This window comes from Diadema antillarum, unplaced genomic scaffold, assembly GCF_040938485.1.
Source record: "Diadema antillarum isolate AM-2024a unplaced genomic scaffold, OU_Dant_1.0 seq00001521_RagTag, whole genome shotgun sequence".
Classification (NCBI taxonomy): domain Eukaryota; kingdom Metazoa; phylum Echinodermata; class Echinoidea; order Diadematoida; family Diadematidae; genus Diadema; species Diadema antillarum.
Genome location: NW_027272253.1, coordinates 600,757 through 672,845, shown reverse-complemented (window position 1 = coordinate 672,845; position 72,089 = coordinate 600,757). Strand labels below are relative to the sequence as shown.

General features: G+C 39.4%; 2 protein-coding genes and 1 non-coding gene across 3 annotated transcripts; 2 read left to right on the top strand and 1 right to left on the bottom strand.

Moving 5' to 3' along the window:
• Positions 1–34,974: 34,974 nt before the first annotated feature.
• Positions 34,975–51,491, top strand: LOC139710315 (diphthine methyltransferase-like). Its single transcript, XM_071622234.1, is given in 11 exon segments — positions 34,975–35,073; positions 37,334–37,512; positions 40,331–40,482; positions 41,080–41,164; positions 41,551–41,622; positions 42,389–42,560; positions 44,479–44,551; positions 48,592–48,657; positions 50,269–50,341; positions 50,343–50,445; positions 50,908–51,491. Coding segments are annotated over 10 exon segments (1,554 nt in total). The 5' UTR covers positions 34,975–35,073; positions 37,334–37,338.
• Positions 51,492–53,763: 2,272 nt separating this feature from the next.
• Trnag-ccc (transfer RNA glycine (anticodon CCC)) lies at positions 53,764–53,834 on the bottom strand. The gene has a single exon. It is a non-coding gene; the product is annotated as a tRNA-Gly (tRNA).
• A 378-nt stretch (positions 53,835–54,212) lies between these two features.
• On the top strand, positions 54,213–68,270 carry LOC139710313 (mapk-regulated corepressor-interacting protein 1-like). The gene is made up of 6 exons (XM_071622232.1): positions 54,213–54,300; positions 57,297–57,345; positions 62,602–62,753; positions 64,591–64,641; positions 65,099–65,152; positions 67,253–68,270. The coding sequence occupies exons 1-6, from the start codon at positions 54,249–54,251 to the stop codon at positions 67,321–67,323; spliced, it is 429 nt and encodes a 142-aa protein (XP_071478333.1). The 5' UTR covers positions 54,213–54,248; the 3' UTR covers positions 67,324–68,270.
• Positions 68,271–72,089: the final 3,819 nt, after the last annotated feature.

Genomic DNA, 72,089 nt, shown 5'->3' with positions numbered 1-72,089 from the left:
ACTCTCGGCTCGCCCATATCATGGCATGTCCAAGGCCTCGATGGGTACGATGTTGGCGTGTCGTTTCCCGACGGGATAAGTCTCTACCAGAAGGAATCCGCATTCAAAATGACGACAGAGCACGAGAACTTCATCGATGTGATTCTTATACCACACAGTACCGTGTCCTTCTATATACTCGTGAAGTCCGTTTCTTTTTGGCTCTCAATAGACGCGTCCAAACAGGGAAATACTTTCCCAGGTTTCAAATTGGAATTCACATTGTCCAACAGTAAAGGTAAATATATAATAATACATGTACTATTTTGACAATTTTTCTTAACCCTTTATCCACTGTATAATCACCAAAGTCTTTCTACTTTCCATGAAAACGATGTGACGCCGTATACATGGTTTGTTTTGCGCTGGCCTCCCCCCATTTTCTCGTTTGACTTTTGCTATTTTAAAAAAATGTCCGTGCCAGGATTAAGGGTATAATCATAATGGAGTAAAGACTGCTAAAAACAAACAAGTAAAACCAAAACTTCAAACTTCAGACATCAGTAGGCCCTTTGCCTTAAAAGAAGCTGAATTCATAATTATTACAATATAATTCACATTCCCTTGCGATTTCTCTTTCTGATATTATTACGCTAATCGACGATTCAGTATTGGTTCCTGCCTTTTTTGTCACTGTTTGTTTTTGATTATCTTAATAACATTATTCTCCAAATTGAGATCAGATACCGATCAAAGACAACGTTTGCCTGTCCATTTGACACAAGGATTTAAAAAAAGAAGAAGAAGGATATAGACCTTCCATTTCCCCGATTTCAAAATTCATCATATCTGTAAAGGGCTCTCCTCACGTGGAATGTGTGAAAATATTACTAAAAGTAATTCTGTACTAACTCAAATATAAACTATTGGTGTGTAATTTGCATGACTATAGTTTAGCTCCAGCAATAAAAGCCATTATAGTTTGTCATAACAAACAGCAAATTCTTAATAATTTGCAGATGCAACACTTTCCTGCGATGCACATTCCTGCTCGCCCAGGGCCGAGTGTAAGGATTTCGCTGTTGGCTACACTTGTATCTGCCCATCTGGGTTTACTGGCCCTAAGTGCAATAACGGTGAATTTTTGTTTTGTTTTGTTTTGTTTTATTTTTAGTTAAAAAGAAGAAGAAGAGGAAACAACTACCCTGATGTTCAGTAAATTTTCGCGTAGAGGTTATTACCATACTGTAGCAGTAAACAACAATAGTAACTAAAGAATATTTAATCAAAGATGGCATATAGTATGTATGCATATACCGTATATGTATGTAATTAATATTCTATATACTATACATTATATACATTCACATATCAAGTAAATAGGTCAAGTGTAATATGCAGTGTGGTTGGTTATATTGCATCACGTGGTGATGGTGTGATTTCAGTACGGGGAATCCTGTATCAATATATAGGTAGAGCGTGCACTAATATACAAAATACACACGTGAGAGGGCGTTGGTTGAGATGCAGTGCACATGAGGGTACTCGAGAGTGAGCTGCATTCCCATTAACGTCCCAAAATTTAAAGCTATACTTTACATTCCTCCGCCGAGGAAGAAGGAAGTTATGTTTTCATCAAAGTTTTTTGTTTGTTTGCAAAATAAAACTCAGTGTTTTGAACGGATATGAAAGAAACTTGCAGGAAAAGTTAGTAATGGTACAACGAACAGATTATTAAATTTTGGTAGTGATCCGGGATTTTTATGGATTTTGAAGGATCTTTATCTTTTGGCAGATATAGGGTCAATGAACTTGGGAGTTCAAGCTGCACGTCTTTGAGGCTTGAATAAAATATACGCGCTCTGTGGGTGCGTTCGAGGGTTCTGAAAGCGAGCTGAACCGTACCGTAACGTACCCGCGCCAGAGGAGCGCTCGAACGCGTCTATTTAAAGTGTACCGTACCCACTCACAGAGAAGTAATGTAGGACAAAAGTCGGCCTACTAGATACCGGAGATGAAGCTATGCATTTCAAGGTTTTGGTGTTTCAGAATATCAATTAATTAGTTTGGCTTTCCGAGTTCGTTTCTTAGGTCTTAGAAACGAAATCGGTAGTAGATCTGGAGTTATAGTAGGGCCTACTAGTATATACACCTACGAAAAATTCACGTATAGATCGAGGGGTCTACATGGTATACCATAAGTGCATGTTTTCAGGGGCGGATCCAGGAATTCCGTAAAAAGGGGGCACCTCTACAAAATTAAGAGGGGGGGGGGGGGCGCAAGGTGCACTCCCGCCTGGATATATGCCACTGTGTTCTATTGATGCACCAGTACTTAGCTAGCAAATACTAAATTATCCCCGTTGCAGTTCTCTTCTCTTTCTCTTCGGCCTGCGGCCCTGTTGATACAAAACGCTACTTGAGATAATTCAGTATTTGTCCTTCTAAATCCAGCGCAGTGCATGATAGAGCATGTTCTACTTGTATAAGTCATCTATTTTATTTCCACACGGTCACTTGTTTCAGCCACAGGCTGTTCGTCCACAAGCCCGTGCAATAATAATAATAATGTGTTAGTGTGCGTGGGTGTACGTGTGTGACAGTGTGTATAACATCTTTGGATTCTTGTATAATTACAGAGCCTTTAGCCATAAAGGAGAAATACAACGAGGGGCCCTGAAGAACAACAATATTTGACGCTATAATCCCAGTTACGGTTGCAGAATCAACCTTGCCTGCTACGGCAGTATTTAGATAAAAGATACAGAACGTGTTTATCATAATCTACACTGCGTAATCTAGAACAGTCATGGGCTGCGTTTATCAACTTTCCCCTGTTTAAACGGCTTTCGATAGCCCTTTCGATAGCCCTTTCGAAGGCCCTTTCCATAGCCCTTTCGAGAGCCCTTTCCAAAGCCCTGACTGCCTGTACTATTAATGTTCCGATTGTTTTCTAAGAAGGGACGGCGAAAAGCAATTACCATCATAAAGACATATCTTCCTTTGAGAGTGACGAGTCATGATGCAATGTCACATGAATCAATTGTCTTCCTATCTGTGAGGCAGCTCCAGTTTAGCACATACTTCAAATATTTCCGAGTGGCGGCATGAGACTTTAGCTGCGTTTATCAACTTTCCCCTGTTTAAACGGCTTTCAATAGCCCTTTCCAAAGCCCTTTAGAAACGGCTTTCAAAATAGTTGCGTTTATCAACTCTCTTCGCGAACACGATTTTCAAACTGGCAACTACAGGCGAGATACGCGCTAGGAACTATCAGGTGCGGACCAACTGCGGAGAGCTCCGGGGAGGAAATCTGTTTCCCCGCAAGTCAAGCCGCAAAACTTCGCCAGATGCGGTATAACAAGGCCTTGAGCATGCTCAAAACTTGTTCCGAGTGAGTCGTGGGGTCTGCTCGCAGAGGTACACGCATGTGCAGAACACCAGTAGGAGACTCTTACAGGCAGCACCTCGCAGGAGTTGGCTCTCACGCAGGTCACACGGAATGCACGCAAGTAGAAGCTAAGTAGCACGCGTCTAGTATAGGTAAGAAACAAAATACTAAAAATGCAAAAATTGCAAACATTCTTGTTCGCCCGCGGAAAATCTTCTACGTGCTGGAAACTATCTCCTCGCCACAAGCCCGCGTAGCTTGCCCGGAAAGGTGTGACACGGCCTTTACAAAAGGCTTTTACGAACAGGTTTCTGAAAACTTGTTTAGGAAACCTGTTTGGATAGCCACAAATTTGGGGCTTTCGAAAAGGCTTTCCTAAAGGGCTTTCAAAACAGCTTTGCGTTTATCAAATCGTAAAAATTCCTTGAAAGCTGTTTGGGTAACCTATTTCTGCCGAGAAAAGGAGTTGATAAACGCACCCATAGATGTTTAAAAGCATTCTGTTTTCTCTGCGCCAGTCACTCTTTAATTATTGATCGATTACGTTGTATTTTGTGCAAATTGTTTTGTGTATGTGCACAGATCGGTCTTTATATTTTTTTTTTACCTCACTCCAAACTCTAGCGACTGGCATCAGACACATTTTCGTGGAGCATAATTACACCATGTCTTACGCATATGACGTCGGTCATCCGCCAAAGCCGTTGTTCCAAGTTGAGAGTCTGAGCTCCTGTGGGGTTGGTCTAAGTAAGCATATAGATTTCGAAACGACGGGCCATTTGCTCGTGGATATCATGAAGAACCTCACGCATGCGGATCGAATCATCGATGGTTACTCACATTATGAGCTGGCATCATATCATTTCGTGAAGAGTCCCGTCTTTTGGGTAGACATCATAACGGGGGTAATTGGATCGTCAATGGAAGTTGGTGAAGTGTCCGGTAATATGCACCTCTATAGTGATTGTTCAATAGGTAAGTCGTCACTTCTGAAGACTTCAACTTTAGCGTCTTTTTAATTTAATTAATCTCCTTTCTCTTTGCATGTTACTCATATGTCTCACAAACAGATAGATATAGCCACTGTAGGGAAACATGCAAGTTGTAAGCTCGATTTAGGGGTGGTGCATTCCGATTTCTTTTGTTAATCACAAGAGTCAGTACTTTGGCAATGATTGACAGATTATGTCACAAGCATGCAGAATCTTGGTTTAGAGGGTCTTTTGTAAAGCCAAAACAAAATAATTGAAATAATATTGAGTGGTCTAAGAGTGATCCCCGTTTTTGCAAGCCCTTCTTTAGTCAATCATTCTTTTCCATCCAGTGTACTTTCTCTTTTGTCAACCTTGCACAGTGTGTGTTGTTGTTTTTTATCATTGTACTTGATTTCACATGAATATGCTTTGTATCATAATACTTCATGATTCACACTGCAATAATATGTAATAATGCTATACAACTTGCTAACAAAGTTATTTTTGTAATATATGCCTTGTATTTTTTCCTAAACTTTTTCTGGATGGAAATTAATGATAAATGAATTTGATTATAGGATAATTGTATTTGCAAAAATCAATCTATTTGAAATTTCCTTAGCAAATCGCTGCTGTAATTTACCTTAATCTAACACACGATAATCAAAACGCTATAACTTTTCATATGAAATACCCTCGTGATTTCAAGGTAAATGATCGAAGTAATGTCTAGTGACGTTTTGACAATCTGGTGGTTCCAGTAAATGTACTTGGAAGCAAACTACTCCTGTTATTTTAAAAGATATAAAAATACAACATTCTTGGGAAGTGGACCGAAAACACAGACTTGTATAACATGATCAGTAAGGAAGAACTTGCGCCGACTTATCAAACAACCTGGTTTGAAATGAAAGAGTCATGATTTGGACTTGGTCATGGTAAAATACTCGCCCAATTCACTCTACAAAATATTTTGCTTTTTTATGCGCTGTCAAAGAAGCACGAGAATGGACTAAAAATGTTTTACATTGTCCACTTTTAATGGAGGACCACCTTTCTGCACCCACAATCCGTGTGGTCTGAGTGGAGAATGCGAAGAGAAAGAAGGAGGATATGATTGCCATTGTCTTCCAGGATATGGCGGGAAAGCATGTGTGGAAGGTATATTCATGTGATATGTAACTTTTCTCAAGTAATCTGACTCTTTGCTCAAAGATTGTAAGATATCGTGCTGAAACTCGGCGTTTGATACGTTTCAAAGAAATTAGAGAACGTATCAAGTATCTTAGATGATTTCGTTATTTAGTATTAAGCATGTATACTCACACATTCAAACACGAACGCACACACACATATTTACACTACTAGTATAATGTGTTGGATAGATATATATTTACACAAATAATAAAAGCAATGCCTGACAAGACAGCTCATCAAACCTTCTGAACACATATTAGTTGTCACTTTCATTGCATATGAAAAACACAAATCATATAATGCCATATTCGGAATGCAATTCTATTTCAGGTTAACGTTGTTTTTGCTAAAAGCCGCAAAACTACATAAAACATAATGAAATGGCTTTCAGCCAACACATATAATCTTTTAAGAATATTTTATCGACCTTTCATTTAAAAGGAGAGAAAGAAAATACGTCATTCCTACAAGAAGGTTTACACTCGCAAACGTAGACATACTCAGATGAATTTGCATGTCATATTTATGAATGAAACTATGAATGTATTTTGTTGTCTTTTGATGGCAGCAGACACGTTGATGGAAATAGTTATAATTGAAAGGATAATAAACTGCAAACACATAGCGTGTGCAACCCTGTGCTCTAAAGAAAAGAAAGAATACAATATAGTACACAATTGCACGTGACTAAGTTTCTGGTTAAAGTGTGTGGTAGACTCTAGCAATCCCCAAGAGATGCTATAGTCTGCAAGTCTTTGTGGATTAAAAGGCAAGGTCCATGAGGTCGAAATGATACCATATAATTATGTTATATATATATATATATATATATATATATATAACTCATGTGTGCGTTTCTTCTTTCAGTAGCAATTGTTATTCATCATATTCATATGTTTTACATTTGTTTTGCGCGGTGTCTAATCAGAATTTTTCTTGAAAGATATCAACACATGCAATGTTCACCTGAAGGAAAGGGTAGTGAACCCTCATCTTTTGTCCATTGATAAAGACGCAATGGGGCATGTGATTTATAGGAATATTTACTTTAATTTCGTAATGCTTGAATTTTCGTGCATATGTATATATCTTCAAAAATGAAACATAAACCAAGTTCATGCTTTAGTCACTTACAGTTTATTTTGGCACACAAATATTCGAGCGTTTCGCTCTTTCTCAAGAACACGAGAGAAAGCGCGAATCGCTCGAAAATTTATGTGCCAAAATAAACTGTAAATGAATACAGCATGAACTTGGTTTTACTTTTATTTTCGATAATTATCACACCGACACGTAAACAACTTACTTACTTAATATACATTGAATATTGTACTCTAACTGGTAAGAGTTCAAACGAAAGTTGAACAAAAGTCACTGGAAATTTCATTTTCACTTCTCCTGCACATGTGTGCACATTTCGTTTTTTCCCCGCAGAAGTGAATGTGCGCTACGTGAATTTGAACGAAACTCTATCGAAGTCCATTCCTGGAGTATCATTGATAGCAGCCGGAATTACTTGGCAAGTGAATGGAATACCCGGATGTGGGATTGGCGCGTTCCTGGAACTCAATTGCGATTTCATAAGAGAACGCGTTCTCATCTTTAGAGACAGTCTGGACGGCCCTAACTTGAGGGAGTTTTTCAACTGCTCGGAAAGGATGTACCACCATCGACCGACTTCAATTTTATGGATTCACTCAGACATATCACGCGCTGATTTCTTTTTCTTCAACTTTTCAGTATCCTGTGTAAATGGTATCTTTGTCTCCTTGACGTTTATAACTTTTTTTTTTCATGGACAAAAATGTTTTTAAAAATGTGACAAAATTAATGTTTTGCGTAATCTGAAGTGTTTCGAAATCTTGAGAATTCGAACTATTTTTTGCTTATGAAGAGACTACCATTTTGAAAAAGTTTATTTTTACATAATTATACAGCTCCTTGACGATGGTTCATAGGAAACTTTCATGTACCCATATACTAATTACTGACTTGATGCCTAAAAAAAAAGCAACTGTAATGAGCACAAATTGCGAAATTCGAAGCCTTTCCCACCTCCAATAAATAATATAAGCAAACTTCGGATGGACTCGTAATGATGATAATAATGAATATTAATAATAACGATGGTGATAACAACAACAAAAATGATAAAAGTTTATATATATATATATATATATATATATATATATCATGATACATCGCCTTTCTACTGGATACAAATCGCTATGACTTGTCATCCCTGGTCGCCATAGGAGATAAAATATATACAAATTACCAGGCAGTCACAATACAAGTCCAATGCATACATAGGGATTTCAAAATAAGTAGGTCTTCAAATTTGGTTTGAAATGATCCAGTGTTGGCGATGGTTTCGAACGAGGAGGGAGCACATTCCACAACCTTGGTGCAGTAGAGGAGAAAGCTGCATCGGCAGCTAGTTTTTTAGTGCGTGGTTGTGTGAAGGTAACATATGATGAAAGACGAGTGCGCCTAACCAAGAATGTCGTACCAGACACTTCCCAACGTACTCTGGAGCACAATATTGTTGACTGCTTACACCTTGACCAGCAGCCAGTGGTGTTGACGTATAGGAGGAGTGGCACGAGACTCGGAGAACGTGAACGAACATGGTACACAAGTCGGCGAGAGGCAGCATGCAGTACTCCCTGCAATCGATCCACATCAGCCTGACTAATTCCGCCAAGAAGAGCATTATAGCAGTCAAGTCGGGATCAGACCCGATGCACGAACTGCTGCGTGGCAAGTAGAAGTGTCAATTAATTTCCTGATCCTCCATAGATTTGTGACGAAATGGTCGCCTAACTTGCAGATCTGTGAAACATGAGTGCACATCTTTGCATTGGAGGAAAAGAAAACTTCTAGATTGCGCATTATGTTCAGAGTTAGAGATAAGTGTTTTACCAAGAACAAGATGTCCTCTACAAGCTGAAGACGGCGTTGGGAGGCAAAAACAAGAAATTCTTTTTTTTTTCTTCTTCAAATGAGTTTCAACTTGTTCACAGTCATCCTTTCCTGCATTTTACCCACACAACTGGATAGTGCTCAAAGAGTGAGTTCAACACTAGAAAGGTCACTGGGGTCAAACTCAAGGTAGATTTGCACATCATCAGCCATGATACTTAACATTTTCAGCACGGAGAAGATTTCCAAGAGGACTAGTGTACATGGCGAACCATAGGGGTTCAATTACAGATCCTTGTTGAATACCCATCTCTGAAGTACACACCCTGGACAGGTGACCAGACACAACTCCAGCGGTTTGTGAGGTAAGAAGCCATCCACTCAACTGTAAAGCTGAACCTTTCATATCAAAAGGCATGTAAGGCAACAAGCAAAATTTTATCATCAATGTATCGAACGCAGCAGACGGGTCAAGTGCATTACCAGCTTCACCCCTTTATTTTTGTCAATGCTGCGAAGGATACAATCTCGGACTTTGAGGAGGGCTGTCCCGCAGCTATAAGGTCACTCTGATAGGCATACTGATAAGACTCAGAGAGATGCTAGTAATTCATGTAGTGAACAAGCTGAGATGTGACAACACGTTCAATGATCTTGATTCTTGGATCTGAGGTCGATATTGGAAACTATAGTCTGCTGTTCTTGGGAATGTTTTTGTCATAATCCCATTAGGATGTCTTTATCACTGGAATCACAATAGCGTGCTTTGCACAGTGAGTCTTGAGGGCTTTTTACACTTGTAAATTTTTGTTTAGTCCCGTACCAACGGTGGGGCTAAGGGGGGGGGGGGGGGGGGGGCTTACGGTGGGGCTAAGGGGGGGGGGGGGGCTTAGCCCCACCGTTGGTACGGGACTATCCTTAGCCCACTTTCTGTTTACACTCGTTTTTGCCGTACTATCTGGCCCTGCAAAATAGCAGGGTTAGCACCGCAATTGCGGTGCCAAGCAAGTGAGTTTTAACAGAACGAAAAAATAATCCTGGGCTAAGCGACGGAGACGAAGTCTGACCCTCACTGACCAATCAGAAACGAGGTAATCAAGTGCTGCCGGTGAGTGCGTGTACGTGTACAGTACACAGCGTAATCATGAATATTCATGTCGTTTGGAAAGTACCGGACTAAGAAATACGAGTGTAAAAAGGTCAATTTTCTCCTTAGCCCCGGACAAGAGCTTAGTACGGGACTAATTGGTGAGTATAAAAAGCTGAAAAAATTGGTACGGGACTAACGATAGTCCTGGGCCAGAGAAAGTATGGGGTTAAGAAACACAAGTGTAAAAAGGGCTTTGGAAAGTTCCTGTCGATAGAAAAGACATTTACCAAGGCAGTGAGCGAAGGAGCGAGAATCGAGAGATGTTTCTTCAGCACATCTGCATGTAAGTAAAGGATCAAGGCCGTAAGTATTGATGGACTCTTCATGATCATCCGAGTACTAAAGATCAGAAGCGTTTACCTCAGAAAATTCAAATTCAGGTTGAGTTCGCTGATCTGCGTACATGGGATTCAAGACCAAGTTGCAGCACTGGTTACTAAAGTCACATCTGATGCATTGACCTTATCAGCAAGGAAGAATACAATTTAGTTGCTCACATCTACGGGTGAATCATGAGCTACTAGAACATGTTCTCGCGGTTGAGGAGAGAATTGATCGTTCCGAAAGCAGTCGTATGTAAGGAGTGCAGTTTTAGACTTTTTCCTTAAAATATTCAGATTTAGCAGAAAGAAAGGCTGCTTTGACCGTCTCTTTCAGTCATGTTAAGACTATTTTTCGGTGGATTTCACTTTGCGCCATTTCCTTTCCGCTCCACAACGGGCAGAGGATATCATATCCTCATTGTACCACTGAAGGCGACGTCTGTGTCTAAAATGTCCACACTTTGACAGGAGCATGATGGTCAATCGCAGTCCCCGTAGCTGAGTGAAAGGAATCGACGAGTTTATCAACTTCTACAGTCATCAAGAGAAGCACCCTCATTGAGCAATGTACCAAGATCCTTTCGAAATTATCATGGCTTATGTCCTTGTACTCTCTAAAAGTAAGAGTTTGACAAGACACCCGTGACTTAAGTATTTTCAGACGAAGGCAAATGACACAATAGTAACCAGATTCATGGTAGATCTCAGTATCATTTAGAATTGACTTATCCGATCTGGGTGATTAAGGGGTCGAAAGTGTGACTGACGGGTCTATGAGTGGGTTGATTAATGTGCTGGACAAGATCACACGACACCATAGCAAAGTGCCAGGTTGACTCTATGAACCACATCAGCCTGACTTTGACTATCAAAATGGACATCGAACAATGTCAAATCCCTACCTACCATCAGCTTTTCCTGGAAGCAGATTCAGTTCCTGGACAAATCCTCAAAACTCTGCAGTGAATGTGAAAGTTTTTAATCCATTCTTTGCTTATGGTGGAGGCCTGCATGATCACGTAGTGCAATGTATGGAAAGATTAGACACAACAAGTGCAGGTAATACATTCTTACTGTATAATATGAGCTTGAGTCCCTTCTTCGCAAGCATAACAAGACCATCATGATGACCTGGATCGATGGTAGCTCATGGGCGTCACCAGGGGGGGTGCGTTGGGTGCGAACGCACCCCCCTTCAGATCCTTAAAAAAAAAAAAAAAAAATCAGTCTGCGAGCGACCTCAACGCCGGACGCTAAATAATTATTCTTTTCTACTTTTTTTAATATATTTTGCACCAGGGACACACACACACACACACACACGCACACACACACACACACACACAACTCGTTGGCAAAAACAATTCGCACCCCTGGTTCTGGCAGCACTGATTTTATACATATCTATTGGTATTCTACAGTGTTTACTATTTATCGACCGTACTGTACATCCGTACGATACGGAGCACTTATTCACGTTTACATGTACGTGTGCTACTTACAAGTATGTAGGGTCTATGTACGTTACTTCTGACCAATCCATATTGCCAGCCCAAGAGCGAGCCTTAGCCTCATTAAAAAAAAAAAAAAAAAAAAAAAAAAAAAATGGAGGGGCAAGCATATTAATTGCCCCCCCCCCCGTAATTAATAATTCCCGAAATGAGAAGATTTTCTTGCTTTTGAAAGAAAACAAAAATGTTGCCCCCATGAAAATATTGGAAGGCAAGCGCACCATTTGCCCCACCCCACATAATCATAATTCCCGCGATGAAAAGATTTTCTTGCTTTTTTGTTAGAATTCAAGAAATCTGTCCAATTATTTCACCCAAAAGCAATGGCGTAACTACGGAGAGGGGGGGGGGGTGCGCCCCCTCCCAATCCGCTGGTTAAAAAAAAGAAGGATTTCCCGAAATAGTAGTTCAAGTGTTAGTAAACTGCTTTTGAATAAAAGGGTGATCCAGAAATAAGATATCTTTCTATGATTTCTTTTAACCATAATTAAATAGGTATATAGTGTGAAACATTGTTCAAAAAGCCCGGACCCGACAAAAGATTGTGATTCCTGGTTGGCATTCTGCATATAAGCAGGATGTGCGCAGTGTACCCAAAGCGAAAAAATATACTTGTAGCTACAAACGGCAGTTTGGGGACTGTAAAATGTCAAAATTTTCAAGCTCGCTCGCTCTGTTCGCTCGCATTTAATCTTTATGCCATTCTTCTGATGTTGCTGCCAGTAATTGCCTGCAGTTGCGCCCGGTGCGCCCCCCCTTTAATTTCCAAAGCGAAAAAATATGGATAAGAACGGCAGTTTTTGGACTGTAAAATGTAAAATTTTCAAGCTCGCTCTCTTCACTCACTCGCATTTAATCTTTATGCCATTCTTCTGATGTTGCTGCCAGTAATTGCCGGCAGTTGCGCCTGGTGCGCCCCCCCTTAATTTCCAAAGCGAAAAAATATAGCTACAAACGGCAGTTTGGTGACTGTAAAATGTCAAAATTTTCAAGCTCGCTCGCTCCGTTCGCTCGCATTTAATCTTTATGTCATTCTTCTGATGTTGCTGCCAGTAATTGCCGGCAGTTGCGCCCAGTGCGCCCCCCCCCCTTAATTTCCAAAGCGAAAATGGCTAAGAACGGCAGTTTTTGGACTGTAAAATGTAAAATGTTCAAGCTCGCTCTCTTCGCTCGCTCGCATTTAATCTTTATGCCATTCTTCTAATGTTGCTGCGAAAAAATATAGCTACAAACGGCAGTTTTTGGACTGTAAAATGCAAAATTTTCAAGCTCGCTCATTCCGCTCGCTCGAATGTAATCATTATGCTCTCTTGATATTGCTGCCAGTATTTGCCAGCAATTGCGCCCGATGCGCCCCCTTAAATTCTAAAGCGAAGAAATATAGCTACAAACGGCAGTTTGTTTGTTTTTTACTGTAAAATGTCAACATTTTCAAGCTCGCTCGCTCGCTCGCTCGCATCATTTTAATTGTTACGCAATTCTCCTGATGTTGCTGCCAGTAATTGCCGGCAGTTGCGCCCGGTGCGCCACCCACCCCCCCCCCCCGAAAAAATATGGCTCCAAATGGCAGTTTTTGGACTGTAAAATGTCAAAATTTTCAAGCTCGCTCTCTTCGCTCGCTCGCGTTTAATTGTTATGCCATTCACCTGATGTTGCTGCCAGTAAAATTGCCAGCAGTTGCGCCCGGTGCGCCCCCCCCCCTTAATTTCCAAAGCAAAAAAAAAAAAAAAAAATGTGGCTACAAATGGCAGTTTTTGGACTGTAAAATGTCAAAATTTTCAAGCTCGCTCGCTCGCTCGCTCGCATTTAATTGTTATGCAATTCTCCTGATGTTGCTGCCAGTAATTACCGACAGTTGCGCCCCGTTACGCCCCACCCCTCCTTTATTTCCAAAGCGAAGAAATATGGCTCCAAATGGCAGTTTTTGGACTGTAAAAATAATGTCAAAAATATTCAAGCTCGCTCTCTTCGCTCGCTCGCATTTAATTGCTATGCCATTCACCTGATGTTGCTGCCAGTAATTGCCAGCAGTTGCGCCCGGTGCGCCCCCCCCCCCCTTAATTTCCAAAGCAAATAGATATGGCTACAAACGGCAGTTTTTGGACTGTAAAATGTCAAAATTTTCAAGCTCGCTCGCTCGCTCGATCGCATTTATTTGTTATGCAATTCTCCTGATGTTGCTACCAGTAATTACCGGCAGTTGCGCCCGTTGCGCCCCCACGCCTCCTTTATCTCCAAAGCGAAAAAATATGGCTCCAAATGGCAGTTTTGGGACTGTAAAATGTCAAAATTTCCGAACTCGCTCTCTTTGCTCGCTCGCATTTAATTACTATGCAGTTCACCAGATGTTGCTGCCAGTAATTGCCAGCAGTTGCGCCCGGTGCGCCCCCCCCCCTTAATTTCCAAAGCAAATAGATATGGCTACAAACGGCAGTTTTTGGACTGTAAAATGTCAAAATTTTCAAGCTCGCTCGCTCGCTCGATCGCATTTATTTGTTATGCAATTCTCCTGATGTTGCTACCAGTAATTACCGGCAGTTGCGCCCGTTGCGCCCCCACGCCTCCTTTATTTCCAAAGCGAAAAAATATGGCTCCAAATGGCAGTTTTGGGACTGTAAAATGTCAAAATTTCCGAACTCGCTCTCTTTGCTCGCTCGCATTTAATTACTATGCAGTTCACCAGATGTTGCTGCCAGTAATTGCCAGCAGTTGCGCCCGGTGCGCCCCCCTTAATTTACAAAGCAAAAGAATATGGCTACAAACGGCAGTTTTTGGACTGTAAAATGTCAAAATTTTCAAGCTCGCTCGCTCCCCTCGCTCGCATGTAGTCGTTATGGCATTCTCCTGATATCGCTGCCAGTAATTTGTCGTTTCACACCGTCATTCCATAATCCATTTATAGGGGTATACAACCCCCTCCGGCACTTCCACACCCTCCCCCACCCTTGCTCGCTCCTTCGCATACTAACCCCCCCCCCCCCCAAGATGAAATCCTAGCTACGCCGGTGCCCTTTCCCCGCTTGGTTTCCCTAAAAAAACAGTAAAAGTCTGGGGATTGAGAGCTTCCTATATTCCAAATGTCTGTCAAAAAAATCTCGTAAACATTTAGTGTCAAAACGCACCCCCCTTGAAAAAAAGCTGGTGACGCCCCTGTAGCTGAACGAGATACATCGATGAAAGTGTACTCACGTGGGGCCAATTCTCCTGTAATGACTGATCTTAAGCAGGGGGCCAATTCTCCTGTGATGACTATCTTTAGCAGGGGGCCAAGTTCTAGTTAGAAACAACACATCTAAATTAATGTTTCTCAAGAACAAAGTCACACACCAATTGAATCTTATTACAGACAGTGTGAACATGTCATACTACCCTAAGAACACTGAAGAATGTCTACATCACCAATTTTACAAGCTTGACTGGATGGGCTGACATGTTTCAATTCAAGTCTAAGCATAATTATGTGACAGCCAGCCCGCTTGCCCCTGGCATGAAGTATGCCATTTTCATTCAAAACATTGCCAGCTTTTGCAGGAATTGTCCTGCTTGCACGACCTCTTGGAGAAAACAGCTGCGATCTGTTGTGCTTGAATGAAGAAGAAAGTCTTGGCTAAATAGCTCCATTATTGCAGCAGCCCATTGACCACAGATCACCATACTTTCCCTCCACTTGCATGGTAATTGAGTTTCGTGTAATTTGGTTTCCACTGAGTGCCCATGGGCCTATGCATGAATATGTACACAAAGACAAACGGAGCATAGACAAGGTAAACCAGTCAAAATCATGTTCCTGAAATCCATGATGGCAGAATGATGAAAAATGCTTAAATTTGCATGTCCTGGAGGATCATTGTACTGTACACTAGCATTGGTATAATTGTAAACTGTAAATAACACAAATTAGATGATATTCAGGGAACAAGCTATGCTATGTGGCAGCAGGAATACAGCGCCCTCAAAAAATTGTGATGTACAAAGTTCGGCTGTATTATTCTCAAGTCAGTTCATTAGTTCATTTGTATTTCTGCATGTGTGTGTAAAAGAACGAAACTCCTGAATTTACGTAAGCACCTTTCATATTTCTTTCCCCTTTTATTTTCCTCTGAAAACGAAGTAACTTGCAGTGATAATCCATGTGCGTTATCAAGTTCCTGCAGTAATATTTTAGGAGGATATTCGTGCAACTGTCTACCAGGATTTCTGGGAAAAAATTGTGCAGATGGTAAGCTATTATGTATATACATTACAAAAGGAGCGCGTTTCCATCACGAGTGAAAACTATGAGTCAAGAGAGAGAGAGAGAAAAAAAGAGCTATTAAACCCTCTTACACTAGCCACTAAATGAACCAAACATTTTTTTTCTTTCATACTTCTTATGTAATACTACACTTTCTCACCAGCCAAGTTTCATATAATTACTATGGTTTCATGTATTATTTCTATGCTTTATTAAATTATCATTTCTTTTATAGGCTCCTCTTTTTTTGAGGGGGGGGGGGCACCACAAGAAAGAGTAAATTTGATGATGTTGCAGGCCCGATTGTGCGACGAAGTAAAACAGTGTCGAGCCTTGAAAGATATATACATTATATATATATATATATATATATATATATATATATATTATAACATAATACATGATATGACTGTGTGTGTGAGTGCGTGTATGTATAATGTCTTTGTCATGTGTGTTGTGGTGCGACTGTTCTCGTTTTCACAGTTACATCACATAAATACAACAGCTTACCCTTTCACTTCATTGTTATTCACTCTAGGATCGGAGGTTCAAGAAATCTCTCTACCAGTGACGCCAAATGTAATACCTCTGAACCCATGGGACTGGCCACTGATGTTGATTAAAACTTCGAGGATTGCATGGAAAATCAATGTTCCTGACGGCTGCGGAGTAGATGTTCGTTCCTTTCTAAGATTTAGGGCGTTTCCGATGAGCTACGTCACTCATTTTCGGTCTGAAGCAAGCGCGCATGGCTTGCTGGCCTCCATCAGCACAAGGACAAGCTTCTTTGCTCGCTTTGAAATAAAAACAATTTGGATAGATCTTGACAACAGTGGTGATTCATTCGACGACTTTGTTGTTGTTTCCAACTGCGAAAAAGGTAAGATTCTCATTTGCAAAATATGACAGCTCATGAAATCTAAAATTGATTAAAACATGTTTAATCAGGAGTAAATCGGGAGTAATATTGTCCTCTTCCATGGTTTACTAACATGAGGTCAATAGAAGTAAGGTTCTACCTTGAATCATTGCAATATACTTATGAAATTGAGCGAAAATCCCCCAAAGAAAAAAAATCAGATTTCCTCACAAGAGTTGCCTCTGTTTTCAAATGTAATTACTAAACACAACTCAAAATCAATCTCAGAAATATGTAAATCATGAAAATAATGAGGTGACAAAAGTCATTATTAATACTCTAGTCAATTCAAGTTAACTGCAAACCCACGGCCTTAAAGGGATCGTACAGTTTTGGTTGAGACCTAATTTCAGGTTTCTAACATTTTTTTGGTGAGATAATGAGAAACCTCTTATGAAATATGAAAGAGCATGTAATTCTTTGAGGAATTCAACGTTTATTTGATAAAAATTGGTTTTGAAATGGCTGAGATAGCCAAAAAGAGCGATTCTAATAAAGTGTGGGACCCACACTTTATCACGATCGCTTTGTTTTACTTTGTTTTTGGATGTTTCTGTCATTCCAAACCCGATTTTCATCAAACAAACTTTGAATTCCTCTTAAAATGGTATGCTCTGTACTATATCATAAGTGTTTTCTTGGTATCTCGCAAAAAGTTAAAAGCCCAATTCTCATCTCCACCAATACTGTACTATCCCTTTAAGTTGTTAAGAAATTTGCTACTCATTTTGTAAGAGTTCCTTTCATTGACAGACCAGGATGTGGAGGATCGAACAATCCTTTCTTTCAGCTGGCGAGCAGGGTCGGCTTGATTTTCTATTATTGTTTGTTAGTATTCATGGAACAATGAAAACTCTATTCTATTTTGTTACTTTGCAATTTTATTCAATTATCAACGTATTTTCTTACTCTTTTTCATCGTAAAAATTTCTAAATATTCCACCCAAAGTGTGCGCAATGTCGTAGACTTTTAGTTCCCAAAATTGCAAAGCTCTCTTTGAGGGATTGGGACCCTGCACCCACAACATCCCCTTGATGATCAAACGGTACGCTTAGATATAAGACTTTCAGATAATTTGAGCAATGAATGAGAAATTCACACAAGTATTTATTTTCTAATTTTTGATTTGCTTTTAGCTGTGTTATTCCCAATTTCGATGAGTAATCTAACGCATCGTCTTCCTTGTTTTTTCATTGAAAATTTTACAAATCTACTCACATTGCGCAAAAGATCATTGAATTCCAAATTTAGAATTCTAAAGGCTTCTCCCGCTCGGTTGCTGCCCTTAGATGATACATTTTAATATAGCTAAGCATTCTCACAGAGCTTATACTAAACCCAAGTGCTAAATCGGACGATAATTTGTTATCAGACAAATAAGACATATTGAAATACAAAGATTAGATGTACTTTCCAATAGTGCTATTCAAAGATATTACAGATTTCTTGATATCTGTCCAAACCTTTTGAATGTACCATTCTCCATGTTCCTTATATCCCAATAGTCATAACCTCTGTTTATAGCCTACATGCAAATATCTTTTTTTTTTTTACATTTATATATGTATGTAGTAACTTATTAGTTTAAGGCAGAATATTTTAATGTGGTTGTACTTCAATTAAATGATTTGAGTTTGACAACGAGATAAACCAATCCAACCTTTCTCATTATGATCTTCGTCGGGGCTTACAAACACCCTACGCTATAGTCCGAAGAAACGGTCTCCCAGTAATCACAGTTTTCCGTCTGTAATCTCACATGACTGTCTTTCTGCAGAACCACAGCCAGGTTGCTACCAGGGATTGTGCGGAGTTTACAGTGTGTGTCATGATTACGAAAATGGCTTCATTTGTGACTGCAGCGTTGGGTACTCTGGCACTTATTGTCTCCATGGTAAGATATATATATATATATATATATATATATATGTATATATATGCATATACACATATACATAACATAAATTACATTCAAACTCAGATTAAGTTGCCAATTTTTATCCAAAGATTTGAATAGAAGATGAGCAAAATGCTTTTACACGTCAAAATTTTTGTCTATGCATATACGAAAATCATGTTTGGAAGTGCTTAGAAGTTAGTTTAGTTAGTGCGCTTATATAACATTCTTGATGTCACATTCATTTGGAGGATTTCTGACGCATGTTTATTTAAAAGTCATCGTTAAACTGCATGCCCGTCCATTTCCTTTGTAGCTGACGAGGACGCAAGAGCTGATGTTCAAAATGTCAGTGACAGCAATACAGAAGTGATGGTGTGCAAGTCTTCGCAGTTATGTTCTCGAAAAGGTTGTGGATTTCAGGTCAGTCTTTATGACCATCTTGGGTCCTGCAGTTGCGACAAAGACTGTGAGGTTTTCACTGACTGCTGCTGGGACTACACGTCAGTTTGCCAAAACAGTGATCACGAAGTTTCGGACCGGTCTGACGTAACTGGCGCGTTTGGAGGCTCATTTGGCATTACAAGTGCGTTTCCATCTGCCGGCAGTGCGTCAATTTCTACGAGAAAGGTCACTTTCTTAGAAAGACGTGAAATTCCAGACACGGTAAAACCTGAATCCCTGTCCTGTTTGGCAGCTAAAATGTACTCGTACAACTTTGTGACACGATGTCCGGAGGACTGGCCGTCTATCGAAGAGAAATCAAAGTGTGAGTCGCTCCCCGATGTTAATGACACGCTGACCATTGTACCTGTTTCTTTAGGAGATGCAGTCACATTCAAGAATGTTTACTGTGCTATATGTCATGGTGTGTCTCCCCAAAATCTGACAGGATGGAGAGTGAACATTCACTGCGGAACGGATGTTCAGCAGGATGAAACGAATGTAATGATGGAGCGCCACAGGCGAGGAATGTGTATAATCAGCTATGATGACGAGAGCGTATATTGCAACACATGCTCTGCTCTTAGACACTGCTTCGTTCCTGAAATACGCACGTGCCCCACAAACTATGAAGACCCTACGGTTAAGGAAGGATGCGAGCGATTCCGTGCGCCTTTCGCTGACTATAAAAAACTGAAAACATATGAGAATATTTACCGTAATATGTATTGCCTCGAGTGTAACAATCCAAGCCATACAAGTTCAGGGGTCGAAACATGCATACCTCCTGTACTGATTGCAAATGCGCCTATTGCCGGTTTCCCACTTACAATCCTGGTTAACTTCCAGGATATGAACATAGTAAGTGTAAGCAATGACGGGGGTGTCATCCAAGAGGAGCATGAATTGTGTGGCAAAGAGCAGGTGTTTGACGTGTTTAGCGGAGTATGTCGCACACTCTCATGCACTCCGGGATACCAACTTCTAAAAGGGCGGTGCGCGATGCAGGCCAACTGTGACATCGCCGTGTTTAACTTTGAAGTCAGCTACAGAGTCAGAAATTTAACTCAGTGCGATTCCATGGGACATGTGGAAAGAGTTACCGAGTGCATGGCACACACAATGGGGATTGCAGGTGAGAATATTTCCTTCGTTCCACCATCCAGTAATGACTCTACTGCCACTTTCTGCTTTCCGCCAACTGCAGTAGTGGGGCCATCTCTTCGTTACAAAATTCAAACTGCCCTATCGGTTACAGATTCTATCAAACGCATCGTCAATTTAACCACTCAACATGCGAGTATATGCGACGGGCATGGCTTGCGGTACCGCGTCATTTGCTCGACTGCTCATGAGAATATACAATGCAATGGTGATTGGTCACCCTTGGCAACGGCCACCGATATGGCATTTAGAATGGTTAGTGATCGACAGTACTTGGTATACCGACGGAATGAAGATGGACGAATGCCTGCACACGTGGCAGTGCGACTGGTAGGAATTGTTGGTCCTGATATCGATGAAGATCTACAAATTTTTCACAGAGAAGCACTTGAAATTTGTACGAATACGACCACCTTCGGACGATTTCCGCAGTCACTACCGTGTCCCGTTTTGACGCTCAGTATGTCCAACTTTCGGGTTGTAATGGAAGGAAACAAGACATTACTATTACACGGGAAATCAGATAGAGTATTCGACTCTTCGGAATTCAGACTGGTTGACAATGAAACTGTCCAGGTCTGCTCTTTCGTGTCCAGTGAGAGGCTAAGGAACGACTCCCTAATGACGAGCTTCTTGGAATACACCGACCGCCAGAGCATCATGAGTACTTTCTTCGTGACCATATCTCTCGTTTCTGTCGGCGTCACGCTTGTTACCTACATCATGTTCCCATCACTTCGTAGGCTCACAAGTGCTAAATTAGTGATGTGCCTCTGTGTATTTCTCTTCACCGGGCAGCTGCTTACGGTGGTTGGTTCATATGCACACATCTCACCCCTGCTGTGCAAGACAGTGTCGGTCATCACACACTACTCGTGGATAGCTGTCTTTGCTCTGACCAACTCTCTGGCGTTTGACCTCCATCGGACATTCGGCGCCAGCAGCAACTTCGTCTTTGCCCAAACGAGCTTGAAATCACTTTTACGACACATGATTTACTTTCTTGGTGTGCCCACCTGCGTAATCTTCCCCTGTCTCTGCGTAGATGTGATCAGCAAGGAAGGAGGTTTTTTCCACTACACCAGCGGGGAATTATGTTGGATCGGAGACCACTTTGGTCGGTTCATGGCTTTCGGTGTTCCCATGGCCAGTCTGTTACTGGTCAATGTTGCCCTCTTCTCTGTTACGGCTGTGGGCATATGGTTTGGTTATCAGAATTCGAGAAAGGTTGGAAGAGAAACCATGAGATCTACCTATCGGCAAAGGGTCAACCTCCTGAAGATATATGTCAAGGTATGATATCCAGTTATCCTTTGTCCTTTAGACGAAATGACGATAGCACGCATCAATATTACTGACTATCCTACTCTGAAAAGATTAGGTTATTTTTCCCCCTTGCCTTCTTCCCTCGTTTACGGAAAATCGTACAGTTTGTTGTCATTGGTAGTTAAAGTAGAAAATAGAAAAGCAATCGTAAAGCACAGTCCTCCACCGAGTGGCTCATTTTCACCCATATACATATTATGCTAAAATTGGTCGTATTTCCTAACGATAAAGAATCCTTTCTAGTGTCTCTACCTTAGCTCCTTGCAGGCTGCGCCTGCGCGTATGGGCACCTCAAAGCTTGAACTCACTGGTATATTGCCATTTTGCCAACGATTAAGAATAATAATAATAAAAATCAATATAAAATCCTTGATTCAGACGATGATTCGAATGTCTAGGAATTTAGTCATCTGTTCCTACTGACATCATCAAGTTTTCTTGTCACTTTCATCCTAACCAGTTCGCATCTTTTCTTTTTTTAGTTTAATATTTTAAAAGACAGACAGCCAGAGAGACAAACAAACGCCGGCAAAAACATAGTCGCTGAGGTTGAGGTAATTAGAGTTACCTCTTCAGCGAAAGACGAAGTATATTTTGCCTTTATCGTGAGCCAGAATATGAGTACAGGTGTATTGATAGAATACTAATATAGGTGATATGATCTGATTTGTCGGTTTTGTGTCTTTGAATTGTAATTTGTTTCAAATGAATAATCAAGTTAAAGGTACTGGTTACCATTGGGAGCAGTGATTTAAAAAAAATATGTTCGGCGAGATTATTGATGCATAATAATGTGTAGGTCAGTTGTATCACAAAACATCCTACCGTATAAACATTTCGCAGTAAAGCCTTATATATAAGGAGATATCACTGTTTCCTCACTAAACCAAAAATGCAGACGGTTTAGTCCAGAAACATTTTTATTGTAATTATTGTTCACACTTTGTATATTTAACAACACTTAACATAAACTATACTAATTTAGATATTTACATTGGTTGTTTACTATCATTGACTCACATTTTAGAACTATTTTGAAGCACTATAAAGCTGACGTTTTGTTTCATCCGCAAATGGTGGAGTATGCCTTTAAGTTAAAAGTAGTACGTATGATGGTAATCTGCAGAAAATGGAAAGCAGAAAATTGATTTAGGTCAAGGAATCATGACTTAATTCTAACCTTTGATTCAGATTTCTAGTCTGATGGGATTCACCTGGACCGTGGCACTGGTAGTTCCGTTCGTGGATGTTCCAGAACTCTGGTATCTCTTCATTCTCCTCAATGGTCTGCAAGGTAAGATGTCAGAGACAATTATGTATTCCTCTCATCCCCACTTTGTACATTTTGATGTGTTTGATGGATTGTTAACAATTTACGCGCAAACAAATCCATGCAATATCGTCACGGTTAAATTCTCTCTCCCAATGTGTGCAATATATATCAATTTACATATTATGCACTATATACCGCGTATGTTTGTTTGTGTGAGTATGTGGTTCGTAATATCCTTTACATCGCTTATGGTCCCGAGTATACCACATGTCATGTATGTTATCCCCTATACGTACATAGTTTCCACTGTGTATATAATGGACATTTATCTTAGGATACACATCAACTGGAAAGGTGGAGCAACTTTCGTTTATCTCTTAAGAGTAATTAAAAGCCGAAATAGCCTAAACGTTGGGTTAATTTAAAATTCATTTTAAATACCTCTGCGTAGCTACGCCGTTATTAACAAATGTCAGGGGTTAACACACAACGTATTTGTACAATCATTATACCCAGATGATTATTGTATTCGTGCCAGGTGGTGTTAAATTTTTAGATGCGAGATCGAAATTAAACCATCTAGCTATAAGCTGTTAGATGAAAGGCGAGGAGGCCGCGTGTAAAAAAAAACCAGTAAAGCAAATAACCGATGTGTGAAAACCGCTAATCATAAAGTATCCCAATCTCTTCAGCAGAGCAGAAATTCTGATATCTATTATTATTTCGCTTTCAGGAACCTACGTTTTCCTGGCTTTCATGGTGAACGTGAGGGTGTGGAACCTGTGGAAGTGTCTCTTCACCCAGACTTGTAGCGGCTGCCGGTCTTTGACTCAAGAAAACCGCACCTAGCGCATCCGAAAATTTTGATCAGGTTGCAGTTCTACCGAGGCGAACTAGTGATTTCTGTTAACCCCTTGTGGGCTACGCGTAGAAATAAAATATGTCGATTGGAACAGGAAACCCCACAGCGTTGTATACACTGTCCATATAGAGTCACTGATAGCACGTACAAAAGTGTACTTAAAACAGACTCATTAAATAAAGGAAAAACGAAATTATGAATAGACAACACCGTTGTGATATATTGCTTGCTAACGTGAGTGCAATTCATGTCATCATTAAACTTATTTTGTCTCACTTTTGCCGACTATGATAGAAGCCACATTATAAAATGCTTGAGTAGGCTCCTCATTTAATAACTTGTATTTTGTTGGTCGTTTGATTATAATAAGAAAAAATTGAATGTAATATGCCTATTGAAAACAAATCTTGATTGCACAATTTTAAGTAAGCATTGAAAAGTCAATAATAAAGGCAGTGCTATTATAGCCAGCGTATTCTTGTAAATGAAATCAGCTTCAAAATCTTATAGACATGATAGAACTATCTACGTTCATTCAGGAACTGTATTTTCAATATAATATTTTTCGTTGAACTATTATCACAGAGCGTAATAACAGGTCTTATCAACCTAGCAGTCTTATTTCAGTAGTTTTTTTATGGTAATGCAGTCACGTGCCTTGATAGACAACCTTTTCTTCAAGTTTGATACACGTGTGCTGACACGCTCTTTACTGAGGAAAGTTTGAGACTTGGCCACAACACATGGAAGCACTAAAATCTTCTTTGTCTTTTTTTTTCTCGCCCAGGTTACGTTGTGAAAGTGTATAATTGCACAAGTGTTCAACATAAGTCACTTTATGTGTCTTTGAATGCACCTTAAGCATTTCATTCAGCGAATTTGGCGCAATATGTTTTATTGTCATTATAATTGTCATTATCATAATCAATATTAATGCGATAGCATGGCCGACATAGAGTATATTGGGGCCAACAGGCCTAATAAAGTTGTAGACATCAGTGTGGAGACACCAGTTATCTTGTAAATTAAGATCTTATGTCGTTGCAATTATTGTTACTCTAGGAGACTCGGTAATACAGACCCTAATTTGGACGGGAAAGTTTTGGCCCTTTACCATGTTTACAACTCAATGTGTTCAGATACTTTCCAGTGTGCATAACAATAAGAATGGAAAAAATAGTATGATTGAGAGAGGTAAATTACTTTGTTCCACTGGTTTGAAAAAGGAACAAAATCTTCGCTTTCTTAAAATCACCCAGGAAAATACTTTAGTAATCACATGTGATTACATGCTATCTTTGTTCGACGAAGCCGTTCAAGGCTAAAACTTTGTGTGTGTGGGAGTGCGTGTATATATATCTGTGTGTGTATATATGTCAATTCGCGTCCCTAAATACCCTTGAAGACCAAATTTGCTGTATTTGATTTGTTATATAGACAAGTGATAGATGGAGGAAAACCGGACGGAGAGCAAGATATTATTTTTAGATGCTTTTTACTTTTGTACCTTAAGTGATAAAACCCGTTTAGATTGTTGGTTTGTATTCAAGACCAGCTAGAGAGATTGGTGGGGCTTGTGAAATTTTGACAATTACCCTTGGTCGCTCGGGTATGAGTTTAGAAGTTCAATTTGCAGAAAAAATGTGAACATTGCCGTGGTAAATCATATTTTGAATCCAGTAATACCGTGTAGTCTCTGTTTGAAAAAAAAAAAAACCAAACCATTTTGTTGACGAAATGAGGGCAATTTTTTTTTTTTTGTATAGGGACTGGGCGAGTGAACTTAATTATAAATAAATATTTGAAGGATTTTCTTATGACGAAAAACAAATTGTGGTCGAAAATATTCCAGAGATAAGGAAAAGAGAGCAAAGAAGGAAAATATTAATGGGAATTAAAATTCTAGAGCGAGATTTATCAACAAACATTACTATCTCAGCAATAGTTCAATGATTTGAAGAAAAATAAAAACCCAAGAAAGAATTAAGTGACTAATATTGAATGTCAGTTGAAAGAATTAAAGTGAGGTCTAATGTTCTTTGGTTGAGAACAGGAAGAGAATGTGGAATTTCTTGCACAATTATTAAAAGCAAATCAAACGATCTATGTAACAAAGATATCAATAAGGTGAGAAAGAATTTGTGATTAAAGATAAGAAATGATGTGATTAAGCTATTTCATGAAACTAATTCGGAAAAGAGTGATGAAACAAAATATGTCTGATACCGCTTTCAGTAACTCGTGACTATTTGGCCCGCTCCCGGTCCGAGCTAAATTAGCAGGCGCCAAGCAGTAAAAATTGCGTTCAGTAACTATAGCAGAGCCGCCCGCGCTACTTTTACGATGACCCATTCATAAACTAGGTCAAGTAACTGCCATGGTAACAGAACACCTCATGGACAGAGCGAAGTGCATTTTTTTTGCGCGATATAGATGGGCGTGCCGCGCGCTTGCGAGCTGAGCAGCGTAAGCTGTGACCATTGACCGTGAAAAGAATTTTGGTCCGCGCCTCGCGCTGCTATCGTTCATAAACTCTTCGATCAGCGCCTGGCCCGCTCCTGGTCCGCTCCTGGTCCGAGCCAAGAGGGTTACTGAAAGGGGTATAAATGACAGTTGTTTTCAAATATCCCAAAGTTAAAGGTATATTGTTTACCATTTGGAGCAGTAATTTAAGATATGTTCGAGTTATCACATTTGAAGCATGTGTGTAGGTCAGTTGAATCCCAAAACATCCTATAACATATTTGCAAAAACCCTTAAATATAAGGAGATAACGCTATTTTTCTTAATTAACCGGAAGCAATTTTACTGTAACTATTGTTCACATTTTGTATATCTAAAAATACTTTACATTGATTATAAATGATTGACATTTTTACATTGGTTGTTTCTTTCCCTAACTCACATTTTAGGACTACTTAGAAGCACTACTCTCTAAAAAAATTCGAGTGAAAATATTCACTCCAAAAAGAGTGAATACAAAAAAGAGTGAATTTAGAGTGAAATTGGAGTGAATTTTGAGTGAAAATGTTCATTTTCACTCGTTTTAGAGTGACCTCAGGGATCACTCCAAAAACTTCGAGTGATCCTTGAGGTCACTCCGAAATGAGTGAAAAGGAACATTTTCACTCAAAATTCACTCCAATTTCACTCTAAATTCACTCTTTTTTGAATTCACTCCTTTAAGAGTGAATATTTTCACTCGATTTTTTTTTAGAGAGTATAAAAGCTGATTATTTTCTTTTATCTGCAAATGGTAAATAATGCATTTAAGAAAGGAAATTGGGGAAGCAAGCGAAGCAAAATTGGTGAAGAGGAATATCATGAGGTTTTAAAAAACGATAAGGCATATAAATCTCCAGGCAACGATAGTTTTTTTTCCGGTGCAAGTTTTTATTCTTAGTTACGTATAGAAGGGTAATTTGTACAAGCCTTGAAAGAAGCCTGTTCTAGGGGTAATCAATATCTCAGAAGCAGCGAGTTATTACGTTTATGGAGAAAGACTGTGAAGACCCTGGGAGCATTAAAATTACAAACCATATGCATTTCTATAAAGTATGTGGATTATAAAATTCTTTAACTGTTAACGGTTTCAGCAAAAACTAGTGCCAATGGGGAAAAAAGTTTTGGGTGAAAATGGAAAACAGGAATATTGGAGAAGCCGTACGATTAACAGACAATATGATTTTCCATTGTTTGGCACACAAGGTTGATATAGCTGCACATTTTGAGAAAGCCTTTGAATTGGTTTCGCACTCATTTCTAAGTGCTTTAGAATGGTTTGGATTTGGCCATTCACTCTCATTGCTAAAGACAATTTAAGAAGTTGTAAATTTAGTAGTTGTGTATACTGAATGGGGCATTTGAGGATATTTTAGAATAGGATTAGTTTGTCAAAGTGACTCAGTCTCACCTTATATCTGTTTTCAGTCGCTATATTGAATTTTTGCACATGCTTTGAGTATTAGGTAGAACAATTTGAAAGTAAATAGTTCTGATGATTTTGAAGTAAAGCAAATATTGTATGCTGATGGTATAATATAATCATGACAACTTTGTATATAAGAGATAATGTTTCATTATGCGTAAATATGTTCCACTTGTTTGAACAAAGTGTTGAAAGTTAATGGTTGGAAGGTTTATGTAGATAGATAAAACAGTTTCAAGTCAGGAGTGTAGTCACAGAAATAAACACTTTAGGAATTTTCATTACATATAAAAAGAAGCGGTGAATTCAATCATAAGAGAATACTGAGTAAAGTCGAAAGACTTGTTGCATGATGGAAGCTAAGAGACATTACCATCATGAGGAAAATTTATTTCCTTAAAACATATGCATCTATAGATTGAATTATATATTTTCATCACCGGATGTCCCGAAATGTTCTTTTGTTGAAATTCGAAAAACCCAGAGGGTAATGCGGTTGAAAAGACTCCTGTATACAAAAGGGAACAAAATATGAGTGGGAAAGTATACAAATTTATTTCGATTACTGTATCAGGTCAGAAAGGGCTAGTTTAGTATCGTTTTCTTCAACTATGATAAATATAAAAACACCCTAACTTAAGACACCTTTATTCATCTACGAATGTTACAAGCCTGGGAAGATATATACAGCTGCAGAAATTTTGAAAAAAAAAACCAATCCTATGCAATAACAAAGTTTTTTATCAATATGAAAATGGCTTTTGATACAGGTCAATATCGTAAGTCCAAAAAGAAAATACAATCACACTGATAGCTTTCAAAAACAACCTAAACATTATTTCAGAGTATGAAAATATAACTTGTTACATGCGATTACGTCTTGCAGGAAATCTCATTCAGCTCGGTTCAGTGGTCATGGAGAAATGTGGATCTTCGTGATTAATGTCATGATTCCACTTCTCCCAAGTCTAGCACTTGGATCCTCTTGGCATCCATATGTCTTGAATGAAAAGATTTTGCTCTCTATTGACAAATCGACCAACAAGTGAATTCAAGTTCTGTGCACAACTTTAAATCAATCTGTGGGTATACAAATTTGAAAATTTGTAAATTTTGCTCTCAAGATAATCTTGATGAAAAGAGAGAAAAGAAAAAGAAAGCAGAAAGTCAATAAGGAAAAAAATTAAATCCAGTCCTTCATGAGTTCATGATTCTAATACGTTTCTTTAATCATCCATTTTCACATCTTACAAATTTTGCAGAACTAAGAAAGCTGCAACATTTTTATGTAACTAATTTGTTTATTTCTTTACTTGAAAATGAAAAGAAAAGCTGTCGCTTTTTTCATAAGAGCTCTTTGTCAGAGAATGTTTATAAGGTGAGAACACAATAACGCGTCTCCTTACAAAACTTAATTGGAGGGAAGGAACTTCTGTCATGCTTTGCAAAGATCCCCATTTCTCTGTGATTACTTTAGCAATTCAAATGGAATTTTCTGCAGGATGTCGCTAAAAGTTATAGTTTCATATCCTATAATTGCATTTTGATTGATGCACTGCTTTTTAGGTTATCGTTCCAGGAAACGTCCGATTGTATTCACTTTTTTTGACTTGCGGAATAGGCAAAACTCTTTGACAAAGAATCTATAAGACCGATCACTTTTTTTTTTTAAAGTTTTGGTTTAAGTATAGTGAAAACATTGCATAGATCTTGTACCTCAGACTCTGTTTCAAATATGAGAAAATATTATGGTAATTTATGAAGTTGGCATGAAGTAGATTGGAGGGATTACACAGTAATATATTTCAAGAAAATTATGGACATAAAGATATTGAGTGTTTTGATGTGGTAGAACCTAAAATGTAGATTGGCAAGATATATGGTCAGCATGTGGGTATAGAAGAAACTTTTCATAGAACCAAATGGCCTATATTGTAAGGTCATTTTCATAATGAATTTCGTGATATATAAGGCAGATACTTTGACTTTCGTGTACTAGTATAAAAAAAGAGTTAATCAAGTAAAATTGCATTTCCCCCTACAATTTGCACTGCAACTGCATATCAAATTGCGACCGTGATCTTTTCGAATAAATCACCACCAAATCACTCACAAAAGATTTGATGTTGTTGTGCCTATTTGTATAGCTTATGATTCTGTGAGCAAATTTATGAGGTGCATTCATCTGTTCGTGTGAAACTGATTTCATGTCCGATTCAATCACCACTGAACAAAGCTACAGAAACATATGTAGAGACATCATGGACACTCATACCGATACTGTATTACGAGATGCGGGCCAGACACGTGCTATACCGGGTGTCCCAAAAAAAAGCGGAACGGTGGATTTTCAGTACCTTGCGGTCTAAAAGTTATATATCTTTTGACATCATTAGAAAGAGCATCTTCCGCAGAAGACTACGATACCAAAATTATTAAATTTGGTTCAGTACTTTTTATTCTACACCAATTTCTGAAAATGCAGTCATTGTCAAATTTCGCCGGATTTTTGCGGTATGTGTACTTCCTCATGTATTTCTATTCGACTATACCGGTATAGTCGAATAGAAATACATGAGGAAGTACACACATCGGTGCTCTCTTGAGGTGTTCGAACTGTGTACGAGCCATGCAGAACGCCCACAATGCCCACTGCGAAATGTTTCTCTTTTTATTTTTCTTACTCTATGGAACAACGATTATTCAGTCGGGAACACCAGGGGCTTGGAAATTGATACATCTAGCCCAAAATTTTACCAAGGCCGTGGCAGAAAAATCTAGTCTCATCCCGTGAAATTGATGACCGGGCGGTTATGTTCGTGTATTACTGGTCATGTTACATGGTCATGGCGTGTGGCAGAATATGTCGGTATTTTACTTGCTTTAAAACCAATACGCGTGAAATTCTTAAAGCAGGGCTCGACACTAACGGTGGCCCGGTGGCCCGGGGCCACCAAAAATGAAAGTCGGGCCACCAAATTTAAAAAAAAGGCAAATTTGGTGGCCCGCCTCGGGCCACCAAAATTTTTTGAAAAGTATGTCAATAAATTCGTAACTTTTTGCGCCGGAAATTAGCAGTTGAATTTGTTCAAAGGATGGATGAAAAGGACTGAATGAATGCCTGAGAGTGAGTGTTGCAAGTTTGTTGAAGTTTATTTATGAGTAGATATGTCCAACTTCTAATTCTTACTATCATAAATCTTAAATATTTGACTCATTAAAAAAAAAAGGACTTTAAATGTTTTTTTTTTTTTTTTTTTCGGGACACCATATTTTTCTCTCGGGCCACCAAAAATTTGAAATTTAGGATTTTGGTGGCCCCATCAGGCCACCAAACAAAAAAGTTAGTGTCGAGCCATGCTTAAAGGCTTACATTTTGAGTAGCAAATTTGCCTGGACAATTTATAGGGATACATCAGTTTATTGCCCTTTATGCCTACTTTCTTTCGACAAGTTAGAACTGTGCATCCACGAAATAATTAAAATCATTTTCATTAAACAGCGTAAGATTTCATTAAATGACCGTATACTTGGAAAGGACTGCCACTAAAATGCATTCCGAAGAGGATAGGACATTAATTTATACTGTTCTAAACAGGACATGAAATGTGTTCGAAAATTTACTTTCATAGTAAAAGGTCATTACTGAAATATAATCCAAAATGTGTACAAAAATGTAAAATCCAAGAATAATATTATGTCAGTTAATGCTGACATTACACTATTTTCTCCATACCTTGAAAATTACTCAGTGCGATCTCTGTGGGCAATTTTATGGCAACATTTTCTTTATTGATAATGGTCGTTCGTTAAAGTTCGTTGAAAAGCTAAAAAATGTCAGAATCAATTTCTGCGTAAAACCTACAAATATCAATATAGAGTGCCCTCGTATATTGTAAGGTCATAACGGTGCCTACGAGTCCCTAAACCCCTGGATTGCCCTATATATTAGGTTTAAAACTGCTTTTAAAAAGAAGAAAGCGACACTATAGTATGTACATTGTTGTGCTGTGCCGTCGCAAATTGTAGGAGTCTTCTAATCCAGTGATTCTACGTGCAATGGTACAGAAATTTTACAAATTCATAACTTTTAACTGATTGTGTGATTTTCTCTTCATTGCACTGATATATATGTTCTACTAGTAATTCTGCCTTCAATCAATTCACATCAATATTCAGATTATATTCCCCTTTTAAAAAAATCCCCTTTTATGAATAGAAAAATCAAGAATATTTGAAGGAAAAGTATTAACTTGATAACAATATTGTAATTGCCAAATCCATGACCTCAATTATGTATTGCACATTATTGCTTGCAAGGACGAAACGGGGTTGCCCAGAGGGGGCGGTGTGTGGAACCGGGATTTATAATAATGCCGGAATTTGTAACAACGCCGGGAATTGTAGAAACGTCTTGCCGGGATTTGTAAAAAACCGGAAAATGCAATAATGTCTCGCCGGAAAATGTAAAAATCTCGAAAACTGCATCAACGGGAAATGTAAAAACGTCTCGCCGGGAAATGTTAAAACGTTGCCGGGAAATGTTAAAATCATGTACTTCAATGGTATTACGTACCGACGGTATATATATATAGATCAACTCGATGTCTCACAAAACTGACCATGAATCTTTACCGTTTTTATTTTCTTGTAAACCCCACAACGGATTTTCATCAAACTTGGCAGATAGCATCTACGGCGATATGATCTTTATTTGTTTAGATGAGTCCCCCCTCAGAGTCCATAAACTCTGTTATACTTCTGTCGAACCGAAAAATGTAGAGCTTAGTGCTATTATTATGAAGACATTAATGACTGAAATTTTATGTTTGATTATGGCGGATCCAGAGGTGCCCTGATTCGGGGGGGGGGGGGGGTAAGGGGGAGGGGATTTTCCACATTTTTTTTTGCATCTTCTATGACGGATTTCCACCAAACTTTGCAGATAGCATCTTTATAGTGATATGCTCTTAAAGGAGACCTCCGGATGATTTTCATATTTTTACATTTGAACCGCTATAAATTAGTTACACTGAGGACAGAGTTTCAGTATTTATGATAATTGGGATGAAAAATAAGAATATTTTCGACATTTAAAACAAATTGTAATGAACAAGGATGATGACATGGCAGGTTCCCCATTAGAATGCATGACTTGGGGCTCTTGGAAGCAGAACAAAAGAAGAAGGCATGCATAGATTATACACAGGTGAACTCGCAAGCAAGCGGTATTGTAATGGAATTACACTGCTACATTTCTGGAATATGTGAACCTCCTATGTCATCATCCTTGTTCAGTGTAATTCGTTTAAGGTTTTTCAAAGTATTGTTTTTCTGCTCAAGAACTACAATAAATTCCACAAATCTATACATGGAGCTGTTGATTTATGTACTACATGATGTGAAATTATGAAAATCGCCTGGAATGTCCCTTTAATTTGTTGAAATGACCCCCCCCCCCCCCCTCCACCGGGAAAAAGGGGGGGGGGAGCTGAATCCTCAGTCCATATATAATTTCTTGGTTTTTTTTAATATTCTTCTGTCGAACCGAAAAGGATAGAGCTAAACCAAGTAAATTCTACAAAGACAATAATCAGTGCCTTAAATTTCATGTTTGATCATGGCGGATCCACAGGTGCACTGATGGGGGTGGGGGTGAGGGGAGGAGGGGGATTTTCCACTTTTTCTGCATCTTCTTGAAATATCTATGACGGATTTTCACCAAGATTGGCAGATAGCATCACAAGGGTAATAGAATCCCATTTTGTTCGAACCGGGGTCTTTATGATCTTTATGGTGATTATCTTAATTTCTTACTAATGAGGGCCCCCAGCCCCCATGCACCGCCGAAGGGGGGCGGGGGGTTTGAAGCCTCTGCATGTTCTTGAAAAAATCCATGACTGATTTTCATCAAACTTGGTAGATATCTTTATGGTGATATTTACGTGATCTTAATTTCTTAAAATGAGCCCCCCTCCCACAGCCGGGGGGGGGGGGGGGGGGAGTTGAAGCCTCACAGTCCCTAAACATTGAAATTTTTGTATCTTCTTCTGTCGAATCGAAAAAGATAGAGCTAAGTTAGTGCAATGAAGACATTAATGAATGCAATTTCATGTTTGATTATGACAGATTCAGGGGTGTATGCTCGGGGGTGAGGGGAATGAGGGGATTTTCAACATTTTCTGCATCTCCTTGAAAGATCGAATTCAAGAGTTTGGTGAAAATCTGTCATATGTGTTAAAAAGATGCTGAGAAGTGAAAATTCCTCCTCCTCTCCATCCCCCCCCCCCGTCCTTTTCAGGGCACTAGTCCTGGATCCGCCATAATTAAACATGAAATTTCATTCATTAATGTCTTCATAGCACTAACTTAGCTCTATCTTTTTCGGTTCGACAGAAGATACAAAAAAATACAGAGTTTTGAGACTTTGAGGCTTCAACCCCGCCCACCCCCTCCCGTGGTAAGGGGGCTTATATTAAGATCATATCACCATAAAGATGCTATCTGCCAAGTTTGGTGAAAATTCGTCATAGATTTTTCAAGAAGATGCAGAAAAAGTGGAAAATCCCGCTCATCCCCCTCGATCACCCCCCCCCCCACAACAGTACAGTAGGACCTACCCTTGATCCGCCATAATCAAACATGACATTCCAGTAATAAATGTCTTCATCAACGCGGCACTTACTTAGCTCTATCTTTTTCGGTTAGACAGAAGCAGATTAAAAAAAAATAAATAAAAAATCCAGAGTTAAGGGGCTCTCAGGCTTCAAATCCCCCTCCTCCCCCCTTACCCCCCCCCCCCCCCCCCCACCATTAGGGCACCACTGGATCCGCCATAATCAAAACATGAAATTTCAGGCATTAGTCTTCATAGCACGTACTTAGTATCTTGGCTCTATATCTTTTTTTGATTTCACAGAAGTAGATTTCCAGAGTTTATGAAGTCTGAGGCTTCAACACCTCCCTCCCCCTCCTTCGGCAGGGGGGGGGGGGGGAGAAGAGACCTACTTAAACAAAAAAGATCATATCGCAATGTGATATACTATCTGTCAGGTTTGGTGAAAATTCGACACAGATTTACAAGAACATGAAAACAGTGAAGGTTCATGAACAGTTTTGTCAGACATCGAGTTCATCTAGTAGTATAATACCGTCGCGTCGGTGCGTGATATAGGCCTACCACTGGTCCCGGCAAAATTGAACGTTTTTGGCATTTCTCGGCGAGATGTATTTACACTTCCCGTTGATGCAATTTTCGAGATTTTTACATTTCCCGTTGATGCAAATTTCGAGATTTTTACATTTCCCTGCGAGACATTTACATTTCCCGGCGTTTAAATCCCGGCGAGACGTTTCTACAAATAACGGTGTTGTTATGAAATCCCGGCGTCATTGCTCCACAAAGCTCCTTTGAACACGGATCCGGAGTGAACGCACTGCTGTGTGGGATCGGACCAGTGTCGCGCCGCTCCGTGGATCGGACAGAACGTTTTCGTCAGTGTGCGACACCACCTGTCTTCGTGATGATCGATTCGAAAGCGAAACCGAAGCCCCACGATCGTTGGTGAAAAATCGGTATTATTTTATATTTTGAACGGGACTTTACAACCTACTAACGATAAATTCGTGATTTTATCCCATACACGAAAATTACTGAATGGGGTAACCGTTTTTGTAAAGTAACCTAAAAGCATAGTCCCATCTATTAATATTTGTGTTGCGTTTCTCTCTAATTTCAAATCAGATTCAGGATCGGAGCCCTAGACCTCTATATAAAATAATAACGCCCCAAGACTAACGCTAGATCTTGTGATAGAAACGTCTATCTTCTACAATACTACCCTAAATACCCACTTTCATCGTCTCGTGTTCTCTCACTCAGGGTTATACGAACGGGCACCATGAACGATTAACGGAACGCATGCCGGCCATTGACATTGTTTGTTAATGTTACTTGTTAGTATTCAATCGCCAGTGATCGCCAAAGTCAAGAATTTTGTGTCATTTTAAGTTGTTTTGGCTTGGCTCAGTACTAGTGATTGACTGTAGTGTTGGATCCAATCATCAGCCCAGGTGATCATACATAGATTATCTAACCTGGGGGCGTGCGTGTTACCCGAATGCACAGCAGATGGGTCATCCGTGTTGATTTTAAAGATAATAAAAAGTTTTGGTACCTCAAAAGCTTCCCTGAATTTCCTTGTCTTGGTTTGTGTTTCGGGTTAAAGTACGTTGTCTGTGAGAATTACTCGCCCCAAAGTGCTCTCATGTCTTAGTAATCATGCAATAATGGTTTCGTACCAGAGCCGACGCTGACCAGCGTCGATAAATATTGTACGAAACCACTGACTGCGACCAGCAGCGTGCAGCCCATTGTACGCATAGCTACTGCGACCAGCAGCCCCATACGCAGAGCGTAATGGGGCTTCGCATTGTAGCATTCAGGATCATGACAGATTTAGTATCGCGGGTAAATGTCAACTTAAAATCCAAAAATTTCTTCGATTTGAAGACTTACCAATTAAGTTGAAGTATTGAAAACAGGCTTCGAACAACGTTTGGTTCTGCTAATAGTCCCTTTCTGTTCGAATTGATGACTGAATGTGACTCGGTCGAGAGGACCTTGGGAGAGCTACATACACTGGATACTATGGCCAGCGCATGCGCACACAAACATCTTATCCGTTCATGGATTTGAAATTTGTGTGCGGGCTGCATAATGATGTGTTCGCAGGCACTGGCTGTAGTATTCAGTGTACTGTATGTAGCTCTCCTAAGGTCCTTTCGACCGAGTCACATTCAGTCATCAATTCAAACAGAAAGGGACTATAGCCAGAACCAAACGTTGCCCGAAGCCTGTTTTCAATACTTCAACTTAATTGGTAAGTCTTCAAATTGAAGAATTTATGGGATTTGAAGTTGACTTTTACCCTGCGATACTAAATCTGTCATGATCCTGAATGCTACAATGCGAAGCCCGATTACGCTATGCGTATGGGACTGCTGGTCGCTATGCGTATGGGGCTGCTGGTCGCAGTTAATTGCATGATTACTAAGACATGAGAGCACTTTGGGGCGAGTAAGTCTCACAGTGTTAGTTATATGAAAGGTACTTTAACCTGAAACACAAACTAAGGCAAGGAAATTCAAGGACACTTTTGAGGTACTAAAACTTTTTATTATCTCTAATACTAAATAGGAGGGTGGGCTTAAATACGTGTATCTGATGTTGATAAATTACATGTACCAACGCAACATTGGATAAGAAGCCCAATGATGGGGAGCTAGAATGAGAGCTCACCTGGGGTAATTGGGCGCGGGGTACACAGGGTGCATTTCCCCACTTCCTGATTTGCCGGGGGTGGGGGTCTCTCCAAGCCAGGACTCGAGCCTGCAAAAAATCTGTAAAAGGAAGGTTCAAATGATTTTTAATAGTAGTCCTGAGATATTTCTGTTTGCCATGTACAGGTACTTAAAAAATGGAGGGATCAAGCAAGGCGTAACCCCATTAATAGTATTTGTGTGTGTGTGGGGGGGGGGGGGGGAGGGGGTGGGGGTGGGGGACTCTTACCGGTCAGAAAGATTCAGCTGGTCTTGGCAGTTGGGGGATTTGATGAGTCTGTAGCTCTCTTGACAAACCTCATCATACAGCCGTTCTGCTGACAAGTCCGGCTTCGAGAAAGCTGACATACAACTTGTCTTTAGGATGTGGTAATGGAGCCAGACTTGCAGGGGAATTACAACATCCACAAAGACGCAGGCTGAAGCTTTAGTACCGGCCTCTTGTCTCCTGTACTGACACAATTTGGTCTTTCTTTTTGTCTCCCTGGAGTAGTGGAAATGGCTGATTTGAAGAGGGGAAGCAGTGCAACCAGTACACTCTGCAAGGTTGACACAGGCCTGTTTGCAGACTCTGCAGAGTGGTGCCCTATCCCTCCATGGTGTGATCATGTTGTTTGTGGAACTTATCAACTCCAAGAAAACCAAAACACAGACAGAGAGACAGAAGTGCAGGTAAAGCTCTATAGAAAAATAAATTATACAAGTACATGTAGTATTAATGAATGATATTCATATGGCTCCTTTTCCATTGGATACCATCCACTTTGTACAGTATTGTGTACTTAATTGAAAAGGATTGATGTGAGCCAAGAATAATTATCTGCCAGAGTGCCTAGATAAAAGGAGATAATTGTAATACAGTCGTGTCGAGTTGAATTATATCCTGTTTATAGAAAAAAAACTCATTAGCTAGTTCTTCAAATGTGCATTTTAGCTCCTGCATTTTGATAGCATGTGCTTTCACAGGGCTCGATACTAACTTTATTTTCTTCTCTGGTGGCCCGCTTGGCAATAAGATATCTAATACATGTATCTGAAATTTGCTGTGGCCAAAAATGATATGGGGTGGCCTGAAATACATGCAAATGCAACGATCCACTTTGAATCTAAGATTCCTGAACAGGTGGCCTCTTTAAAAATCTTGTAGCCCAACTCAGTTTTTAGTGCTACGGGCCACTGCTATGCTGGCATATGTAGTATTATTGTCACATCATTATTAGAACTTCACCTCTTCTGTGAGAAGTAATATGTTGGACCAAATTGCGCACTAATCCAACCTTCCTCCAGGGTTAGTGCATTCTCTGTCAATTGATTGAAATATTGCCCTTTTATGATGTAAATAAGCAGCAGTTATCCAGTGCATGCTATGAGTAGCAACCATGATAACAATCATGGGCATGCATACTCACTAGGGATTGAAACCCACACCCTCTTGATTGCTATTCAGGTCAGAAGGGATGTCCACCAGAAGACCGAGCGTCCACCCAAAACTCGGTGTTGGTTCTGTACTTCTATTCATCGCTTTAACCCTATTCTAACTGGGCTATTTGAGACCAAGTTTTTACTGCGGGGGTCAAATCCTTCAGATCTTGGCTGCTTATGGCATGATCACTGCCAAATTTTGCCCGAGCATAGAACCAGATGTCAACTACAAGATTATGGTCATACAATAGAAAAATATTGATTTTCTATTTTTAGTAACTGTATTTAGTATGCAAATTTATACATGAAAACATATCTTTGCCTGTAACTCCGTTAAAAAACTGAAGGATTGCTAAATTTTTGCTTCAGAATTCCTCAAGACACATTGAAGAATTTCCTTGCAAAAAAGTAGTACAATCAAAATAAATTTCTTTTGCTTTTCATTGTTTGTTAATTTCTTATGTATTTTATTGTTTTTTGGCCTTTAGTTTTTTAGTGGTTTTTGCCAAAATTTGTTGCAGGCACTTTATCAAGCTTATGTACATTAGAATTGATTCAATAATCAAAAGTTGAAATAATCTAATTAAAATCAATTTGACAAAAAACACAATTTGCATCGGATTTGTACACAATATCATGAATTTGAGCTGTTTTCATGTTGACATGCATATATGCAAAACACTACATAATTTCAGAACGTTGTACCTGGACATCACAAATTTGGTCTCAAAATATGCAGGAGAGTTAAATGATAAAAGTCATGAACTGGTGCGGCAAAATCTTTGCGCGTTGTAGAATCATGGTTCGAAATGTTGGGGGGGGGGCAATTTGACCCCCCCCCCCCTCCATTTGAGATTATTAAGTTATTTCGTATTAATCTTTTTTTTTGTCCCCGCCGAAGGAGTTCGAGCAGGGGGCTATGAAACGGGCTCCGTGCGTGTGTGTGTCCGTGTGTCCGTCCGTCCGTCTGTGCGTCCGTGTGTCCGTCCGTCCGTCTGTGCGTCCGTGTGATCAAAATGTTCAATTTGCTACTTCTCTGTCATTTGTGAGCCAATTGTGATTCTGTTTGCTTTATATGATGGCACTACATGGGAGCTTTGAAACTTCTACACAAAATTTCAGTTGTGACCTTTGACCTTGACCTTTGACCTATATTGTACATTTTGCTTCAAAATGCTACTCCTTCACCATTTCTAACCCGATTTCGATTCCGTTTGCTTTATGTGATGGCACTGGGTGTGGGCTTCAAAACTTCTACACAGAATTTTGACCTTTGACTTCTTTGACCTTTGACCTTGATTTTTGACCTATATTGTACATTGGCTACAAAATGCTACTCCGCCATTTCTAACCCGATTTCGATTCTGTTTGCTTTATGTGATGGCACTAGATGAGGGAGTCAAAACTTCTACACAGAATTTTGACCTTTGACTTCTTTCACCTTTGACCTTGATTTTTTACCTATATTGTACATTTTGCTACAAAATGCTACTCCTTCGCCATTTCTAACCCAATTTCGATTCCGTTTGCTTTATGTGATGGCACTAGTTGAGGGCTTCAAAATTTCTATACAGAATTTTGACCTTTGACTTCTTTGACCTTTGACCTTGATTTTTGACCTATATTGTACATTTTGCTACAAAATGCTACTCCTTTGCCATTTCTAACCCGATTTCACTTCCGTTTGCTTTATGTGATGGCACTAGGTGAGGGCTTCAAAACTTCTACACAGAATTTTGACCTTTCACTTCTTTGACCTTTGACCTTGATTTTTTACCTATATTGTACATTTTGCTACAAAATGCTACTTCCGGCGGGGACATATGTTACGCACCGCGTAATTTCTACTTTTCCTTGTTTCTTTTTTTTTTTTTTTGGTGTAGGGAATGAGGGGGAGAAGAGGAGAACATAGCCAATGTAAAATGTAAAGTAGTTCTGAGAACTGCTGCGTGGCTGTTTCACATACAGACAATAAGTAATGAGATCACATGCCATGTCCACATTAAGTGCCGTTTCTCATTCTTATTGTGTCACTGTATATCTTTTTTTCCTCCTTGACCATAAAAAGACTGGAGAGGAAAATCAAATAAGACTGCCCAATTCCAGAAAGGGTCAACTGCAACTTAACAAACTTGAGGAATGTCAAGAAGGCCCCAAAACTGCTGTGGAACTTAATGAAGTACAAAGAGTTGACTTGCCAGGAATACTGGATATCAAATGGTGAGAAATGTGTTAGTATTGTTGCTCTGAATATTCTTGTACATTATCATAACCGTTGTTATTTCAATACTGTTGTTAATCATAATAGTAGTAGTAGAAGTAGTAGTAGTAGTAGTTGTAGTATTGATTGAATTATTATTATCTTTGTTATTGTTTTTGTTATTATTGTTATTATTATCATTATTATTATTGTTATTATTATTATTATTATTATTATTATTATTATTATTATTATTATTATTATTATTATTCAGCGGCTGTGCTCGTACAACATACAGGTAGTGTCTCAACTGTTAGTGCTTTTGCATCGACACGAGTTGAAACTCAGTTTGCTGTGTCCCATTGCTATGCATGACAATGCAGTGGAAAGGAAGGTGATAAATTCATACTGCACGTAACTCATGTCACATTACCAAAAATAGATTTACTTGTTGGCTCTTATTATAGTTGGTAACAGTATATCTATTCTCCAATTTGGCTTGAATTTCAGTATGAACTTGACAGAATTCAGAGTAATAGTAAAGCAATGCCATCACAGAATTTCTAAGTGCCTTACCTGGCAAAAATGTGTAAAGAGGTTCAATTCATTCTTTGCAGGTGCCAACATATGATTAATGATAAGCCAACACTTGGCCTGGTAGATGCAGAGGGAGGTCTCAAGATCTTTGTCCTGGATGTTGAGGTGAGATTCAACAACAACAACAAAACAAATACCTTGTAAGAGAAGGATAGTTTTTATTTTTGCTTCATGACAAATCCTTTGATCACTTACCTTCTGCTAAAAAATCCACACAGAAACTGATTGCTTATCACTTTATGAGATATCCGAAGTAGACATGCCGAAATTATGTTGCCATGATCCCATGCAATTAGTGATAAGCAGTGTGTTGGCCATTCTCGTTTCACTGATGGTAAGTTGACACAAATCTCCATTTGTTGAAGTGATTTATATCAAGTTCAGGTTTGACCTTCGAACTAGAATATCTAGTATGAGCTGAGCTGAATTAAACAGCTCATGTAACCTAGATGATTACATTAATACTTCTGACTTGACTCTTTGTACCCCAGCTGAACCACATTTCAACAACAGACATTGACTCAGACTGCTTGGGCCTCAGCCTGGACTGGTCAACAGGAAGATCTCAAAGGTGATGATGTAGTATTCATTTCATCACTTCATAAAACAAGAAAGGAAAATAAGATAACATGCATCTTTTAGCAGTTTCATGTATGTACCTTGTTACTAATTTATTTCATGAAGAGCTATTGACAATAGCTTTGTCATAGATTATATTGGACCATTGTATTATGAAAATAAGATTTTAATGTAGTTATCTTATTGCAACATGAAAATTCTACCTCCCATCATAGTATTTTCTTTGAACTTGATTCTCTGGAATGATTCAGATGTATCTTTGCTGATCACAATAATCCTGGAATGAAAATTGTAAGCACCTTTGCCATCATTTCATGCCCGGATATCAAAGCATTATTAATACTCTGAAGCAGTGCATTTTCAATCTGGTTGATATCAGTGTTGATAGCTGGTGTTGGTAGTACGATTTTTTTTGTCAGACTTTTGTGTTGCAACTCTGCTGTGGCATTACATAGAAATTAAGAACGACAGATAATTATAAATGACCACCCCTGTACTGACCTCTGAGTAGCCACCCAATATGTTGACAAAATACTGTAGTGGACTATTACCCTTACCCAATCAAATATATTTGACTGTGTACAGAGTCTTTCTTTTCCCAGAGTGGTAGGTTGTGAACCACTTTGTACTTGAGGGAAAAGAATTCCCGAGTTAGGAAATGTGAGAATGTTTGCTTGACATGAAGGTACTTGTGCTCAGAAAACAGGAGTTTTGTCTTTGATTTTGTATTGGTATTATTTTCCTTCATTCAAATCATGTAGCGATCCACAGATCATATGCAGTGATTCTAAAGGCAGACTGTCTCTGTTTGGGCCGCAAGAGGGGGCACCATCATTTCAAGTCACTCAGCAATGGCTGGCCCATGGGTTTGAGGCTTGGATCGCAGCATTTGACTACTGGACTCCAAAAACTGTTTATTCAGGTGAGTGGCAATGCACTGGCATTGATGGAATGACTGCATTATTTTGTGACTGCTCAGCTCAAACGTCTTGAAAAGTAGGCCAAAATTAATTTCTACTTCTCTATGTAGTCCAAGAGATTATGCTCTAAGCGTTAAAGACACTCAGTCGTGGCGAGTGGTTTGTGCGGCACGGAGACGAACGCAACACGCTGCCTCCCCCATTCTGTATCAAATGTAGTGACCCCCGAATGAGAATAGCGCTGGCTCAATGGGTCAGCGAAAATACGGTAGGCTACAAGAGAGCTCCCTGTGCTTATCTCCTAACCCAAAATGGCTGTCCCGAGAGCTTCCGAATGGACGCACACTCTCAGTGCGCATGCGCATGAAGAGAGGCCAAAAGAGCCACGCGTCTTCTGGCCTCTCTCCTCCAATCACCGCAGCTCGCGGTGACAATATTTGTGTACGATGCGTACACACACACGCACACACACACACACACACACACACGCCGCAGCGTCTTCTGGCCTCTCTGCTCCAATCACCGCAGCTCGCGGTGACAATGTTTGTGTATGATGCGTACACACACACGCACACACACACACACACACACACACACACGCCGCAGCGTCTTCTGGCCTCTCTCCTCCAATCACCGCAGCTCGCGGTGACAATGTTTGTGTATGATGCGTACACACACACGCACACACACACACACTTGTCTCAGTGGTAGCATTGTCCCACACGTTTATGGATATAGCACCGAGTCTGCCATTGCGCAATTGCACGCACAAACTTCGGTCGTTCGGAGTTTACGTACCATTAGGGATGGCGATCGGCTGCCTTTAAAATGATGAATAACTTGTTAAGATTGGACCATCCTAAGCTACTCAAAAGGTGACTGAAATTAGTGGGAGTTAAGAAGTGCAGTTTCATTAAAAAAAAAAAAAGGAGAAAAGGGGATTTAAAGACTAGGGCACTCAGGCGTGATGTGAAGAAGTATCAATGAAAACATGTTATTCTATTTCCCCATGAAATCAGTTCCTCTAAAAAGATATAGTCGAGAAAAAACCCATGCTAATATCAAAATTTCAGTTTTGTTTTAAGCCGGCAAATTTTGACAGTGGGTAGAAGAAAGATTACTGTCCCAGGTAAGACAAACTCAAAAAAAATTGAAGTGGTCATGTGATCGTGCCGAATGCCTTTTTGGTCCATTTCAGAGGATCCTAACCTGCAACTTTTTGTTGGTTTTGAGCTGGGCGGTAACATTTGGTGTATATTCAATCTACTCTCTTCGAAGACAACAATATTGACTGAGATGCACAAATCATGCCCATATATTTCACCAATCAAAGTCTTTGACTGTGTAAACATGTCATGAAGAAAGAAAAGGAGATCACAACCTTTAAGATGGCTTTTCCATTTTATATAGAATGCCGAATGAAACAAAGAACCATCACTTATATTTATAAAACAAATATGGGATACTCAATGAATTTGATAAAACCAACCTATTTGAATATCCCTAGGAGTTCTCCGTGTCAGATGACATACCAGCATTCACAGCTTTCTGTCAAATGTTACCTCACATGCTACCTTTGTATTAAACAATTTCCATGAAAATATATTTTGCCCCACATGATTATAAAGAATTGCTACCATTCAAATCTTGCTGTTGCAAAAGTTTGATAGTGTCCTTTCACCCAAACAAGATCCAAGAAAAGAGAATTACATGTATATATTTTGTTAATATTCTACTCCCAAAAGTGAGATAAAAATAGCTGCAAGGAATGTAAAGAAATTGACTTTCTTTGGATGTAGTAATTCACCTTTCCCCCAAATCCCTAGAATGACTGTAAAGGGAGAGTAGAGCTTGTTTCCTTTGATTGGTGACAAAATTAATTTTGAAAATTTTGAATCTTCCACCACCCTCCCTGTGCAGGAGGAGATGATTGCAAATTCAAAGGTTGGGACACAAGGACTGACTGCCACCAACCATGCTTTACAAGCAAAAGGTAGTTTATTAATTTCCCCTGCAATTGCATTTAAAATGTATGTAACTTTACTGTTGCATGGGCGTCACCAGGGGGGGTGCGTTGGGTGCGAACGCACCCCCCTTCAGACCCTAAAAAAAAAAAAAAAAAAAAAAAAAAAACCTTCAGTCTGCGAGCGACCTCAACGCCGGACACTAAATGATTATTACACTGTATCTTTTATCTATTTATTTATTTTTTTGAAATTTTGCATCGGGGACAAAAAAAAAATCGTGGGCAAAAGCAATTCGCACCCCTGGTTCTGGCAGCACTGATTTTATACATAGGCCTAATTATCTACTAGTGCAAGTGTATTCTATACAGTGTTGACTATATAAATAGATTTTGGACATCCTTCCCATACTTGGTCACTTCGACGCCACCTCGCTGGTCATACCTCCCCCAGTCATGAACATAAACCGACACCCTTGACTACCAGTGGCGGATCCAGGGGGAGGGGCGCACCGGGCGTCCCCCCCCCCCCCGCCCCCTCTTAATTTCCAAAGCGAAAAAGTATAGCTACAAACGGCAGTTTTTGGACTGTAAAATGTCAAAATTTTCAAGCTCGCTCGCTGGCATTTAATCGTAATGTCATTCTCCTGAAGTTGCGGCCAGTAATTGCCGGCAGTTCCACCCGGTGCGCCCCCCCCCCCCTTACTGCGACAAATATAGCTACAAACGACAGTTGGGGGACTGTAAAATGTCACAATTTTCAAGCTCGCTCGCTCCGCTCGCTCGCATTTAAATTCTCCTAATATTGCTGCCAGTGATTGCCAGCAGTTGCGCGCGGTGCGCCCCCTCAATTTCGAAAGCAAAAAAAAGATATAGCATCAAACGGCAGTTTGGGGACTGTAAAATGTCAAAATTTTCAAGCTCGGTCGCACTTAATCTTTATGCAATTCCCCTGATGTATACTGCCAGTAATCGTCCAGTTGCGCCCGGTACCCCCCCCCCCCCCCCCTTAATTTCCAAAGCGAAAAAATATAGCTACAAATGGCAGTTTTTCTAGTGTAAAATGTCAAAATTTTCAAGCTCGCTCTCTTCGCTCGCTCGCATTGAATCGTTATGCAATTCACCTGATGTTGCTGCCAGTAATTGACAGCAGTTGCGCCCGGTGGCATGCGCTCCACCCCCCCCCCCCTCCTTAATTTCCAAAGCGAAAAGATATGGCTAGGAACGGCAGTTTTGGGACTGTAAAATCTGTAAAGCTCGCTCGCATTTAATCGTTATGCAATTCACCTGATATTGCTTCCAATAATTGCCAGCAGTTCCACCCGGTGCGCCCCATCCCTTAATTTCCAAAGCGAAAAAACTATGGCTAAGAACGGCAGTTTTTGGACTGTAAAATGTTAAATTTTCAAGCTCGCTCTCTTCGCTCGCTCGCATTTAATCTTTATGCAATTCGCCTGATGTTACTGCCAGTAATTGTCTGCAGTTGCGCCCGGTGCGCCCCCCTTAATTTCGAAAGCGAAAAAATATAGCTACAAACGGCAGTTTTTCTACTGTAAAATGGCAAAATTTTCAAGCTCGCTCTCTTCGCTCGCTCTCTTCGCTCGCTCGCATTGAATCGTTATGCAAATCACCTGATGTTGCTGCCAGTGCCAGTAATTGCCTCTTCCCTCGCTCGCATTTAATCTTTATGCAATTCCCCTGATGTTACTGCCAGTAATTGTCTGCAGTTGCGCCCGGCGCACCCCCCCCCCCTTAATTTCCAAAGCGAAAAAATATAGCTACTAACGGCAGTTTTTCTACTGTAAAATGTCACAATTTTCAAGCTCGCTCGCTCCGCTCGCTCGCATTTAAATTCTCCTAATATTGCTGCCAGTGATTGCCAGCAGTTGCGCCCGGTGCGCCCCCTCAATTTCGAAAGCAAAAAAAGATATAGCATCAAACGGCAGTTTGGGGACTGTAAAATGTCAAAATTTTCAAGCTCGGTCGCATTTAATCTTTATGCAATTCCCCTGATGTATACTGCCAGTAATCGTCCAGTTGCGCCCGGTGCGCCCCCCCTTAATTTCCACAGCGAAAAATATAGCTACAAACGGCAGTTTTTCTACTGTAAAATGTCAAAATTTTCAAGCTCGCTCTCTTCGCTCGCTCGCATTGAATCGTTATGCAATTCACCTGATGTTCCTGCCAGTAATTGCCAGCATGCAGTTGCGCCCGGTGGCATGCGCTCCACCCCCCCCCCCCCCTTAATTTCCAAAGCGAAAAAATATGGCTAAGAACGGCAGTTTTTGGACTGTAAAATGTAAAATTTTCAAGCTCGCTGGCATTTAATCGTTATGCAATTCACCTGATGTTGCTGCCAGTAATTGCCAGCAGTTCCGCCCGGTGCACCCCCCTCCCTTAATTTCCAAAGCGAGAAAATATGGTTAAGAACGGCAGTTTTTGGACTTTAAAATGTAAAATTTTCAAGCTCGCTCTCTTCGATCGCTCGCATTTAATCGTTATGCAATTAACCTGATGTTGCTGCCAGTAATTGCCAGCAGTTCCGCCCGGTGCGACCCCCTCCCTTGATTTCCAAAGCGAAAAAATATGGCTAAGAACGGCAGCTTTTGGACTGTAAAATGTAAAATTTTCAAGCTTGCTGGCATTTAATCGTTATGCAATTCACCAGATGTTGCTGCCAGTAATTGCCAGCAGTTCCGCCCGGTGCGCCCCCTCCCTTTATTTCCAAAGCAAAAAAATATAGCAACAAACGGCAGGGTTGTTTTTTTTTTACTGTAAAATGTCAAAATATTCAACCTCGCTCTCTGCGCTCGCTCGCATTTAATTGTTATGCCTTTCTCCTTATGTTGCTGCCAGTAATTGCCGGCAGCTGCGCCCGGTGCGCCCTCCCCCCTTTATTTCCAAAGCGAAAAAAATATAGCTCCAAATGGTAGTTTTTGGACTGTAAAAGATGAAATCCTAGCTACGCCGGTGCCCTTTCCCCGCTTGGTTTCCCTCAACAACTGTAAAAGTCTAGGGATTGAGAGCTTCCCATATTCCAAATGTCTGTCCAAAAAAAAAAAAAAAAAAAAATCTCGTTACATTAGGGTCAAAACGCACCCCCCTTGAAAAAAAGCTGGTGACGCCCCTGTGTTGGTTTCTTTTTCATTTTTCTTTCACCATGGAGAACATAAAAAATGAAGGACACCTAAGTACAGCTTTTACTTTCTGCTATTATTGTGCCTCTGACCCAGACAAGGCGTATTTTTGACAACTAATAGCATAAAGAACCACATGTATGACGTAACTAATGACAGTTGACTGAGGACAAAAAAAAAATATTTTGATGACAGAACATAGTGGAAATCATTTATTGTAAATTTCAAAGATGTTTATCTTAGAATCACTGATTTTCTTAAACTGGTATGTCGTTCTTTAATGTAATGCATGTTTCTGTGTAGCAATAAAGTTTTATTTATTGTAGAGTGGATTAAAACTCTAATTTTATAAAGTTTAAGCATTTCATGAGCATTTTACCTGCCTCACTTCATTAAAAGAATAAGATTGTTAAGACAACTGGACAGCTGGTATCTACAAGCACAGTTCGGAGAAAATTCCCAACAAGCCTGAAAGGCTTTAATTGGTCCCCCACAATGAATATGTTTATACTGTGACTTGAAAATGTAATGATTGTTGCTTTTAATGTGGAAATAAATGAAATGAAATGAAAATAAATGAAGTGAAATGAAAAATCAGTTTTGAACTGTATGTACAGTCAAGCATAGAGGTGACAAAGTCTTAAATGTCATGAGGAATTTGAAACCATCATAGCAGTAGCTTTAAGAAAGCTGATAAGGTTCAATTTCTAAAGGATTTTCGGTCAACTAGTGTTTGAAATTTGGACACAGGGTAGTTAAAGCATACAAATCTTATCTTATAAAGCCAAATTACAGTATTTTGATATTTTCTTGGCCCTTGTGTCTGAGGAAGGATAGCATGATTACATAATATTATTGTGAATGCGTTTTGTATTTTTAGATGGCAATGATGCTTTCGTGGTTTTCATGTGTACTCATGTTTTCTCTCACCAGACATATGATGGGTGTCTGTAGCTTGCACTCCAATCCATTCCAGGAATTCCGCCTGGCTTCGGGAAGGTAAGCTTTTCAGAGGAGAATACCGCCTGTTTGGAATCGCAAGGGTGCATACAGCATTTGTGGTTACCAGTAGTCTACCCCTCTGGCCCAAACTTGTATAAGTTCATCCCCCTCTTGCATCAAAGTAATTTCTGCCTAATCCATTAGCCCTCTCTCTTGTGTTTTTAATGAAATCTTGTGACATGTTAGAGTTTAAATGAATGAGTAATAATGAGATGGAAACAGACAGAAAACAGCATGTGTGCTCTTTCATGTATGTGAGATGACATACTGGCATTGTCTGAGCTAAACTCTGTACTGTCTCAGTCAAAACTGTAAGATGGAAAAAAAAAAACAATTCACACACAGATAGGACATACAATGTATGTTTGGGAGGTTCTTTAGAAAACATAACATTGTGAGAATTGTCGCAGCTTTATGCTTCAGTGATGATAACCTTGTTAGTGCGTTTGTTTTGCTTTCTTTTGTTTTGTTTCGTTTGGGCCATATTGGGCAATATTGTGTGGTATGTGATGATTAACCCTAAAAAGGCCAGGGGGGGGGGGGGGTTGAATCAACCCCCCTCAACATTTTTCGCCACTACTCCGCCGCGCAAAATTTTTTGACTGCGCTGGTCACTGACTTTTGACTTTTGAGTCTTGCGCATTTTTTAAAACCATTTTTGCGAAAATCGCGCATACCGTTACGACGCTGCACGACCTTTCATACAAGCCTGTCAGACCGAAAATGGCTCAAAAACATGATTTTGTGTATACAGTCTATGCAAATGGAGTTTTCTCACCTTATTCATAGAGATATGATTATTTTCACTTTCATAGGCTGAAATCAATTAATTTTAGCATAATTATGCTTGAAAAAGGTTCTGTCCTAAATTTTGCAAAAAAAAATGATAAAACAGAAGGTCGAAAAACAGAAATACATAAGAAATTCATAAAACAATAAAATACATAAGAAATTAAGTTTGATACCAAATTTTTTTTCAGTGCATTGTTAGGAATGCTACAAAGAATGTTATCACCAAAAATTAGGATTCTAGGAGCTTTACTTTCTAATTTAGAGCAAAATGTATGATTTTATGCATATATTAGCATTATTAATATAATGAAAATTTCCATTTCCTTTTGTATAATGTGGTAGATTACGCCACAGGTAATACATGTGCCAATTTTCATGGCGATTGCGTGATCGATGGCCGAGATCCCGGGGGGGGGGGGGGGGGGGGGGGGGGGGGGGGCGTTGAATCAACCCCCCTCGTCCACGGAACACTCCAAAAAGTCCGGCCTGGTTAGGGTTAATCGTACAAAAGGTAACACCCTCATGTAGGTGTAATATGTTTATCTGAATGCATCCGGAGATGACATAGGACTTTAGGATTTGAAATGACTGTTCCTTATCTCTTGCCATGAGTTTACTTTATACATTGTACCTTGTAATCAGTCATACTGAGACTTCACTATGTCATCAGGGCTGTGCATTTAGAATGCTGTCTAGTGTAACAAGTTACCTGATAACATTTACATTGCATGGATAATGAATAGAAAAAATAGTTTCATGCAAACTCGATGTAACTTCATTGAATTCATAACTTTTGTGCTTTTGAACCGTTTTCAGCTACGATGAGAATGTCTTCCTATGGGATACACGTAACATGAGGAGGCCAACTGCTGAGCTGGCTGTCGGGGGCGGGGGTGTGGCGATTAAAATGGTGTCCCCAGGGTGGGAAGCTCCTTCTTGCTGCTTGCATGCATAATGGCTTCCACATCATTGACTGCAATGAAGCAATTAGTGGTAAGAAATTTCCATATTGTCATATGATCTTACACAAATTTAAGCCTCAGTGTCAACTGCTTTGACATGATTTCATTGACTAGTAAATCATGTGACCATGTGTTTCTGGTACTATTACTTTGATGTCCTATACCACTTTTGAATTGTGATGTTAAAATTGTTTGTATTTTGTGTCGTTAGATGCCTATGTTTTCACAGACATTGCTCGTATGTGAATGAGATGACTATTTTAGACTCTTTGTAGGAGGGCAGTGTTGATATTGCTGCATACTTTAGTGCTGTTGTAATGCTTCAATGCTTATCTAAACTGGCTTCATGTATTGCAGATCAGTTGTTTGTAATTCATCAAATCTATACAAAACGACTTTAACTTAAGGTAAGGTTAGTCCAAAAGCTTTTTTATGTGTTTTATTTCTAAAATCTCTTTTTCTCTCCCATTTTCATTTTTTTCCTCCATCCTAGGGAATGGAGAGATGTCTGTAGTAGCTTCATACATGGGTCATGACTCACTGGCATATGGGGCAGACTGGTGCAGGACCACCATCTCTGCAGTAATATCCTCAGCACAGCATAGCAACAATGCCCAGGAATCTTGTTCACCAGTCAACCAAGACTGTACTACAGACACTGCTTCCGATAGTCCTTTGTACTCTGATCCAACTAAGCTGACAAAGGATGAGCTAAGAAATGGATCATCAGTCTCCGAAGACTCTGGAGCACATTTTGATAGTGAAAAGCGAGTCCAGAGCAAACATTCAGAGACAGGTCATGTGCATCTAGGTGACAAGTCTGACAGGGAAATGACAGGCTCACTGATGACCGGTCACATTGCGTCAACTCTTGATGCAGAGATGTCACAAATGTCCATAAACAATCCCAGTGCAGTCAGGGAGAATTGTAATCTGATCAGGACTCATGAAGATTTTCAGAACTCTGAACGGGAGTCCGCAGGCGACAACTTTGCTGCCGAATACCACAATAGAATTCTTGCCACATGCTCATTTTATGATCACAGCTTGCACCTGTGGTCTTGGAAACACGTATGATAATTCCAAGAGGGCACACTCTGTGGAAATGAAACTCAGTGTGTGGGCCCTATCCATCCCCCACTCTTTGAAACATGTGTATTCGATGATCTAGTTTTTATCACTCTCAAAAGTGAAACTGAAAGGCATGTGATGGCAGTTTCCGGGTGATGCATGTCTATCATTAGCACCACTATCACCTGATATATCGGTACATGCTATAACCCCCATTTATACTACCCACTGCCTTCACATGTCTGTCTTTCTACCAGTCCACCAGCCACAATGCCATTGCCTACCAGCTTCCATTCATCATCTTCCTGGTCTACTACCAGTCAATCTCACCATTTCTCACATTTATATCTCCCCCTGCCATCACCTTATATTTTATTGCAACCCTTATTCTGTCTTTCCAACTAATATGCCTCATGTGAATTAAAAATCCCCATATTTTTTTTCTTTGAATTTCCCTGCTTTGGTGTTATTGTTGATGATTCTATTGCCTCCATCACAGTGATCATGGAAGTCTTATTTTTCTTTGTGTGTCTCAGTTGTATTTATGGCAGAGTCTTTTTAATTCATCACCATTATAATTTGGATCTGGTCTTTTATGTTGCTATGTCTATTATAGGGCAATTACCCCCTGGGCAATTACCTGGACCCTTCCCCTGACCCTAGCCCTAATCCTAATCCCGAACCTAATATCTAAACCTAACCTTAATCCTAATCCTCACTTTAACCTTATCACTAACCAGTAATTAGCTGGGGGTAATTGCCCGGGGAGGTAATTGATACGATTGTAGGTATGTTATAATTGGAGATTTGAAATAAATTTGGTGGCTTGAAGTATGCTACTTGATGATGTAACATTGCTGAATACTTTTGTGCCTTTTGATTATACATGTATACTACATTTTACATGCATGTAATTATATTTGTGTGCTTGTGTGTGTGTGTGTGTGTGTGTGTGTGTGTGTGTGATATCATGTAAAGAATTGTGTGAAAGGGGAGAGAGGGAGAGCGTGGAGTGGAGATCCTAGCTGGAAAGTTCTTCCCCAAAATCAAACTTTCGTTCATGACACAATTTGACAATTTGGCAGAGTTTTGAAAGCTCTTTCATTGATGATGTGATTATCATTGTTTTTTTGTTTGTTTTTTTTTGTTTTTTTTAGCTACAAGCCGTCTGGCCCTCCTGCCAGGCAGGCAACAACGATCATAGAGGATAATCATAATAAAGATATAACACATTCAAACAGCACATGAAATACGGCATCTGCTAGCTGTGTCCATCATTACAGGATTAACTTGTCTTTGTTAATAATATAAAAATAGATGATGTTCAAGCAGTTAACCAGCAGTCCTTACGTGTTTACATACCATCATATTGTTGGCATCAGTGTATGTGACAAAACATGAATTAAATAAATTTTGCATCAAAATTTAAAGTTTTTAAAAAATTTCTATTAGTTTGAAAAGAGGTTGATATAGAAGGGTTTTGAATGCTATGTCCAATGTAAAGTACACGACAGGTATAGTTCAAACACATTTCATTGTTTATGGGCCTTTGCACCAATTGAATTAAATAAAGATTTCTATTTAATCTTATTATCTTGATTTATTTGGCCATACTTAATACTGGTACATGATTGCAATGTAAAACAGTCGTACAGACAATGTATCGACAGTGAATACATACAGTATAGAATAAGATGTATAGGAGTGATACAAGGGCCATGGCTCAAAACAAAGTAAAAGTAAAAAAAAAAAACCAACAAATTATTCTGTATTAATACCAGGAAGCATGCGAGCCTTCATGATTATGTCACTCCCTATTACAAAAAAGATTGTACATACACATACACATATATGACATCATGGCTTAATGGAAAAGTGTGCAGCACACATTGTTCAAATCCCCTTATCTCTCTCTCCATCCCTCTCTCTCATGTCAATGTAACTTTTGATAATCTCTGACCTTCTACAATTTGAAATGAAAACAAAATAGTCAAATTTGATTACTGTAAACCTATTCCTTATTGTAAGAAATACTGTTGTTGATTTTTCTTCTCAACAGTGCCATTGACCTACACTGTTCCAGAATGCATCTCAATGTTGAATCATGGTCAGAATCTGGTAAATCTGAATGAAGTGGGACAGGTTCTTTCTTTTGCTTCTTCTTTTTTTTTTTCCTAAAAGGGGGGGGGGGGGAGGTAGAAGTAAAAGGTTAATGTGTCAAACTCTTTTGTGATTAAACGCGTAGGTTGGATACTCGTATCAGGGAGCAAAAGCAAGGTGCACTGCCCGGGAATCGAACCCGGGTCGCAAGAATGGGAATCTTGCATGATACCACTACACCAGCAGTGCTTATGATCGGTGTTGTTGAACTTAATGTTTATAAGGCCACTTACTAAATACATATCGATTATTTCGGGTGTAATCGATTATATTTTCTTTCCCCAGTTGATTAGACTTATTTTAGCAGGTAGAATATTTAAAGAATGTTAACATCTTATGAATATCTTTTTACAGCTAAAAATAAGAAAATAAATACAAATAGGAAATTACACAATAATTGATAATATACAACTGTATGTGATTTTATTCAGGGAATTCAATTCACATTTTTATATAAATGTTGTCAAAATGTCTTATTAGAGACTAACCTGCACGGATTCCGTTCAGTTCATCGTCTAAATGATCGATTCTCTTGCAGTGTATGTATTTTCGTAATCCATGCTCTTGAGAAGAGAATGTGGTCGGCCTGGGGTCCTCACAACAATGTATAAATTGGCTCAAGGACCCAGTAAATTCAACGTTCAGAAGAGGCGAGGTATGTATTTTATCTTGTACGTGACCTAGATAATTTAGTCATTTTGTTTCCAATGCACACAGTAAAATTTTACGAAGTTCTCACCGATTTAGAAGTGGAGAAGAATTGCGTCATTTGACCAGCACTCGGCAGCAGTTGTCATCACGCAGTGCGCACTTGCTACCGTCTGCTGAAATTTAGTTACGCAGGAGATGAGGCGTGTTATGATTCCTGGCTCTGCTACTGGGCTGCTCTACGCTGGCTGGTGGTGGTGCCGCCGCAATCCCTGCCATTTAATACTGAGTATACAGTTCCCGCATGCAGGGCAGGCCATGCCGGTAGTTTGTGAAATGGCAGTGACTGAGCTTGAGTGAGCATGAAGGTGGTGTGGTTAATTATTCACATAAGACAGTAACGTTAGAGGAGAATTGGAACGCATTAAAGGAAGCTATTCATACTATTAGTTCTTAGCAGTGTTGATTCAAATGTCCCTTCAAGGTGTAAGACTCTTAAGAGTATACTTGGGTGACCCGCACCTCATCATAGTTAATGTTTGCCCATATTTGAATCACATTTCGCCACTGAAATTCTTTGAAATCCAACTCACATACAGGAAAAATGCTGAAAATTCCAATGGAATCACAAGTTCACTGATCAATATTGAAAATTTGCAGCTATCATCGTCGAACGCGAACGATGGGAAAAAGTTGCGCGCTAAGGAAGGGGCCCGCAACTCGTCACCCGCTCTCCCATAGACTTGGCACGTAAAAGACGTGTGCGGGTGACAGTGATGTTCCCATAGACATACACGTAAAAGATGCCTGCGGGTGACTTCTAACACGTATTCCTATAGCCCTATGAAAATTTCAGATTTTCGCGAAAAACTGTTCGGTTTTCACCACAATTTGCTTGGTTGTGGTAGCCCTGCCTACATGTAGTTTCAAGCGTACAGAACACAGTCCCGGGCATACATTTTTGTTTAGTGCGCTCAAAACAATTTTAAGTGGGGTGACGGTATTCGGGCCCCTGACGAGGTGCGGGCACCTCACTATACTGTATACGCTATAATTTTCGCGTACATGAATTTTCGTGAATTACCGCTGTCACACATTTTCGCAAGTGGTTAAATTCGCGATTGGGGGACCAGAGAAAATATGAAGTGGCAAAGAAAGTGTGAATTTTCAACGTACCAGCAAATAAGAATGATACTAGTTTAGTTATACACTGCATGAAGAAAACTTTACCAAACTCTGCGAACTAGTAAGTTAGAATACAACATTTTTGAAGTGGTTAAGTCCATCGCGCTAGATTTCTGACGAGTGGTCCCCTTGCGATAATGGATTGGCTCTGTACAGTATTCGTAAGTAGACGTCAATGTGCGTAAACAAGCTTAGGCAGTATGGTCTGTTCGGTAAGTCGTGACATGGTATACTAGTACTGAAATGTTCGTATCATCAAGGCAAGGGATTCATTTTGGAAGGTAATATTTTCGCGTGTTGTTAATTTCGCGAATAGCTCCCGACTCGCGAAATTTGCGAAAATAAAACCCCCACGAAATATATAGCGTATACAGTACTCTATTTAATCTTCCTTGGATAAATGGAACCCTCAAGCGATTAATTAGAAAGAAAAATAGGGCATTTTACAGTGCCAAAACAAATGGATCTCAACGGAACTGGTGCCGTTATAGGCAGCTTCGTAAGCAAGTCCAAAAAGAACTTTGAAAAGCTGAACGATATTATGATGCTTTGTAGAACTTTCCTGACGATATGTCGCATGCAAGGCTTGACATTGCGGTGGCCCAGTGGCACGGGGCCATTAAAAGATTTATCATGCCAGGTTAGTGTTAGAACTGATCATGCCAGGCCACCAAATTTTGACAAAAGTTATAATTTTAGTGTCCTGAGCACGCAACTACAAAATTCTCATGTGTATTGTGTTTCCTTTAATTTTTGGCCGAAACCTTTATACTTCTGGCCACCAGAATTTCAGATTTAAAATTATAATGCCCTGAACAAGCCCTTACAGTATCAGTTTAGAATCAAGCTCTGCTGCAAGATAGTGCATCAAATCTAAATTTTAAGCACTCTCTGTATAAATAGACCAAAAGCCTAAAAGGTGTTTGGATTCAGTGTATCATTTACAATTTATAACAACATACTGTTCAGTTTTATTGTAGCCTCAATCAGTCCATTAATATGTGTATGTATGAATATGATGAATGTACTGTATGATGTCTTATTGAATAACTTAAACTTCACCCTCATTGTGTAATGTATTATGCAGACCCATATTAAAAGAGGGAGAGAGAGAGAGAGGGGAAAGAGACTATAAAAAGAATATGATATACATCATTGCATAGTACAGTCAACCTTGCCATGAAGTCGAATCTATTTGGACTGAAGAAATAGCTTCGACTTAAAAAAATTCGACTTATGAGGGGTTAAAATCAATAAAATATAAAGAGAAGAGGACTCGAAACGACCTTCAACTTAGGCGATTATTCGACTTAGGCGAAGTCAACTTAAGCAAGGTTGACTGTAATATTATTCAAAACATGTGAATCCTGATTTACCATGTGCTGATACACGGAATGCACTGTAGCAACTCTTTGTAGCCATGTTTCTCCATTATATGATTGCTTGGCAAGTCAAGTTTAACCATGTTTGCTATATCATCCTACTCTCCCTTTTGAGCTTTACAACAGTGTTTTAATATCATGAGTTAGTTTTTTTAGTGTGCGGGGGGGGGGGGGGGGGGGGGGGAGGGAGGGAGGGATGAGGGGAGTCATGGCTGTTATTTGAAATACATTTTTTTTTAAACAAAAGAAAGTGAATTCTGCAATCTGATCAGATTACTGTAGTCCTTACATTTTACAGTGTAGGTATGTACATTGTAGATTTGTATAGACCTACATGTACAGTGTAGGTCCTTGAAACATTTACCTGGCAATGGAAAGACCAATTGAATCATGTTTTCTGGACACTGAGGACTTTCTCATTTCCTTTTCTCTGCAGGATTGCAACAACCTTTCGATGACGGAGAGATTGACCGTAGCATGATCAAGTAAGTGTACTGTTTGTGTATGAGTCCAGTGTTGATCACTCTTGCCTCATGTAATGTGAAATTGAGTTTCAAATGTGAAATGAAGTTTCAGTTGTGCAGGAAGAAGTACTATTGTAATTGTACGTACTGTACAACTGTAGGTATCACATGAACTTGAAGTCAGTGTTGATGAGGTACATAGTTAATCATAAGGCAAATAAATCTTGAAAGAGTGATCCTGCCTGATACATTTTTCATCTGGTAATGGCACTATTTTTGCTTTGTGCATACGTGTACTTTTGTACATACACACACTGTACCTTGTACACTATTGTATGTGGTAACTGATTGTGGCAGGTGTGTGTAGCAGTATTGAATGTGTAGACATTGCTTGTATGCATTGCTTACATTTCTATGTGCACAAGGAACTTTGCAATTTCAAAGAAGAAATATGGTACTTCATACTGTGTACGTGGGACAAAATTTTGATAGATCTTGACATTCAGTGTTCTTTATCCTGTTGACAAGTCATACACTGCAGTGATCTCCTACTTTGACTCCAACATTGCCCTCTTAAATTGAACATTTATGGGAAACTTCAGAAAAAAAGAAGGGAGGGGAATGGGGCTAGATAAAAAGCTCTGTAAGGCAGTCAAGACAATGTTCTTTGCTAATACAGTTTAAGCATGAATACGGTATTTCACCTATTCTTTTCATTCTATGTAAATCTCACATTTTTTGCAAAGTCTGCATAATGTAAATCATGCAATAGTGTACTAAGTTTGCATCATTTACTGAGCAGCCATGTGTGTACAGAAAAGGAGCCAAAGTATTATTTACAATAGTCGGCAATGAATTTAATGTAATTCTCTCCTTGATTTACAGTGTACACCTTTATGCTTTACAATATCTTGATACATACCATAGTACACCTTGCAGTACATGTACAATGTATTGGTTCACTTGTACTACATGTATAGTGCCTATAAATGCAAAGTAGCCACTATGATGGATTTATGGAGGGTGGGTTTTTTTTTTTGCCATTCCCACTGTTCCTTGCATTTGTCCACATGCACCACGCATGACCTGTTCTAAATGGGGCTGAAAGGATGCATCCAGCATCATACAGTTCTCTAGCGAAGATAAGAACTTGCACAAGTATCTTCAAGAGGCTTTAAAGAGAGAGAAAGAAAATTTTTGTGGTAGATCATAATTGACCACATCCTTATTAAGTTTGCTTCCTGTGGTATGTCCTATTCCTAAAAGTGCAAACGCTATCCCTTTGGTCCTCCCATGTGTCATGGTCTAGCTTTATGTGTTGGGGAAAGTACTGTGGTATTGTTTCTATGTTCAGTATTTGTGTGTGTGTGTGTGTGTGTGTGTGTGTACGTATGCATAATTGTGTTTAATAATTTGTGGCAGGTCCCAAGGAGTACCATGCTGTACATGTGCCTTGGAGGGAGTTACATTGTATATAAGCAGTAGAGCTCATGTGGCATGGTGTGCATGGATAGGTTATGGGATGGGATCTGAAAGTGCACTGTAGATTCAGAATGTTTTAAGGTGCACATATACCCAGAAACTCCAACTCTCCCGTTTTCGATGGGAGATCTCCCGCCGAAAGCCCATTTTTGCAAAATATCCCGTTCTCCCGCTTGAGATTTAATTTCTCCCGCCCTGGCTCTGTGTCTCCCGATGGAAAGAATTTCTTACTTATTGCTATCGTATGTTGAAAAAAATAAGCCTTAGATAGCACCAGAGAGCATCTAGTACCCTAGGAACTTCGCACTTTGCACACATCAACTTGGAGTCTCCTGTTTGCTAGGGGTTTCAGGCGGAAGAATCTCCAGATCAGAAGGTGCTTTGAGTTGGAGTCTCTGTATTCCATGTATTGGTCTTTGTGTGCCGGTATGTATAGCACAGCTATATACATCTGTAACAATTTGATCTTCGCAGTGCATTGGGACATACATTGTAGTCCTACTCCGTGAGAGCATGAAAAGAAACTGACTTTTTCTATTGATAGGTCAAACTTTGATCTTGATAGTTGAATTATTAATTAGCAGCGGTCCCTCTTAAAATGAGTGCAGTTGTAACTGGAGAATATGTTGTGAAAGTACAGAATGTTGAAGAAAGGCAAGCCTTCGTACATCTTGTGTTGATGCACAGTGCAAATTGATGTGAAATTACCCCAGTGTACTCTGCATTTTCCCATTAATACTGTTTGGATGCACTGGGGGTACCTTCACGTTATGGTGCCGTAAGAGGTCACATGATAAGGTCAAAAGTCATTTGAGGTCATACGTTAAAGTTTACTTGCAAGACTCTCTTATCACACGCAACTCAGCACATGTTGCTACAATGGCAATCAAACTTGGGTGATGGTAGATGTCTCTTGGGAAGTTGAAGGTAACCACAAGGTCAAAGGTCACAGACAGGGGTCAACAAACTTTTAGGGCCCAATGTTAAGTTTTTAGGGCGCATTTCGTTTATGGCTCATTACTTTTGATCCCTTTGTCCGTTTGTGACCAAACTTAGATGGAAGATGTCCCTTGGGGAGGTGAAGGTCGTCACAAGGTCAAAGGTCACAGACAGGGGTCAACAAACTTTTAGGGCCCAATGTTATGTTTTTAGGGCACGCTTTGATTGTGGCTCATAACTTTTGATCCCTATATTCCTTTTTACACTTGTGTTTCTTAACCCCGGACTTTCTCTGACCCAGGACTATCGTTAGTCCCGTACCAATTTTTTCAGCTTTTTACACTGGCCAATTAGTCCCGTACTATCTCTTGTCCGGGACTAAGGAGAAAACTGACCTTTTTACACTCGTATTTCTTAGCCCTGGACTTTCCAAACCACAAGAATATTCATGATTACGCTGTGTACTGTACACGTACACGCACGCACCGGCAGCACTTGATTACCTCGTTTCTGATTGGTCAGTGAGGGTCGGACTTCGTCTCCGTCGCTTAGCCCAGGATTATTTTTTCGTTCTGTTTACACTCACTTGCTTGGCACCGCAATTGCGGTGCTAACCCTGCTATTTTGCAAGGCCAGATAGTACCGGACTATCGGTGGGGCTAGCCCACTTTGGCAAAAACGAGTGTAAACAAAGTGGGCTAAGGATAGTCCCGTACCAACGGTGGGGCTAAGGCCCCCCCCCCCCCCTTAGCCCCACCGTTGGTACGGGACTAAGCAAAAATTTACAAGTGTAAAAAGCCCTTTTGTCCGTTTGTGACCACACTTGGACAATAGATGTCCCTTAGGGAGTTAAAGGTCATCACAAGGTCAAAGGTCACAGAAAGGGGTCAACAAATTTTTAGGGCCCAATGTTAAGTTTTTATGGTGCGTTTCGATTATGGCTCATTACTTTTGATCCCTTTGTCCGTTTGTGACCAAACTTGGATGGTAAATGTCCCTTGGGGTATTGAAGGTCACCACAAGGTCAAAGGTCATAAGCAGGTCAATTAACTTCTGGGAGTTATAAAAAATATTAATTCCTTGTACGCGAATGGGCGAGACACAATTTGGCACTTGCCTTGTCTTAGTTCTGAACATGGACAAGTTGATTTTTTTTTGAGGGGGAGAGCTTTATATTTTCATTCTTCGTAAACATGAAAATGAAACAAAGTATGGGTACTAGGATGACAATGAGAAAATCTAGAGTAAACCTGTGTTAGAGTAGTACATGTACATTGTGATATCCCATAAATGCCATAGAATTCTTCTCTTACGTGTACACAGTTTTGACTAGTACCATTTTAACACTTTCAAAATGTTTTAAAAATGTTTTTTTTTTTTTCTGCGTCTCTCTCAGGGATTTGGGATTTTGTTCGATTATTCACATGGACACATAGGATCCTTCAGTATTCATGCACTGTATATCGTCGCTGGGGCGACAAGACCTCGTACAAGTATCTACAAACTGTCAAATGTTCAGGAGAGCCAAAAAACATGGCGGCCAAAGCACTATACCGAATGGGATAGCCTTTCCTTTGACATGCTTTGGTGGCTTCATTTTTGGAGTAAGACAATTGGGATTTGGACAGGACATCATTTAACTCATTATTTGACCATTAATCCAAAAAAAGTCATTTTCACCAATATTGCAGATACAAGGTCTTGTCACCCCAGCGACGATATGACTTTCAGCAAGTTCATTAATTTAGGCCCCCTAACTTGGTTTGATCTTGAAGCAATTCTTGTCTACATCTGTACATGTACAGTTGAACCTCTCGTATTCGGACAAGTCGGGACCGGGGCTCATCCGGATAAGGGATTTGGCCGGATACGGGAGACTCAATGCTTATACATGTACATAACATACAAATGTACTGATGTAGCCCATTGTAGTACCACATGATACTGCAACCTTTTCATTGTTACATTTGGGGATGTTTAGGGATGTTGAAATGTCTGAAGGTAAGCAGTTTGGAAGGAAATTTGATGTAATGTATGTTAATCATGTTGGAAGTAATATGTAATTCATGTGTGTTTGGGTAGGAGTTGTCAAGGAGATGGGAATCCCCCTTTCCTCCCGTAATTATTTTAAAAAAAATCACGGCGAGATTGCGTCCGTATAATAGAGAGATCCGGATAAAGGGAGGCCGGATAACAGAGGTTCAACTGTACATTGTTATTCAACTTTTTCTCAAGAAAGTTCAGAAGGCATGATCTGTTAAATGAGTTTTGTCAGAACATGTTTTACATTTGAATAACCCACAAGGCTTTGATGCCTTGTGTAACTGTTCAGTTGATTGAGGTGGATAGAAATGTAGACTCCCGTTGTAACAAAGTCATCTGGACTGACACTTTTCTCTCATTATATCAAAATTTCGTTATAGCCAAAACAAATAACAATTACGCGCGATAAAAATACATAGTAGAGCCGATAATATTGCAGCCTGAATTTTTATTTCGTTGTAACCGGACGGTCGTTATAACAGTGTTCATTATAACGGGAGTGCACTATTATCAAGGAGTCAAGATTGCAGATTAACCATACAGTATGTTACAGTGTATGTCATCATAGATATGCTCAGTTATTGTTGACTGTTGACCCTTATTTAAATCAGTCTGCAAGGTGCTACAAGCACATTTACCTGTTAGGTGCTGTAGTGCTGCTAAAGGTGAACATTTGTCCTTTAAACATGTGGACAAAATTTCTGTAGGCAAGTAGAAAAAAACCCCCAAATTATTCTATCTTTAGTCCTGCCCTCCAATATGCAATTTGTTTCTTATTTCTAATAGCATTTTTTCCTCTTTTTAAATGATCAGCCCACAGACTTCACCCAGACCATCATTCAGCAGTGCTGTTATATCAGGGAGGAGGAGGGACCATCATTCATCAAGGGCACATTCAGATCCAGGTCTATCTGTGGACCACTATGGTCGGGACCACTATGAGCTAGTCAAGATGTTGAATGAGCGTGAGTCAGTTAATTTGTATTATAGTCTTTATACTGGCTAGGCTGCTATCCACAGCCTATGTACCAATATGCCCATGGCAAATAAGGTGTATGTATAAAGACGTTTGCTCAGCTGGTTTTCATGTATTTTTCTGTTATTTATTAATTTTGCAGGGATGTGAGAGCTGTCTGTGATAAGGCAAATTCGACTAGTTATTGTATTGTACTGCTGCACATTAGTATGAGGGAGACCCTGACAAAAAGAAATCCAACTTTCACCTGTATCAGCTGACAAGGCTTGACAGAGGACATTGTAGTATCTAATCTAAATTCTGAGTGCATGAAATGCTGAGCATGTGGCCTATGAAAGAGAGACAAAAATGTCTTGTTCATTATTCTCCTTTTTCTCCTCCTTGTCTTCCTCGTCCTCCTCCTGTCCTCCTCGTCCTCCTCCTCCTTCTTCTTCTTTTCTTTCTCTTCTTACACTTGCAAAATTTAGCATTGGAGAAAAAAAACCTTGTACAGAGCTCTATTACCTTGCTGGTGCCTGTCAAGTACCCAGTATGACTGTTCTGTGTTCTTTGTCAATGTAGTGACATGATCATCCATACAAACAGTTCATCAAAAAAAGAAGAAGATGAAAAATAAATGTTAATTACATTGAACTGAGTGTTTCTTGTGCACAGTGCAACTAAGTGTTGATGCTCAATCTGTGTATTCCACTAATGGAGAAATAAAATTCATCTGCCACATGTTCCTCTATTCTCTTCTTTCATTTGATGCACAACTCATTGTTCAAAATTCGTGCGTGACTGAGTTAGAACAATAGACAGTAGTGCTACTAAATTTTCATTTGCACGAGCAAATGTCGACTTTGAATGAGTTTTTCAGACTTTTTCAGCAATCTTTTGCAAAAGATAAAATCATAGCCTTAATATCCATTCTTTTTCCTTTCATATGATATCCCATGCGTCAAAAATGATCGACGCCTGCTCGAGAAAACTGAATTTGAAAATATGCTTCCATTTTACCCAGATGGATAGATAGTAAATAAGGAGCCAGTTAGCTTTCCCGACATGCCCAACTTGGCAGATAACAATGGCTTTCATGCTTCAATGAATTTACACAAACATGAATGGAGGGGGTAAAAGAGATTGTTACTGACGGTTCGGTTGTGAATAGGGTCTTAAATTAGCACATGATCATGAGCTTGCCTGACCATGCAGCTAACTACAGAGCAAAGGGTGTTCATCAGAAGAATGTTTGGGAAGGTGGGGTGGGAGAAACGGACCGAAAAAAAACCTTCTGAGCCCCCCCCCCCCCCCCCCCCCCCGTAAAAAAGATGACTTTCTGCCCTGCACTTGTACCTTTAAATGTTAGAAGTTCAGTGATAAATAAAGTGATGTACCCTCTCTTTCTACTTCACCCCCCCCCCCTTCAAAAACTTCAAAACCCTGTCAGTGATGAAGGACTAACCACGCGTGAGGGAAATGTAGAGAGGAATGAAAACAGCGAAATCAGTTTGAGGTACAAAATCATCAAAATGTGTATCATTGCTGTAATGTTGATTTCCCATAGCCATTGGACTGCGTGCAGCCTGAGCATACTCACGATATTAGTCTTCAAAAATTTTGGTTATGTCTCATAGCTTATTCTAAATAAATGACATCAAAGGGCTTTCCATCTCATACAGCATTCTCTGTAAATACCCTCCCCCCCCCCCCCCCCCCCCCGAACAACATTCACTGTAGCACTGCGGTTGTTAGGAAATCACACAACTATACTGAAATTCATGCATGCTTGTTTTCATAGGCAATAGTATTGATTTGTGACTTCTTTCTTTGTGTCACTTTTCCAGAATGGGAAGTTACACAAAAGGAGTTACACGACTTCAGACAAGGCAGAAAAGGTTGGTTTCACTTTTTGTAACTCGACTCGTTTACATGTTAAATATTGCATTCAAAATAAATGAATCATTTCATTGTAAAAATTATTTTCTGTCATTAATGTGGTTTGGGATTTTGAGTGGTTAGGGTGAGATTTCAAGACAAACTACTGAATAGCCAAAAATGGTGTAAAAAAGAGAAAGAATGGACCAGTGTGTAAATGACACCGGTGGGATATCTACACCATTTATACGCAATAACAACAACAGAACTCACATTTGCAAGCCTCTTGTACATGTATACATAATTTATAAACTTATCAAAATACAACCTGTATTGATATTATTGCAGTATTGTGATTATGCATACACATGTATACATCAGTTACAATCTTTTTTATTTTTTTGCCAGACTCTTTTTTGCAGTTTTTATTGGTCAGCTATGTATTCTCACATTTCTGTTTGTTTTCACCTTTTTCAGGGGCTATATGTGTTGAAGAATTCGTTGACAAGGAAGAGAATCCCTCTCTTAGACGTAAGTTTAAGTATAAAGCTTGAAGTTGCATATAGCATGTAAAGTGTAACTCTTGTAGAGCAGGTAGGAAAATGCAAAGATACAGCATGTATACAAATTGTATGTTTTTAAAGGGTGTTTACAGTTCTGTTTGAGGTGAGGATTTAGCTTTTAACGTTTTGCGAGATATTCAGAAACCACTCTATTTGATGTCAAAGAGCATGCAATTCTAAGGGGTTTCAAAAGTTTATTTGATGAAAATTGGTTTTGAAATGGCTGAGATATCCAAAAACAATGTGAAACAAAGAGATCCTTATAAAAGGCGTGGCCTGTCGCCTCTTATTATTATCACATTTTTGGATATCTCAGCCATTTGAAAATCAATTTTCATCAAATAAACATTGAATCCTTCTTAAAATTACATGCTCTTTCATATTTCATGAGAGGTTTCTTATTATCTCACTTAGGAATGTTCAAAACGTGAATCCCCACCTCAACCAGTACTGCACAGTCCCTTTAACACAAACTGTTGATTTTGCTTCCTGCTGTAAGGGTATCTGTGAGTTTGGCATGAAGGATCAAATTTAGATTTTTCCCCTTTTTCAGTCATGAGGACAATATGTGTATTGATACTCCTTCATCCATATAGGCCAATAATTCATGTGATTTCTGGCACTTTGTTGTAGTTAGTTTTATTGTTGAAACCCACTCTCCCATGCTGTCTGTCCTTTTATATAGCTCCTGTGACCACCTGTGGTTATGAAAGGTAGTGTCTTATGAAAGCTCTCCTTGCCACAATGAAAGTGGTTTAAAAGCCTGTAGTGGTTTTTACTTCATTCATAGCACTGGCTTTTAATAGGAAGGGGGTACTCTTGGGCTCTTTGTGCTTTGGTTCTTTATTCAGCCGTCTATCCATTCATCCATTCGCCCATCCATCCATCCATGTACATTTGTAGACTTCTATCCCAATCAAGAGAAGTGAACTGGGCTTTTATCAAAATCTGTACGAGAGTGAAAAGTGAGAAAGTTCAGAATTGAGTACTTTTTAGCTCAACTGTGCAGACATACCATAGCTATTGTCAAATTCAGATTCATTCATCTTTATGAAATAGATCTGTAGATATTTCATCAGACATGGTACATGTTCACAGTTTGAAATGGCAATCCAGCCCTTCGATTTTGATAGACATAAATTCTTTGAATGCTAAAGGTTAGCAGTTACTGTCTGAAACATACACTGTAACCCTGTTGCATGCATAACTGCAAGAAGTATTTGGCTTAATTTACTAAGCTGTACACTCTGATGTATTACGACAGAACAACTTTCGAATTAAATTTGGAGCACACCATGTGAAAATTTGAGGTTAAAGCTCAAGCCACAATTGTGCAACTCATCTGTTTTCTCATGAGCCCTCAAAGTACATGTTGGGTTAAATGTGATCAAAGTTGTTGTGCATTAGCGCACAGTGTACACAATGCAACATATTGTGGGCAAATTAATAAATGAGAGGTGTGTGGCATACATCTTTAAAGTACCAGAATTCAAATACTATGTGACATGTGAAAAAACAGTGTATTCACCAGTCGCTAGCCATAATAGGTCTTCTTGATACAAATTCTACACTTGTCCATTTTGTTGGATGCCAAGAGTAAAGATGAATTTTAAAGTGGGACCTTAGTGTGATGTCAAATGTGAAAAAAAAAAATACAATTAATTGGGGAATGGCTTATTCTATTTATCTATGCTTCTAAATCATTATCTTAATTCCTTTTTAATGTCACAGCAACATACAAAATGTACATGTAGCACCTGTGATTAAGCAAGCAGCACATAGTCCAACTGAGAATGAGCTCTACAAGAGCTAAAATTCACTGCATTTTATTAGGAAGTAACACAATGTCCTTTAGGGGCAGTTGTTTGTTCATTAATGGAATCTTTTATAGCTGTATGTTGCAGAGTAGTAGTGGAGATACTAAGTGACAAATAGATTTGATAATTGCTGAGGTTATGTGACGATTGATAACAAAAGTCTTGTTGATTATTCAATTAAATGCAGTGAGTACATTTATAATTTTGACTGTGTGTTTTTTCTATGTCTCCCAATATTTCTGCATCAATAGATTTCAAGCCATTTGACTGGGACAGCCTGTGCATAACTCGCATGATGCCAATCAACGACAGAGAGACGTAACCTCAGTCCTGGGAGTGCACCATGCTCCATTGAACTGCCAGGATGTCAGTCCTAGAGAACTGGAGACTCGACTCCGTCTGGGCCATAAAAATGAAATAACTTGACATAATATGTTAATGTGTAATATATACTGCTGTCCTTCTTTGGTCTAGCCTTGTGGGAGCTGACATTGGAATCCAGTGTCTGGCCGTGCATAGTGGGGCATTTTGGAGTACTTTTAACTAGTATTACAGAGAGCATAATTATACAGTGCACTCCCGTTATAACGAACATGGTTATAATGAAATTCCTGTTACAATGAAATCAAAATTGTCACCTATATATCTTTATATACTATGCTGTTCAATTATTATGAAATTTGGTTGTAAAGAAAGAAAACCGCCAAACTTTGTTGTAACGGGAGTGCAGTGAATGTTGAAGAATTGTCACAAACTATGCACCATTAACTAAAACAGAATGATAAATATGAGATTAAAAAATTACATTAAAAAAAGAAAACTGAAAGAGAAAAAAAAAACCCAAAAGTGTTCTTTTAAGACGAATAAATAATGACCGTACAAAGAGAAATGAATAAAGAACATTCATTTCACTTCTTTACCAGTTTGCTTATGGTAAGGAATTGAAATGGATGAGTAGTCCAAGGGATGTAGTTGGTTGTTTTTAGGCAGAAGTTGGACAGTGTATGAGTATCAATGCAGACAGACAAAATTTGATTTTCTGCAACCAGTCCTCCACTGTTATTGTGTTGCATCCAGCCTTCATTTTCAAACCTTTCCACTGTGTGATCTTGTTGGTGCTATCACTACTTGATAGATTGATGGTTGCAAACTTACCAAAAATATGGGAGCCATTTGTACCATCATGAATGTTTAGCTCTCTATTTTTCTTTTCCCAGTCCAGTTATTATGTCAAGCATCATACATGAGTAACCTGAGTAGAAGCTCAGATGACCTACAGAATGATACTTGTGAAGGCATTCTGCTTGTAGACTTGTCTGTGTGAATTCACTATAGAGAAGGCCATCCTCTTGCAAGTTTTGACTGTAGCAATGATGTCTGCAGAGTAGAATGATACAAGACCAGGGGGGTGTTTCATAAAGCTGTTCGTAAAGTTACGAACAACTTACGAGCGACTGGTGATCAGTTCTTGTGCTGAACTATGGAAATTCTGATAAGTATAGCACATCACAACTGATTACCAGTGGCTCGTAAGTTGTTCGTAACTTTACGAACAGCTTTATGAAACACCCCCCTGGTATTTGTAACATGCATACACAGAAGGAAATTTATATGTAAGCAATAAGAAAAAAAAAACAACAACAAACCTTGTTTAGAATTTTCTTGCAGTTCAATGCATTTGAAATTCCGGTATCAGTATTGAAAGTACTTACCAGCTGTTCTGATGTGTTCTGTACTTACATGTTTCGGTACTGTTTAAGTTTGCTTCAGTCATGATTTGAAGTCCCAGTACTCACTCTCAGTGTGATTGCGAAGTCAGTAGTCATTTCGATATGCAAGGCCTTCATTGATGCACGACTCAGGAATTGGACAGAAATTTTTATGGCTACCATGTTTCTGCACAAATGTTGTCCTACCTGTGTATGTAAATTTACTGAAGCTTGTGTATTACCCTTCGAAAATGACTTTGGGCAAATATTATGTAGTTTGATTTTTTTTTTTGATTCTCTTTTAATTGACTGTTAAAGGCCCTGCAAACCTTTTTGAAGGAGATTCTGCAGTGAATCCAGCACACATTTAGGTAAATAACTATGATTGATTTTTTATTTGTTTTCGTCCATTCATCCTAATTTCGTGGCATCGAACATTGCACCTCAAGCAGTGAAATAATAGTAATGTTCATTATTTGTTGTCCAAGCAGTAAACTCAGACACACAGTGGTAAATCAGAGTTACTGACTTTCATAACTGGTGAAATGAGTTGGCGATCTCTCCTCTCCAGGAACACTGTATAGTTAATACATGATTTCTTTTGAAGTTTGACCTTACCTCAATGTGCCAACTGCTTGTTGTGATAGATGAGAAGTATGCATCACAAGAAATAGGTCACTTGAACAATGAATGTTCACTTGAAAGATTGAGTGCCTGTTTTCTTTGTTTTGTTTAGCCTCCACTCAATTCATCTCTGCTTTACAATGTATCATTGATGTTTTGATAATAATGATATGTGCTTTCAATACACAAATTGTACTTTTTTTATGTGGTTTAGCGTAGGCACTGGATTCCTGTGCTCTGACATGAAGCCACAATAATTGCATTACTGTTTGAAGTACACTTTCAGAAATACTTTGTCCGTCAGAATACAAAAATAATGGATGGCAGTGGGACTCAGCTTGACTGCCATGTGAACCCATTGTATGTAGCAGGGTACTAGCAATACATTGTAAAGGTGGGATTGACATCATCTGGTAGTTTCCTTCTGGTGCACTTTGTTCCTGTGTATGCATTGTAAAAGATACCTATTGTCTACTCATGTATTCTTCATTGTTTCCATTGCCCTAGTGCTGTAAAGTTGGACATTTAAAATTTGACAAAAGTCACATTGTAAATATTCAACATGGAAATACCCTCCCCCCCTTTTCTCTTTTTTTTCCCCCCTGCTGTTTTTGGTCTGAAATGGTTGTGTCTCACTTTCAGATTATGATTTTAAGCTGAGAGCTACAAGACTGGGGTTGCACACTTGAAACTGCAGACCTTGTCACTCTGGATGTCAGATGGTGGGGTGCATGTGTGTATTCATTGACCCTATTGAGTACCCTCTGAGAAGGTTTCCTGTAACCTACAAATACTGTACTCTAATAGTGATTTGACAGTGCACGGACTATGGCTAGATTTTTAACTCACTCGACAGTGTGTGGACGTGTGTTTTATAGTTAGTCACGGAAAACATTGTACAAATCAATGTGAATATAGGTGTATGTAGAATGAATGCCAATTCTTTTTGTGTGTCTGTATATGTGAGGATTGAAGATTTTTAATGAAGTGTGTTAGCACATCTTGCAGAGTGATTTGTCCATACAATGTATAAATGTGTACATGTACATACCTCTGACTCTGCCTTAATGGAACACCCATCCGACTGTCCATATTCGGGTGCAATTCTATATTCAAATATAAAGATTCAAGTGCTATATTCATGAAACAGAGTGGATTTAACTTTTATGTGAGATGTTTTATGATACATATAGCAAATAAAAGTTTATTATGTGGTAGACAGTTGTATTCTTGTGTGCGTTTATAACTCTGGCATTTGAGCTTGACTGTGAGTGTGAAACATAAGTAGCATCCATGTGAATAGCCAATGTACGTGTTAAGAGATGGATTAGCCACAAGATGACATCATTTTCTGTCTCAAGTGGGGTTTACTGTGTAACATGATTGTATTCTTTTTCTGTCATCACAATATGATGCAATATGACTGTAGTAGCTTCGTTCCTGTTCCTTAGCAATGCTATTACATGTATAGCTGTCGAGGCCCCCTGCATGATTGTTGTCTCTTAAAATAAAAGGAACAAACTTACATATGTACTTATGCAAGAGAAGGTGGTAGGAATGAGTGTTCCCGTGTGTCGACTTGGGATCCTGTGGATTTTAGAACGAGGAGGGAATGTTGATGTTGATTAGGTGGACTTGTGGATAGATTAACATTACCTCTGCTACGTATTTAATCCTGTCACACACACACACACACACACACACACACACACACACACACACACACACACACACACACACACACACACACACACACACACACACACATACCACCTGTCTTCCAATGTTATAGAAATGCACAGCTTAAACAAGAAAAACAATTCGAGCCATCAAGTCCCAATCACTTTGAAATTTGTTTGTCCATTCCTTGCAATGAATATCAAATCAATTTTGTTCTCCCTTGGAACGAACCTACAATTGTATAGTCTACCCTGTAAGGAAATCAAATAGGGATCTCGCTCTGAAAGGCAAGCTAGTTCCTCAGCGAACGAATGCTACATACATGTATCTGTTAACTCTCCCTCAAACCGCTCAGTGTTGTTTTATCTTTGTATGTACCCCATTATGTCAATATGTGCATTTTAAGTGTTTTACCTTTGTGGGCAGAGTGCAGTGACTATATGAACCATAGTTCATTATGAGATCTTTTGTTTATCATTTTTCTTCAAACATGAAAACGATCGAGGATTGAGAATATTTTTATACAAGCAGATTTAATACATGTACCAGAATGATTTTGATGCATGGAACGCATCAGCAACGGATGTTTGCAAACTATGGGAAGCTGTTCATAGTTCAATTTTGTTCGCAAATACATTGTATCACCTAATCAAGACAAGTGTGTGATTCTGTGTACATGCACACCAAAGCTGAAACTACAGTGAACACATGTACATTGCCAAGAAGCGTAGAAGATGGGTCACAAGACAATGGTGCCATTTATTGTAGGCCTACATTATGGCGTGTAGGGGGGCCCTACTGGGATAGGAACTTACCAATCTAATCTAACGTTCTAATTTTATGTTTCATTCGATAAAACTTCTAAAGTTTGATTTTTAAAATTTTACTTGGTTGATAAACGTATAACATGAACTTGAAATGTCGTAAAGTAGTAACACATCAAGCTTATGGAGATGATATGCAACCTAATTTGACGATCGATGAAAAAGACAGGCCGCGGTGGTGGGAGCGTACCTTGGACGTCAGCACTGTTACTACGCTCATTTCATGTTGTCTGGACCTGAACTGTTTGCAA

Excerpts from the sequence above, each read along its gene's own strand:
- LOC139710313 (XM_071622232.1), top strand. The coding sequence starts at position 54,249 with ATGTATAAATTGGCTCAAGGACCCAGTAAATTCAACGTTCAGAAGAGG. Across the intron at positions 57,346-62,601 it reads ATTGACCGTAGCATGATCAA|CCCACAGACTTCACCCAGAC; the intron begins GTAAGTGTACTG and ends TTAAATGATCAG. Across the intron at positions 64,642-65,098 it reads CTTCAGACAAGGCAGAAAAG|GGGCTATATGTGTTGAAGAA; the intron begins GTTGGTTTCACT and ends CACCTTTTTCAG.